Raw genomic sequence first — 72,089 nt, forward strand, 5'->3', positions numbered from 1 at the left:
AAACTTAAATAGTTCATGATCATAGGATTACTAACTGGTAATTAATAATCCGTAAAGATCGGTACATACTATGCTTGCTTCATTATGAAGGATGTCTGTTCTCATAGACATTTGTGTGGTGACACTATAGCTAGTATGTAGGTGCTTTTTATAGAATAAGTTCACTGAACATGACTCGCACAGCTGAACAACTGATGGAGTTCACTCACGTGTCAGCAGTTGTTCACATAGTGATAGTTGTACAAGTATCCTTAGACTTGAGGTCATCATAGTCATCTTGTGTACACTGAACTATGCTTTGGTTTAGTTCTTAGTCTCCAGGGACAATTATTAGGGCTCTACTGGGTATAGGAATTTGTACACGAAGATAGTGTATGATCAATAAAAGAATCTACCCCTTCCAGTGAAGGAAGCGAATGTTCAAGGCTGATCCACTTATGCTAGTTCAGGAATCTCTGGCCAGAGTGAATGAAATTAGAAAGGAGTTTCTAATTTGCATAGAACTACGCATAGTAAATGGTAAGCAAGTGATTGAATTAGATAGGCTTGACACGAGATCCATGCCTTGTATTTAATCGGGATATTGTAGGGTAAAAGGATTTATTGTACGGTAACTATTCACTGAATAGGTTCTTCGTATTCTAAGCAGTGAATTCGTATTATCCGGATAGTCGCGATATGCTGAGAAGTATCCCTCACGATGTAGAATAAATATGATTAATTAATTAATCATATTTAATAAATTAGAGAATTTATATAAATAATGATAAAATAGTTTTATTATTATTTATTTCTACTACCGGCTTAATATTGAACCTACAGGGTCACACCACAAAAAGAGAATGATTTAATGGTGGAGGAATTAATTAATAATGGCTAATAATTATTTATTTATGAAATAAATAATTAATTGGCAAATTTAATAATTGATTAAATGAGATTTAATTGATTATAAATTAATTAAGAAAAGTTCTTAATATTATTAATTAAGGATTTAATTTTTGGAAATTAAATCAAGAGAGAATTATTTCTAAAGTGTTTAGAAAAAGAATTAATAATTAAAAGGTATTTTAATTATTAATGAGAATAATAAATGGGATAATAATAATAATAATATTTATGGGAAAATTTCAGCTGAAAATTTTGCCTATAAATATACTATTATAAACCCTATTTTTATTCTAACCCCAATTTTTATAAAACCTAATTATCTCCACCTTCTCCTCCTCCTTAACGTCGTTTTCTTGGTGGATACCGGTGGAGTGCTTCACGTTTGAGGAACAGCTGCTAAGGATCTCCGATCGTTGCTCTTGGATCGCATATTAAAGGTTAGTAATCGATCCCTATGTTTTTACCACGATTTATATGCTTTTATTTGGATTTTGTATGTGTAAAAGTGTTTTACCATGCCTCCGCTGCGATTAAAATCCAACACGAGCTAGCAGGAGCTTACAACCCTGAGTTATTTGCTTAAGTGATTCTGAGGACAGAATCCTTTTAAGGGGAGAAGGATGTAATATTCGGGATATGACATGTATTATGTGATTATTATATGAATTTCGGTAATTATCTGTGAAGTGGTATTTGTGTTTGGATATGTAAATATGGTATAATTTGAGTATTTTAATTTTTATATGTCCAAAATAAAATATAGATAATTTTCTTATCTTCCTATTTATTTTTATGATGATTTATGATTTTATTGGACATTTATGGATTTTATAATTTCTTTTTTCGAGTAATTATGAATTTTTGTTCGAGAGCTTGTTTGTATGATTTGATGACTGCATGTTGTAGAGTTTTTCTTCCTAATGATTTTGATATATTATATGATTGATTTGGAGTTCAATAACATGTTCAAATAAGTGTTTGATTCTCGAATTAAAGAAACTGGGGTTTATATACTTTGAATGTTCTTAATTGGAAATTAGGGATTTTTGTTCTAAGGGTTATTGGTTTAATTAGATGTTACCAGCTTATAGATCGTAAGGAGAGGAATTGATTGATCCCGGTTTAATGTAAAAGGGTTCCCAGTTCGAGCTCGCCGGAGTTGGACGAACACGACGGCGACGGGAAGTTGCTTCGATTTTTCCGGACATACAACCCATTTTCAGTCCATTCCAGACCCATGGGGAAGATCTTTGCGAGCTGTAGAACGTTTCTCGAGTTGTTGGTTGATTTCTGGGAGGCTGAACGCCTCCGACGTCGTTCCCGACGCCGTTTTCCGACGACCTGGGGGTGGCGGCGGACAAATATCCGTTTAGCCCCAGGGTTATACAAACATTACAGTCAAGCCCCAAAGTTTGCAAATTGTACGGTTTTAACCCTGCGACTAAAAGTTTTGAAAACTTACACTTTACCCCCTTGGGAATTCTATTTTTCAAAATTGTTTTTATTTATTTATTTTAATTCCAAAAATACTTTTAAATTATTTAAGAATTCAGAAATAAATCTGAATTATTCGATTAATTAATCTTAATTAATAATTAATTAATTAATTAGTTAATTAATCTAAATATTAATTGATTAATTGATTTAATTAGTTATTAATTAATTTTAATTGATTATTTAATTTGGATTTAATTATTTATTTGATTTAAAAATTCCGAAAAATAGTTTTGAGCTTTAAAATATTATTTTAAATTGTTTTCAAGACTCGATAATTATCATAAAATTATTTTGAAGCCGGATTTGGCCAACCGAACCCTGTTTATTGCTTTAAAACTGATCCAACGGCCCGTTTTAACTCCGAAAAATGTTTTAAAAATCATATTAAATACCCGAAAGACTGTTTATGACCCGAGACTTCCTTATAAAAGAAATTTCATTGATTGTTTGACGTGTTATGTGTTATATGTGACTTATTTGTTTGATTGTCGGACTATGTGATCAGTGTTTACTTGTTTTTTTAGCATAACTTTTAATCCGTTAATCGGATTTGGGTGAAACGAAGGGTAGATGAAACATCATGACGTCCATGTGACGATTAGAATAATGTGAGATGAATATTGATAGATACTTATGATGCCTAGCAGAGTAGACAAGGCGTAGAAAAGGAAATCAGGTGATCAGAAAATGGAATCGATGCGTAGAAAATATAGCAGGTGATCACTAAATAGAAGCAAGGCATAGAAAAGTAGACGAGTGGTTGTTGAATAAAGTCATTAGACAAGTATAAGTGAAGTTGGAATCGATTGTGATAAGGCAAGTACTTCTAAACTTTTTTTTCGAGATATAATGCAAATAGTTCTAAATTCTCTCGTGACATATTGTTAAGTATTCAAAATAGCTCTGTTTTATATTATAAGTACTTTGAATCCTTCATCCTTGAACCTGAGCCACGTCATTTGAACTTTGATCCGTAAGCCTTATTCTTTGTGAACCATTTCTTGTTAATTTACCAAATACTAAACCACACAAATACGATACTACTCCACAGATATATACCCATCATATACCAAACACTGGAACATAATAGTTTAAACATATAGAAACTTTTATACTCCACCATACCTTATGACACCAAAGAACTAAACCTTGTAAGATCATTGTTCATCTAACACCTGATTCTCTTACAGGCTGAAGGCCATTTCTTATACATACTTTGATACACCCTTGTGATACTCATGAAGAGCATCATGCCTTTATACAAATATTTCATCACTGTTGATTATGATATTGTTTTATTAAGTTATATTGTTATTCATATTGAATTTAGAATTGGATCATTTTCTTTATATGGACCAGATTCGTGGTCAGACCAGATTCGTGGTCGAATTAGGCCAATGTGTGCCTTGGATCCAGTTTATAAAGCAGAGTCGTGTGCCTTGCTCGGGGTTAGTGCGTGACTGATCAGCATCCTAACCTTGGTTTTAAAATTTAAAATGAATATCCAATTCTAATGATTGTTTAACAAGAATCTTAATTCCTCTGAATCATCTCGTTTGACCATTGATTAACCTCAGTTATTGTTATTGTGACTTGCTGAGCTAGTTAGCTCACCCTTGCGAATCTTTTTATGTATTCTACAGTTAAGAAGGATACGGTGGATAGCGAGGTTTCCCAGTTCAATGTACGAGCTAGGATTTCAGAGTGAGTAGATCGAGCTAAAAGGAATATGTCCTAAGTCCAATCATGTATTAGGATTTAGGAATAACTTCCTGTGTAATCTGTTTTGATTTCATTGATATTAATAAAAGACCTGTTTTGTTTTTATTACGGGCTCTATCTATTTAAGTGTTTAAATAAGATATACCATAGTTTAGAGTAAAGCTTTTTATGGATTATGATGAGATCATAATAGTGAGACCTAAAAGATGATAACTCTAAACTTAAATAGTTCATGATCATAGGATTACTAACTGGTAATTAATAATCCGTAAAGATCGGTACATACTATGCTTGCTTCATTATGAAGGATGTCTGTTCTCATAGACATTTGTGTGGTGACACTATAGCTAGTATGTAGGTGCTTTTTATAGAATAAGTTCACTGAACATGACTCGCACAGCTGAACAACTGATGGAGTTCACTCACGTGTCAGCAGTTGTTCACATAGTGATAGTTGTACAAGTATCCTTAGACTTGAGGTCATCATAGTCATCTTGTGTACACTGAACTATGCTTTGGTTTAGTTCTTAGTCTCCAGGGACAATTATTAGGGCTCTACTGGGTATAGGAATTTGTACACGAAGATAGTGTATGATCAATAAAAGAATCTACCCCTTCCAGTGAAGGAAGCGAATGTTCAAGGCTGATCCACTTATGCTAGTTCAGGAATCTCTGGCCAGAGTGAATGAAATTAGAAAGGAGTTTCTAATTTGCATAGAACTACGCATAGTAAATGGTAAGCAAGTGATTGAATTAGATAGGCTTGACACGAGATCCATGCCTTGTATTTAATCGGGATATTGTAGGGTAAAAGGATTTATTGTACGGTAACTATTCACTGAATAGGTTCTTCGTATTCTAAGCAGTGAATTCGTATTATCCGGATAGTCGCGATATGCTGAGAAGTATCCCTCACGATGTAGAATAAATATGATTAATTAATTAATCATATTTAATAAATTAGAGAATTTATATAAATAATGATAAAATAGTTTTATTATTATTTATTTCTACTACCGGCTTAATATTGAACCTACAGGGTCACACCACAAAAAGAGAATGATTTAATGGTGGAGGAATTAATTAATAATGGCTAATAATTATTTATTTATGAAATAAATAATTAATTGGCAAATTTAATAATTGATTAAATGAGATTTAATTGATTATAAATTAATTAAGAAAAGTTCTTAATATTATTAATTAAGGATTTAATTTTTGGAAATTAAATCAAGAGAGAATTATTTCTAAAGTGTTTAGAAAAAGAATTAATAATTAAAAGGTATTTTAATTATTAATGAGAATAATAAATGGGATAATAATAATAATAATATTTATGGGAAAATTTCAGCTGAAAATTTTGCCTATAAATATACTATTATAAACCCTATTTTTATTCTAACCCCAATTTTTATAAAACCTAATTATCTCCACCTTCTCCTCCTCCTTAACGTCGTTTTCTTGGTGGATACCGGTGGAGTGCTTCACGTTTGAGGAACAGCTGCTAAGGATCTCCGATCGTTGCTCTTGGATCGCATATTAAAGGTTAGTAATCGATCCCTATGTTTTTACCACGATTTATATGCTTTTATTTGGATTTTGTATGTGTAAAAGTGTTTTACCATGCCTCCGCTGCGATTAAAATCCAACACGAGCTAGCAGGAGCTTACAACCCTGAGTTATTTGCTTAAGTGATTCTGAGGACAGAATCCTTTTAAGGGGAGAAGGATGTAATATTCGGGATATGACATGTATTATGTGATTATTATATGAATTTCGGTAATTATCTGTGAAGTGGTATTTGTGTTTGGATATGTAAATATGGTATAATTTGAGTATTTTAATTTTTATATGTCCAAAATAAAATATAGATAATTTTCTTATCTTCCTATTTATTTTTATGATGATTTATGATTTTATTGGACATTTATGGATTTTATAATTTCTTTTTTCGAGTAATTATGAATTTTTGTTCGAGAGCTTGTTTGTATGATTTGATGACTGCATGTTGTAGAGTTTTTCTTCCTAATGATTTTGATATATTATATGATTGATTTGGAGTTCAATAACATGTTCAAATAAGTGTTTGATTCTCGAATTAAAGAAACTGGGGTTTATATACTTTGAATGTTCTTAATTGGAAATTAGGGATTTTTGTTCTAAGGGTTATTGGTTTAATTAGATGTTACCAGCTTATAGATCGTAAGGAGAGGAATTGATTGATCCCGGTTTAATGTAAAAGGGTTCCCAGTTCGAGCTCGCCGGAGTTGGACGAACACGACGGCGACGGGAAGTTGCTTCGATTTTTCCGGACATACAACCCATTTTCAGTCCATTCCAGACCCATGGGGAAGATCTTTGCGAGCTGTAGAACGTTTCTCGAGTTGTTGGTTGATTTCTGGGAGGCTGAACGCCTCCGACGTCGTTCCCGACGCCGTTTTCCGACGACCTGGGGGTGGCGGCGGACAAATATCCGTTTAGCCCCAGGGTTATACAAACATTACAGTCAAGCCCCAAAGTTTGCAAATTGTACGGTTTTAACCCTGCGACTAAAAGTTTTGAAAACTTACACTTTACCCCCTTGGGAATTCTATTTTTCAAAATTGTTTTTATTTATTTATTTTAATTCCAAAAATACTTTTAAATTATTTAAGAATTCAGAAATAAATCTGAATTATTCGATTAATTAATCTTAATTAATAATTAATTAATTAATTAGTTAATTAATCTAAATATTAATTGATTAATTGATTTAATTAGTTATTAATTAATTTTAATTGATTATTTAATTTGGATTTAATTATTTATTTGATTTAAAAATTCCGAAAAATAGTTTTGAGCTTTAAAATATTATTTTAAATTGTTTTCAAGACTCGATAATTATCATAAAATTATTTTGAAGCCGGATTTGGCCAACCGAACCCTGTTTATTGCTTTAAAACTGATCCAACGGCCCGTTTTAACTCCGAAAAATGTTTTAAAAATCATATTAAATACCCGAAAGACTGTTTATGACCCGAGACTTCCTTATAAAAGAAATTTCATTGATTGTTTGACGTGTTATGTGTTATATGTGACTTATTTGTTTGATTGTCGGACTATGTGATCAGTGTTTACTTGTTTTTTTAGCATAACTTTTAATCCGTTAATCGGATTTGGGTGAAACGAAGGGTAGATGAAACATCATGACGTCCATGTGACGATTAGAATAATGTGAGATGAATATTGATAGATACTTATGATGCCTAGCAGAGTAGACAAGGCGTAGAAAAGGAAATCAGGTGATCAGAAAATGGAATCGATGCGTAGAAAATATAGCAGGTGATCACTAAATAGAAGCAAGGCATAGAAAAGTAGACGAGTGGTTGTTGAATAAAGTCATTAGACAAGTATAAGTGAAGTTGGAATCGATTGTGATAAGGCAAGTACTTCTAAACTTTTTTTTCGAGATATAATGCAAATAGTTCTAAATTCTCTCGTGACATATTGTTAAGTATTCAAAATAGCTCTGTTTTATATTATAAGTACTTTGAATCCTTCATCCTTGAACCTGAGCCACGTCATTTGAACTTTGATCCGTAAGCCTTATTCTTTGTGAACCATTTCTTGTTAATTTACCAAATACTAAACCACACAAATACGATACTACTCCACAGATATATACCCATCATATACCAAACACTGGAACATAATAGTTTAAACATATAGAAACTTTTATACTCCACCATACCTTATGACACCAAAGAACTAAACCTTGTAAGATCATTGTTCATCTAACACCTGATTCTCTTACAGGCTGAAGGCCATTTCTTATACATACTTTGATACACCCTTGTGATACTCATGAAGAGCATCATGCCTTTATACAAATATTTCATCACTGTTGATTATGATATTGTTTTATTAAGTTATATTGTTATTCATATTGAATTTAGAATTGGATCATTTTCTTTATATGGACCAGATTCGTGGTCAGACCAGATTCGTGGTCGAATTAGGCCAATGTGTGCCTTGGATCCAGTTTATAAAGCAGAGTCGTGTGCCTTGCTCGGGGTTAGTGCGTGACTGATCAGCATCCTAACCTTGGTTTTAAAATTTAAAATGAATATCCAATTCTAATGATTGTTTAACAAGAATCTTAATTCCTCTGAATCATCTCGTTTGACCATTGATTAACCTCAGTTATTGTTATTGTGACTTGCTGAGCTAGTTAGCTAACCCTTGCGAATCTTTTTATGTATTCTACAGTTAAGAAGGATACGGTGGATAGCGAGGTTTCCCAGTTCAATGTACGAGCTAGGATTTCAGAGTGAGTAGATCGAGCTAAAAGGAATATGTCCTAAGTCCAATCATGTATTAGGATTTAGGAATAACTTCCTGTGTAATCTGTTTTGATTTCATTGATATTAATAAAAGACCTGTTTTGTTTTTATTACGGGCTCTATCTATTTAAGTATTTAAATAAGATATACCATAGTTTAGAGTAAAGCTTTTTATGGATTATGATGAGATCATAATAGTGAGACCTAAAAGATGATAACTCTAAACTTAAATAGTTCATGATCATAGGATTACTAACTGGTAATTAATAATCCGTAAAGATCGGTACATTCTATGTTTGCTTCATTATGAAGGATGTCTGTTCTCATAGACATTTATGTGGTGACACTATAACTAGTATGTAGGTGCTTATTATAGAATAAGTTCACTGAACATGACTCGCACAGCTGAACAACTGATGGAGTTCACTCACGTGTCAGCAGTTGTTCATATAGTGATAGTTGTACAAGTATCCTTAGACTTGAGGTCATCATAGTCATCTTGTGTACACTGAACTATGCTTTGGTTTAGTTCTTAGTCTCCAGGGACAATTATTAGGGCTCTACTGGGTATAGGAATTTGTACACGAAGATAGTGTATGATCAATAAAAGAATCTACCCCTTCCAGTGAAGGAAGCGAATGTTCAAGGCTGATCCACTTATGCTAGTTCAGGAATCTCTGGCCAGAGTGAATGAAATTAGAAAGGAGTTTCTAATTTGCATAGAACTACGCATAGTAAATGGTAAGCAAGTGATTGAATTAGATAGGCTTGACACGAGATCCATGCCTTGTATTTAATCGGGATATTGTAGGGTAGAAGGATTTATTGTACGGTAACTATTCACTGAATAGGTTCTTGGTATTCTAAGCAGTGAATTCGTATTATCCGGATAGTCGCGATATGCTGAGAAGTATCCCTCACGATGTAGAATAAATATGATTAATTAATTAATCATATTTAATAAATTAGAGAATTTATATAAATAATGATAAAATAGTTTTATTATTATTTATTTCTACTACCGGCTTAATATTGAACCTACAGGGTCACACCACAAAAAGAGAATGATTTAATGGTGGAGGAATTAATTAATAATGGCTAATAATTATTTATTTATGAAATAAATAATTAATTGGCAAATTTAATAATTGATTAAATGAGATTTAATTGATTATAAATTAATTAAGAAAAGTTCTTAATATTATTAATTAAGGATTTAATTTTTGGAAATTAAATCAAGAGAGAATTATTTCTAAAGTGTTTAGAAAAAGAATTAATAATTAAAAGGTGTTTTAATTATTAATGAGAATAATAAATGGGATAATAATAATAATAATATTTATGGGAAAATTTCAGCTGAAAATTTTGCCTATAAATATACTATTATAAACCCTATTTTTATTCTAACCCCAATTTTTATAAAACCTAATTATCTCCACCTTCTCCTCCTCCTTAACGTCGTTTTCTTGGTGGATACCGGTGGAGTGCTTCACGTTTGAGGAACAGCTGCTAAGGATCTCCGATCGTTGCTCTTGGATCGCATATTAAAGGTTAGTAATCGATCCCTATGTTTTTACCACGATTTATATGCTTTTATTTGGATTTTGTATGTGTAAAAGTGTTTTACCATGCCTCCGCTGCGATTAAAATCCAACACGAGCTAGCAGGAGCTTACAACCCTGAGTTATTTGCTTAAGTGATTCTGAGGACAGAATCCTTTTAAGGGGAGAAGGATGTAATATTCGGGATATGACATGTATTATGTGATTATTATATGAATTTCGGTAATTATCTGTGAAGTGGTATTTGTGTTTGGATATGTAAATATGGTATAATTTGAGTATTTTAATTTTTATATGTCCAAAATAAAATATAGATAATTTTTATATCTTCCTATTTATTTTTATGATGATTTATGATTTTATTGGACATTTATGGATTTTATAATTTCTTTTTTCGAGTAATTACAAACTATTTTATATAATCGGGAACCAGCCGACCTCAACCGTTTTTACGTTTTTATAACCTGAAACTCTTCCGAAAACTCCTTCCTAACCCAATTGCAATATTCCGAGCATTTTCCATGTTTTGACTTTTTCGATCCGGCGTACGGTTGTTCCCGTGCGGGTCCTGGCGCAATATTTTCGATACAAAATTTGTTTCGGTAAATCGATAAAACCTGTATTTTTCGATAAACGGGATCTTTTTATTAAACTATTATAATTATCACTTCATAATACGTGTAACCAGGCGCTGAGACCAAGACCGTAGTACAAATTGTACAGATTTGGATAATTATCTCGAAAACCGATACCATTTGGATCTGTTTTTTATAAATAAACGTAATATTCTATATCCGGTATGATCCAACGGGGTACCAATATTCCGTAAATATAAATAGCACTTACCGTTTTTTATTTCGTATCGGAAATCATTTGCAAACAGTATTTACAGAATTTTTACAAAGAAAATACTATAATTATATTTTGTTCTTCGTAATCAAACTCAAATCCGGAGGCGTTATCGATATCGGATTTTGGCGTGCTTATACTCAAAACGAAGCTGTTGATTTGTACTTTCAGAATCTTTCATCAAAACCACTGCAGAATCAAGTGGTAATTCTCTATAAACTATTTTTAATTCGAATTATTTTGATGTAAATTATGAATTTTTGTTCGAGAGCTTGTTTGTATGATTTGATGACTGCATGTTGTAGAGTTTTTCTTCCTAATGATTTTGATATATTATATGATTGATTTGGAGTTCAATAACATGTTCAAATAAGTGTTTGATTCTCGAATTAAAGAAACTGGGGTTTATATACTTTGAATGTTCTTAATTGGAAATTAGGGATTTTTGTTCTAAAGGTTATTGGTTTAATTAGATGTTACCAGCTTATAGATCGTAAGGAGAGGAATTGATTGATCCCAGTTTAATGTAAAAGGGTTCCCAGTTCGAGCTCGCCGGAGTTGGACGAACACGACGGCGACGGGAAGTTGCTTCGATTTTTCCGGACATACAACCCATTTTCAGTCCATTCCAGACCCATGGGGAAGATCTTTGCGAGCTGTAGAACGTTTCTCGAGTTGTTGGTTGATTTCTGGGAGGCTGAACGCCTCCGACGTCGTTCCCGACGCCGTTTTCCGACGACCTGGGGGTGGCGGCGGACAAATATCCGTTTAGCCCCAGGGTTATACAAACATTACAGTCAAGCCCCAAAGTTTGCAAATTGTACGGTTTTAACCCTGCGACTAAAAGTTTTGAAAACTTACACTTTACCCCCTTGGGAATTCTATTTTTCAAAATTGTTTTTATTTATTTATTTTAATTCCAAAAATACTTTTAAATTATTTAAGAATTCAGAAATAAATCTGAATTATTCGATTAATTAATCTTAATTAATAATTAATTAATTAATTAGTTAATTAATCTAAATATTAATTGATTAATTGATTTAATTAGTTATTAATTAATTTTAATTGATTATTTAATTTGGATTTAATTATTTATTTGATTTAAAAATTCCGAAAAATAGTTTTGAGCTTTAAAATATTATTTTAAATTGTTTTCAAGACTCGATAATTATCATAAAATTATTTTGAAGCCGGATTTGGCCAACCGAACCCTGTTTATTGCTTTAAAATTGATCCAACGACCCGTTTTAACTCCGAAAAATGTTTTAAAAATCATATTAAATACCCGAAAGACTGTTTATGACCCGAGACTTCCTTATAAAAGAAATTTCATTGATTGTTTGATGTGTTATGTGTTATATGTGACTTATTTGTTTGATTGTCGGACTATGTGATCAGTGTTTACTTGTTTTTTTAGCATAACTTTTAATCCGTTAATCGGATTTGGGTGAAACGAAGGGTAGATGAAACATCATGACGTCCATGTGACGATTAGAATAATGTGAGATGAATATTGATAGATACTTATGATGCCTAGCAGAGTAGACAAGGCGTAGAAAAGGAAATCAGGTGATCAGAAAATGGAATCGATGCGTAGAAAATATAGCAGGTGATCACTAAATAGAAGCAGGGCATAGAAAAGTAGACGAGTGGTTGTTGAATAAAGTCATTAGACAAGTACAAGTGAAGTTGGAATCGATTGTGATAAGGCAAGTACTTCTAAACTTTTTTTTCGAGATATAATGCAAATAGTTCTAAATTCTCTCGTGACATATTGTTAAGTATTCAAAATAGCTCTGTTTTATATTATAAGTACTTTGAATCCTTCATCCTTGAACCTGAGCCACGTCATTTGAACTTTGATCCGTAAGCCTTATTCTTTGTGAACCATTTCTTGTTAATTTACCAAATACTAAACCACACAAATACGATACTACTCCACAAATATATACCCATCATATACCAAACACTGGAACATAATAGTTTAAATATATAGAAACTTTTATACTCCACCATACCTTGTGACACCAAAGAACTAAACCTTGTAAGATCATTGTTCATCTAACACTTGATTCTCTTACAGGCTGAAGGCCATTTCTTATACATACTTTGATACACCCTTGTGATACTCATGAAGAGCATCATGCCTTTATACAAATATTTCATCACTGTTGATTATGATATTGTTTTATTAAGTTATATTGTTATTCATATTGAATTTAGAATTGGATCATTTTCTTTATATGGACCAGATTCGTGGTCATACCAGATTCGTGGTCGAATTAGGCCAATGTGTGCCTTGGATCCAGTTTATAAAGCAGAGCCGTGTGCCTTGCTCGGGGTTAGTGCGTGACTGATCAGCATCCTAACCTTGGTTTTAAAATTTAAAATGAATATCCAATTATAATGATTGTTTAATAAGAATCTTAATTCCTCTGAATCATCTCGTTTGACCATTGATTAAACTCAGTTATTGTTATTGTGACTTGCTGAGCTAGTTAGCTCACCCTTGCGAATCTTTTTATGTATTCTACAGTTAAGAAGGATACGGTGGATAGCGAGGTTTCCCAGTTCAATGTACGAGCTAGGATTCCAGAGTGAGTAGATCGAGCTAAAAGGAATATGTCCTAAGTCCAATCATGTATTAGGATTTAGGAATAACTTTCTGTGTAATCTGTTTTGATTTCATTGATATTAATAAAAGGCTTGTTTTGTTTTTATTACGGGCTCTATCTATTTAAGTGTTTAAATAAGATATACCATAGTTTAGAGTAAAGCTTTTTATGGATTATGATGAGATCATAATAGTGAGACCTAAAAGATGATAACTCTAAACTTAAATAGTTCATGATCATAGGATTACTAACTGGTAATTAATAATCCGTAAAGATCGGTACATACTATGCTTGCTTCATTATGAAGGATGTCTGTTCTCATAGACATTTATGTGGTGACACTATAGCTAGTATGTAGGTGCTTATTATAGAATAAGTTCACTGAACATGACTCGCACAGCTGAACAACTGATGGAGTTCACTCACGTGTCAGCAGTTGTTCACATAGTGATAGTTGTACAAGTATCCTTAGACTTGAGGTCATCATAGTCATCTTGTGTACACTGAACTATGCTTTGGTTTAGTTCTTAGTCTCCAGGGATAATTATTAGGGCTCTACTGGGTATAGGAATTTGTACACGAAGATAGTGTATGATCAATAAAAGAATCTACCCCTTCCAGTGAAGGAAGCGAATGTTCAAGGCTGATCCACTTATGCTAGTTCAGGAATCTCTGGCCAGAGTGAATGAAATTAGAAAGGAGTTTCTAATTTGCATAGAACTACGCATAGTAAATGGTAAGCAAGTGATTGAATTAGATAGGCTTGACACGAGATCCATGCCTTGTATTTAATCGGGATATTGTAGGGTAGAAGGAGTTTATTGTACGGTAACTATTCACTGAATAGGTTCTTGGTATTCTAAGCAGTGAATTCGTATTATCCGGATAGTCGCGATATGCTGAGAAGTATCCCTCACGATGTAGAATAAATATGATTAATTAATTAATCATATTTAATAAATTAGAGAATTTATATAAATAATGATAAAATAGTTTTATTATTATTTATTTCTACTACCGGCTTAATATTGAACCTACAGGGTCACACCATAAAAGGAGAATGATTTAATGGTGGAGGAATTAATTAATAATGGCTAATAATTATTTATTTATGAAATAAATAATTAATTGGCAAATTTAATAATTGATTAAATGAGATTTAATTGATTATAAATTAATTAAGAAAAGTTCTTAATATTATTAATTAAGGATTTAATTTTTGGAAATTAAATCAAGAGAGAATTATTTCTAAAGTGTTTAGAAAAAGAATTAATAATTAAAAGGTGTTTTAATTATTAATGAGAATAATAAATGGGATAATAATAATAATATTTATGGGAAAATTTCAGCTGAAAATTTTGCCTATAAATATACTATTATAAACCCTATTTTTATTCTAACCCCAATTTTTATAAAACCTAATTCTCTCCACCTCCTCCTCCTCCTTAACGTCGTTTTCTTGGTGGATACCGGTGGAGTGCTTCACGTTTGAGGAGCAGCTGCTAAGGATCTCCGATCGTTGCTTTTGGATCGCATATTAAAGGTTAGTAATCGATCCCTATGTTTTTACCACGATTTATATGCTTTTATTTGGATTTTGTATATGTAAAAGTGTTTTACCATGCCTCCGCTGCGATTAAAATCCAACATTGGTATCAGAGCTCAGGTTGTATGCATATAGATATGTGGTAAAAATTTCAGAATTTTATGTGCTTGTATGAATTAATTATGATTTCTACAAGTTATATCATGGATTAATTTTGTCTGATGAGAAATCATTTCTCAGAATAATTTTGAATGTTGATCTGGGTTCTACAAGTGTTGTAGATCGTTTGGGTATTTTTCTTATAATTTTATGATGTATAGATTTTATATTATGAATTTTTGAAGATCTTGCAATTAAATTCGTAATTAAATAAATCATATATATATGAATTGTAAGTATGTTTATATATTTGTATATCTGCTGCTGTATATCTGTCTGTGTTGTTCTGCACATATTAAAGAAAAGAGGACTAGGCACATGTGATGTGCTGCGACACAGAAAGAGAGAACTGACAGCACGGCGATCGAGAGAATTGTCAGGCGGCACAGTCGACGCAGGAAGGAGGACCGCGCGTCTGCCGTGCGCGCGTGGGGTACACGCGCCCGTGTACCACGCGCGGCGCGTGGCAGACACGCGCTGGTCAACGGTCAAGCAGTGCTGACGTCATGCTGACATCATCAGATGACGTCATGCTGACGTCAGCATAGGGTTTTGGGCGCGTGTGGCGCGTGGGCGCGTGGGCGTCGGTGGTCACGCGTCTTTCAGCGCGTGTGCGCGTGGGCCGCGTATGGGAAACTTCTTTCGGCGCGTGAGGGCGCGTGCGAGCTCAGAATTGGGTGATTTTGGTGTCGTTGGTTTCGTCTTTTCGAGACGCTTCTAATGGTATATTATATGATATTTTATGAAATTATTTCAAACTGTTTAAAGCTGACAGAAGTGTTTTTAAGCTATTTTTGTCCGTTTGAATTGCTTTTAAGTCCTTCATGTGATACATAAAGATGTATATTGCTTAGACCTATATGCTAGATGATGTAACATGCCTACCTTGATGTTTATTCATGTTTATATATGTGATGTATGCTTAGTTTATCATGCGATGATAGATTTAGGTGAACTTAAATGAACATAAGGCGTTTGTTAGACAACCTAGTATAGTGAAATTGTTTCATAACCTTAATAACAATATTATGAGTACAATCATGAGATTCTTGTATTTATGAAACACGTAATTGAATATGAATTTTCGATATGAGAGAAAGGATGATTCTGTCAACAACAGATTTCTATCTGTAAGAAAGGGTTATTAAGTGACGCCTCTTGACAATGCTCCACCCGATCTGGGAATCATCTGATTATTGATTATTAATTTGAAATATTTAATTTAAAAGGAAAAATCTCTTTATAATATGATTATGATTGTAACGTAATATAATCCCTCTAAAATTAAATAATATCAAGTAGTAATTGGTCAATGACACAACGGGCTTGTGTCGGTCATAGCCTTCCAACATGATAGAAAGTAGTTCTTATTTTTAAATCATTGTCGTTTCGTGCCACAACCGAGGGCTTTGATTTCAAAATAAGAAATACTTGTCTATTACATAGAGATGTGTACATTGAATATGAATCTAAAGGTCGTTACGTGCCACAGCCGTGGGCCTTTGGGGACTGATTCAATTGTACGGAATGTTGGGTTAGACTTGACTTAGAATATTGAGTTTGTCATGCCACAGCCGTGACTCAATTATTCAAGAGGCTAAAGTTTGATTAGGGAATAACATCAGATGTAATTGACAAGAGTTGTCTGCCTATTGAACATTACATGGCATTTCGTGCCCCAGCCGGGGTTGTGTAATGGAATGTAGGATCCCTATTCCCACTAGCATTATGAATGCTTAATTTTTCACGTAGGGGGTCGAATAAATTAGGTAAACTAGTGGGAGCCACTTATGAATAAAGACCCGATTCATATAGTGTTTTAAAATGAAATCGACTATTTGCTAAGTGTTGTTATGTGTTTATCATTTACAGATTTACAATATACATTATGTCTTCTGCACTATCACTCAGGAGCATACTGGATGCTCACAAGTTGACTGGTCCTAATTATGCTGACTGGCTTCAAAACTTGAGAACTGTTCTCAGGATTGAGAAGCTGGAATACGTGATTGACTCACCTAAGCCTACTGAACCTGCTAGTGATGCACATAATGATGAACATGTTGTGTATCGTAGGTGGATAGATGATGCAAATGTTGCTCAATGCATCATGCTAGCTTCTATGAACATTGAGCTACAGAAGCAACATGAGCATATGGATGCTCACACTATCCCCATGCATCTACAAGAGTTGTATGATATGGCAGGGAGGACAGCTCGATATGAGATATCGAAGGAGTTGTTCGGTTGTAGGATGTCTGAGGGAACATCTGTGAATGACCATGTACTTAAGATGATCAATTTGATTGAACGTCTTGGACAACTTGGTTTTACCATGGATGGGGAGCTGAGCCAAGACTTGGTCTTGCAATCGCTTCCGAGTTCGTTCTCGCAGTTTGTTGTGAACTTTCACATGAATAAGTTGGATGTCAGCCTGCCTGAACTCCACAACATGTTGAAGACTGCGGAATCGAATTTTTCCCCTAAAAAGAGTTCTGTTCTTCTAATTGGTGATGGTTCCAATCCTAAGAAAAGGAAGAGGAACTCTTCCAAGAAGAAGAAAGTAGGTGAAGAAAAGCCGGTTCCACCAAAAGCTGAAGACCCCAAGAGCAAAGTTGTTTACTTTCACTGTAACAAGGTGGGGCACTGGAAGAGGAACTGCAAGGTTTACCTTGCAGAATTGAAGAAGAAGAAGGGTAGTGAGACTACCGCTTCTGATTCAGGTATGTTCATGATAGAAGTGAATATGTCATTAAATCAAATTTCTAATTGGGTATTAGATACCTCCTGTGGTTCTCAAATCTGCAATTTGTTGCAGGGACTAAGGAGAAGTAGGACTCTTGAAGAAGAGGAGGTGATTCTACTGATGGGAAATGGAGCAAGAGTTGATGATGTAGATGTAGAATCATTTCATTTACATATGCCTACGGGCAAGACTATTGTTTTAAATAATTATTATTTTGTTCCCTCGATTGTGAGGAATATTATTCCCATGTTAGACTTGGCTGGATTTTCATTTATTATTGAGAATAATGAATGTTCTATTCTTAGAGATAATATTCTTTATGGACGTGGTGCTTTAAATAATGGTCTGTATGTATATGACATTGTGCATGATTTACTTCAGATTGAACAAACTAATAAAAGAAAAGGGATGATGAAAATCTCACTTTATAGTGGCACTGCAGTCTCCATTTAGTGGACATGGAGAGAGGGCTGCATATTTGCTAGGATTGGTACACACAGATGTATGTGGACCAATGTCTGAGCAAGCCATGGGTGGATTTTCATACTTCATTACTTTCATGGATAATAGATCTAGATTCGGATATGTGTTTGATAAAACACAAGTCTGAAGCCTTTGAAAAGTTCAAAGAGTATAAGTATGAAGTGGAGAAATAACCAAACATAGTATTATAACTCTTCGATCAGATCGAGGTGGTGAATACTTTAAAGGAGTGTTTCTAGATTATCTCAAAGTAAATGGTATAGTCTCCCAGTGGACTCCTCCGGATTGGTATCTGAAAGGAGAAATCGAACTTTGTTAGACATAGTTCGGTCCATGATGAGCTATGCATATCTTCCAGTATTCCTATGGGGTTACGCATTGGAAACCTCAGCATATTTACTGAATAAGGTGCCTTCCAAATCTGTTCCTCAAAACTCCGTATGAGATATGGAAAGAAAGGAAACCGAGTCTTAAACACGTTAAGATTTGGGGATGTCCAGCTTATGTCAAGAAAGTTGACCCAGATAAGCTGGAATATCGATCCGTAAAATGTAGTTTTGTGGGATATCCTAAAGAGACTTTAGGGTATTACTTTTACACCGATCATCGGGTGTTTGTCCCCAGACATGCTACCTTCTTGGAAAAGGAGTTTATCCTTGAAGGAAACAGTGGGAGCAAAATTGAACTTGATGAAGTTCAAGAAGCACAAACTACTACGGATCAAGTGGAAACACCTGTTCAGACTGAACAACCTTCTGTGGAACAGCCCATTCGTAGGTCAGGGAGAGTGTCTCGCCAACCTGAGAGGTAATATGGCCTTGTCATTAAGAATGACAATGAGTTGTCGATCATTGATGATGACGACCCTATGACCTATAATGAGGCTATGAGTAGTGTTGACTCAGAGAAATGGCATAGTGCCATGAAATCCGAAAAGGAATCTATGTATACGGTATACAAAAGATAGATTATAGCAGATGGCCAGGTGGATACCTATAAGGCCAGGCTTGTGGCAAAAGAATTCAAACAAAGGCAATGGATTGACTTTGATGAAACCTTTTACCTGTAGCCCTGTTATAATCAGTTCGGATTTTGCTTGCGATTGCTGCTTACTACGACTATGAGATCTGGAAAATGGCCAGATGGTTTTCTTTCCAAGGGAAATGAAAACCTAGTGTGTAAGCTACTGCGAACCATATGTGGTTTAAAGCAAGCTTCTCGAAAGATGGAACATTCATTTTGATGAGACAATCAAAGAGTTTGATTTTATCAAAAACGTAGATGAACCATGCGTCTACAAAAGGGTCAGTGGGAGCGCGGTAACATTTCTTGTATTGTATTGAAATAGAGTTGACACACATAACAACATAGCAGACCCACTCACAAAGCTACTTTCTGAAAGTCACTTTGATCGTCATAAAGACTAGATGGGTATTAGATACCAGAGTGATTGGCTTTAGTACAAGTGGGAGATTGAAAGGAATATGTCCTAAGTCCAATCATGTATTAGGATTTAGGAATAACTTCCTGTGTAATATGTTTTGATTTCATTGATATTAATAAAAGACTTGTTTTGTTTTTATTACGGGCTCTATCTATTTAAGTGTTTAAATAAGATATACCATAGTTTAGAGTAAAGCTTGTTATGGATTATGATGAGATCATAATAGTGAGACCTAAAAGATGATAACTCTAAACTTAAATAGTTCCTGATCATAGGATTACTAATTGGTAATTAATAATCCGCAAAGATCGGTACATACTATGATTGCTTCATTATGAAGGATGTCTGTTCTCATAGACATTTATGTGGTGACACTATAGCTAGTATGTAGGTGTTTATTATAGAATAAGTTCACTGAACATGACTCGCACAGCTGAACAACTGATGGATTTCACTCACGTGTCAGCAGTTGTTCACATAGTGATAGTTGTACAAGTATCCTTAGACTTGAGGTCATCATAGTCATCTTGTGTACACTGAACTATGCTTTGGTTTAGTTCTTAGTCTCCAGGGACAATTATTAGGGCTCTACTGGGTATAGGAATTTGTACACGAAGATAGTGTAAGATCAATAAAGGATCTACCCCTTCCAGTGAAGGAAGCGAATGTTCAAGGCTGATCCACTTATGCTAGTTCAGGAATCTCTGGCCAGAGTGAATGAAATTAGAAAGGAGTTTCTAATTTGCATAGAACTACGCATAGTAAATGGTAAGCAAGTGATTGAATTAGATAGGCTTGACACGAGATCCATGCCTTGTATTTAATCGGGACATTGTAGGGTAGAAGGAGTTTATTGTACGGTAACTATTCACTGAATAGGTTCTTGGTATTCTAAGCAGTGAATTCGTATTATCCGGATAGTCGCGATATGCTGAGAAGTATCCCTCACGATGTAGAATAAATATGATTAATTAATTAATCATATTTAATAAATTAGAGAATTTATATAAATAATGATAAAATAGTTTTATTATTATTTATTTCTACTACCGGCTTAATATTGAACCTACAGGGTCATACCATAAAAGGAGAATGATTTAATGGTGGAGGAATTAATTAATAATGGCTAATAATTATTTATTTATGAAATAAATAATTAATTGGCAAATTTAATAATTGATTAAATGAGATTTAATTGATTATAAATTAATTAAGAAAAGTTCTTAATATTATTAATTAAGGAGTTAATTTTTGGAAATTAAATCAAGAGAGAATTATTTCTAAAGTGTTTAGAAAAAGAATTAATAATTAAAAGGTGTTTTAATTATTAATGAGAATAATAAATGAGATAATAATAATAATAATATTTATGGAAAAATTTCAGCTGAAAATTTTGCCTATAAATATACTATTATAAACCCTATTTTTATTCTAACCCCAATTTTTATAAAACCTAATTCTCTCCACCTCCTCCTCCTCCTTAACGTCGTTTTCTTGGTGGATACCGGTGGAGTGCTTCACGTTTGAGGAGCAGCTGCTAAGGATCTCCGATCGTTGCTTTTGGATCGCATATTAAAGGTTAGTAATCGATCCCTATGTTTTTACCACGATTTATATGCTTTTATTTGGATTTTGTATGTGTAAAAGTGTTTTACCATGCCTCCGATGCGATTAAAATCCAACACGAGCTAGCAGGAGCTTACTACGGTAGTGGGATAGTATGATTGTAAGAATAATTTCATTATCAGTTGTAAGTTAAATTAGTTGGGATTTGGTACGTTGTAATAAAAGTTAAGGTTGTTGCTTGTTTTCATAATTTAACCTGTTGTGATCCGCGGTTATGTAAAGCAGGGTCATTGCAAATAATATTTCATATACAGGTTTATATTTTGGGTATGTGTTGTGGACCCCAAACTTCTGACCCTGGTTTGGAGGGCGCCACAGTTCATATTGTAACAGATTTTATTAAATATACTTGATCTTTGTTACATACTTGTGTTGAAATCGATTTGATTTTATAAACACTGTATTCAACCCCCTTCTACAGTGTTGTGTGACCTAACACCTTATCTTTGATCTGTCAACATATCGAGTCTTGTAGCCACCTTTGCTAGTTGGGTTATATAGAGATTTTGGTTTTCAATTATTGTTGTTGGAAGACTGTCCCTTGTTCTTGAAAAATCTTGGCTTTTTGACCCTAATGTTATAAAAAAAATTTAGCTAGGTATGCCATAGATTGGTCCATCTCATCTAGCTCATCAAGGGTATAGTACTCATCTTCTTCTAGCTCCAAAATAACTTATTTTTAGGGTCCTTTGTTCTTTTGCTCCACATCTTGAATGACTGGAGTTTGTTCATCTTTACTTGCTTCATTGTCATTGACAACCAAGGCACTAGATCCATCAACTACATGTCCTTGGTTTGACCTTAATGACTTTCTTTATAACATTTCAAGTTCATATGTCTTCAAGATTCCATAAAGCACCTCTAATGTCATTCTGCTCAAGTCTCTTCCTTCTCTTATGGCTGATATTTTCTGTTCAAGGTGGTCAGGAAGAGATAGCAAGAACTTAAGGTTCACCTCCTCATCTCATAATACTTATCATGAAATTGCAAATCATTTATCAGTTTGTTAAACCTTTCAAAAACTTCAGTAATTCTTTATTTAGGCTTTGCCATAAAACCCTCATACTGAGACACTAGTATCCTCCTTTGATTTGAACTAACTTCTTCCGTTTCCTCACACAAAATCAATATTTTCTCCCAGATCTGTTTGGATGTGTCAGAGTTGACAATGTTGTTGTACATCACATTGTCAAGTGACTCTATCAGAATTAACTACAAGCCACTATCCAGAGAGACTTTCTCTTTTTCAGTTTCAGTGTATTTTGAGGGGTCTTTAGGAGCATAGTGAGCTAGAATGACCATGTTTTCATCTGTAGATTCCTCAACCCTTTCCATGGGAGTGAAAGGGCCATTCTTGAGAATCTGTATGTATAAGGGATTGACCATCCTTATAAACAACATCATCTTCTTTTTCCATTGAGTATAGTTGGCTCTGTCAAATGCTGGTATGTTAATACTACTTAACTTCCATGCACTCATACTTCCAAGATCTTTATCTATTTTCTTTCAGATTTTGCTTTGATACCACTTGTTAGATATTAAGTGCAACACAGAAGGGGGGGTGAATGTGTTTTCTTGATTTTTAGCCTTTTTAAAACTTGTTTGGATATGGTGAACAAAGCAGTTTACATTTGTAATGATATTATGTTAGCAAAATTAAAACAACAAGCACAACAAACACAATATTTCAAAACTCGCTTAATTTATATTAATTAAGTTTGTCTTGCTACAAATTCTGTGTACTTAAAAGTACAAGAACTCGGCTTCTTTTTTGAGAGAGTACAAGAAAATTTAGATCTGTTTGTTACTTTAAATAAAAGGGCCAATATTTACTTTATAGATTAGTAAAACACTGGTTTACACAGCATGCAATAAAATGTGCTAAACCCTTTTCTAAGCTATCGTTCTTTCTATTTTTGGCTCAGTAAATCTTTGCAAATCTTGTAAGTATGTAACCATCCTTTGTCAGTTAATCTTGGCACTTGATCTTTCACTCTTCAAGCTGCTTTTGTAGACTTTTTAATCTAAGTGAATAGATTGTTTGTTGATTGATAATCTTGAATCTTTAACTTGTCTGTATTACTGTATTTGAGCTTCATGTTGAGATCTCCAGTTTGTTCTATAGAAAACTGAAATCTTGATAAGTATAATGACTTATTGAGATCTCTGAGTTCTCTATAAGTGTAATTGACTTGCCGATGTCTCTGAGTTCTGCGTATTTGACATGTCGAGATCTAGAGATCTCGACATGTAGAAATGACTTGTCGATATCTTTGAGATCTCCATATGTATTTTGACTTGTCAATATCTCTGAGATCTCTAATGAAAAATTGACTTGTCGATATCTCCAATCTTCACATCTTCATTTGACTTGTCGATATCTCTGAGTTCTCTGTATGCCATTTTGGACTTCTCGATAAGCCATTCCAGAGTCTCGAATAACTTTTATATATAACTTGATCTGTGACTTGTCGATATCGTGACTTAGAATATTTTTCATAAAACAGATTTGTTCAACTCCAAACTTCCACATCTTTTCTCTGAGATATGATTTTTACTTGATCTTCTTCTAGAGTTTATTCTTAGACTTGAAACTGTTTACAGAATAATACACTAGTCTAATCTTCTATCATTTTTACAAACTCAAGAAATACAATATATAATACATATTTAAACTATCATACAACTAAATCTCAGGATTGTCAATTTGACTTAATATTGTTATTGTATAGGCATGTATTGCACAACAATACCTCAACCTCATACCAGCTTAACCCGGTTCCTGATTGGAACCCGATACCCAAATGTTTAATGTGTAATTTAATATTTAATGTATAAAGTGGGTATAGTGGGAGAAATTAGTAGACTTGCTTAATTTTTATATTATAAAACTTTATTATTTTTTATACTAAAAATGAAAAGAGACGTCGTAAACAATAAACTGTATAATAATGAATATGGGATTGAAGGAGCAGATAAGCATGTGAATGTTCCTTTTTACAAAATCATTTCATAATTTATTCAATGATAGTGCTAACTAACCCAAAAATTTTAGAGTATAAAAATAATTATAAAATGAGGTGGTACGGCAAATAACAAAATTTAATTCAATATGGACAGGGATTTTATTTCATTATCTAAAAAGTTACCCTTTATGACATAATTTCGGAAAAATTATAGTAACAATTTTTGGGTGTGGGGGCATTTCCTTGATTTATTTGTACAAAGGACATGTTATTAAAATATCCAAATATTAATGGGCTTGAATATGGGGGCCAAACATGTGTGGAGTGAGATAAAAATGGGATTTGCTAAAAACATTTGAAAATGAAATAAAAACTCCGAACCCTTGCTCACCGAACGCCTCTTTGCCTCCTTTCTGAGACTAACCCAAATCAAACCCTATCAGCGGCCGCGCAGCATTCCCTTGTGTATGTCCCCCTTAACTTCATATATAAAGTAATTTCTACGTTCTATAAATGTATGCAAATGTAAGTATATTTTCAAATTTAGTCACCTGTTTGGCTGCAGGAAATAACAAGATGGAGACGGGTACAACTGTGAAAGATGTATCGCTACATGAGTTCGTTAAAGCTTATGCTGCTCATCTCAAGCGTTCCAGAAAGTTTTTTTTTATTATTATTATTATATTCTATCTTGTATTTTAATTTTTGTTATAATGATTTCAGTTTAATATATTTTGTAGAATTTATTTAAATGCGAGTGTTTTGTATGATCACATTTACTTGTAGTTCATTGTAAGGCATTGCTAAGAATTTATTAGTGAATAGCGTTTAAATCTGTTTTATATATTTAATTATGGTGGTGTATTAGTTTTGACAAGCTAATACTTTAAATGAGAGCTTCACTTATTTTTAGGATTAGTTATTAAGAGTTCCGGTCATTTATAAATCTGAGACCATTTCTAAGTTCATTGCCCTTTTTCCGAAACTAGAACATTGGTTTAAATGATAAGGGGATGTAAACCCAAAGGCTACATCACATCTGAGCCAAAAGAAACTCGAGAAATGGCTAGAGCCCCCCACCCCTCCTTTTAATCCAAGTGACCTAAGATTTAAGTAATTGTAATATTTTATTCCCTCTATCCAATTTATTTAGTTCTACATGGACATAATTGAAATATAAAGGCACAATCTATATATTCGATAATCTAGCTGCTAAGACAAATGAGATAGTCTCTTTTGTAATTGGGACAGACCCTTTACAAATGAGACTAACAATGAGATAGTCAAGTTATGCAGAAAATAAATTACTGAATAAACAGAATTAAAAGTACTGCAGAACACCAAGAAGTTTTCACTTGGTTCGGCCCTTAATCCTAGTCTATGGCCTACATTCAAGTCCCCATGCCAACTAGGATATAGAATATATTATATCAACTTCAATAAAAGAGTTTGTTTGAGAACAAATAGGAAGAATATATCCAGTCAAACTAGAATACAACAAACCCTATCAAACCAAACAGTTATATAAATCTGGAATCTGCATTGTCTCGGATTAATTCTGCTTTGTTCTCGGATTAATTCTGCTTTGTTCTCGGTTGATTGTCTGAAAAGCATATCATCAGGCATTAACAATAATAACACAAACCCATGTTTCCTCCACTAGCTATAATGAGATTATCAAGTTCACCTGTAAGTAAAAGCAATTTATTTGCAGCAGTACAATTTAGTAGTCATATATATTGGATGTGGCCTCTATTAATATTATATTTCTTCTTCTTTTATCAGTTGCGATCGATATGTTATTAATTTTTTTCCCTTGTTGGCAATTCCTTGGTAGTGGATATAAGCTGTAAATTTCGTTAGTGTATATTTATATGTGTTGATTTCTTTGTTTAAGTTTTTTCTATCTATTAGAGTTTAAGGTGCAATATTACAATGTTTTGAATTTTCCTTCATGGTAAGTTCAATTATGGCGTGAGTGATAAGATCCACTGCAACCAGTATTAACACAAATACACAATAACAGCTAATGCACACATATGCATGTTTCTCTTGTTGGTATTCTAGGGATTACTGTATTAAAAGTAAATCAGGGTATTGTATTAATAGTAAATCAAACGTCCTAGTTATATATATTAATACATATATATATGATACAATGATACAAGGGCATCCAAGTTGGTTTTCATCTTTTTGTGAATCAGTTGTAATGTGACATATCGTTTAGCCTGCACAAAATTGATTGACATTACTTGTTTTTTGGGTTGTCTCTTCTGATTGTTGTATTATTTTTTCTAGCTTTAAGTATTGATCATGATGAGGATCAAGGAATGAATATGTTAATTTGGATTTGGTTATGCGTACTTGTGGTGATGTTCAATTGGAGAGGATGCAAACATGGGTTATGCAGCTTACTTGGACAACAAGGAATAAAGGAGTGATGCATGAAGTTGGACAAGTAGCTGATTAATTAATTCGAATTTTGCTTGCAAGTTTTTACCTTTCACTTGAAAGGGTTTTTCTTGTTTTAAGTACTTAGGATTTTATTTTCCTATTTGGATTTGGTTTTTGTCTTTTTTCTATTCGGATTTGGTTTTTAAATTTGTTTCCTAGAAGGATTCAGATATTGGCTAATTCAAGCTGATATTGAATTTCTCTCGGAATCCTATAGGGTTTGGGTTATTGTTTAAGCCTATAAATACCCTTCTAATGTAATCTTTTAAGGGGGACAATGGATGATATAAAACTTGTGTTTTGAGATAAACTATGAGTAGTTTTTCTTTTCTCTAAACTTCAATTACTGGATTGTTTTGAAGGTTAGATTCGAATTACTTAGTTTCTGGATTGATCTAAGCAATTTGAGATTCAAAGTTCACGTTTCTGGATTGATCGTGTTCTTTTGAAATATCCTCTTCTTCTCTTATCCCTTTTCTTCTTCTTCTTTCTTTATTTGTGGAGAGATCCACATCAATTTGGTATCAAGAGCCAAGGTTTTTTCTCCAATTTCTTAATTGTTGGGAGATCTAGGTTTCAAAAAAAAAAAATTACTATTCGCGAGTACTGTTCACGAGACTGTTCACGGGGTTACTGTTTACAAATTACTGTTCATAGGCACTGTTCACGGGCACTATTCATCGGCACTGTTCACGTGCACTGTTCACCAAATTTTTTTCCCGATTTTTCTTATGGCTACGGATGAATTGCTCAGAAACTTACTTGGAAAATTGGATGAGATTGATAAACGTACTCAAAAGCTTGTTAATTCAACGGAATCGAGGTTTGATGCATGGGATAAAATTTTAATTAAGGTGAAAGATAGTGGTGAAGTATATGATCCTGGTATAGAGCTTGCTTATTTTACAGGTTTGGGTAGCATTGATGATTTTGTTGAATGGGTTACACAAGTCGACAAGATTTCTGCTTATACAGGTTGGACTGAGATGAGAATATTCAAGATTGCAGCGCTTAAACTTACAAAGAAAGCAGGCTTGTGGTTTGATAATCTAAACACAAAAAGAGTTAGATCTGGAAAAGAAAAGATTATGACTTGGACATCTCTGAAGAAGAAACTTCGTGCAAAATATATTCTTTTGCATTATAAATTCGAATGTATAATGAAGATGACATCCCTCTCTCAAGGTATTATGAGTGTTTCCGAGTATACTTCTGAATTTTATAGATTGCGCCTTATTTGTGACTTGGAGGAGACGGAAACAATTAAAATTGGAAGATTTATTCGTGGATTAAATTTGCCTATTTATCGAAAGGTTAAATCAAGTCCATATATCTCGTTTAATGATGTATGCAATCTTGCTTTGGAATTTGAATATTTTCAACAAGACGAGAAATTGAAGTCTTCCCTTCATGAGTTTACTCTTTCAGAAGAAACTAAAGAAGAAGACTTTTTCAGTGTGGAGAATGTCGTGGATCTTGTTGCTGATTACCATGTGTTACATATGGCGACTACATCAAGTTTGGATGAAAAGGATGAACCAGTTACAAAAGAAGCTATAATAGAGAAGCATGAAGAAAGACAATCACTTGTTGAGAAAGTCTTGATTGTTGAAAAAGATCAGATAGATGCATCTCCTAAATTTGTGCATGACGAGATTGTTGAAGGACAAGAGATACTAAAGGAGACGTTCGAAACTAAAGAGGTTGTGTATAAGGGAAACAACATTATCCTAGTGGAACACAATGATTTTCTGGGGATAGAGAACTTGTTGAATTCACATATCTCATCAAACTATCTTATTCTTTCGAGTTTACTTCCAAAGATATTGCTGATGGAATTGAAATTTAAGGCTTTCAAGTTCTACGAGAAATCACCTCGTTATGTGCTTATTCTTAAATACTTTAGAACTCGAGGACGAGTTTTCTTCAAAGGAGAGGAGAATGATGAGGATCAAGGAATGAATATGTTAATTTGGATTTGGTTATGCGTACTTGTGGTGATGTTCAATTGGAGAGGATGCAAACATGGGTTATGCAGCTTACTTGGACAACAAGGAATAAAGGAGTGATGCATGAAGTTGGACAAGTAGCTGATTAATTAATTCGAATTTTGCTTGCAAGTTTTTACCTTTCACTTGAAAGGGTTTTTCTTGTTTTAAGTACTTAGGATTTTATTTTCCTATTTGGATTTGGTTTTTGTCTTTTTTCTATTCGGATTTGGTTTTTAAATTTGTTTCCTAGAATGATTCAGATATTGGCTAATTCAAGCTGATATTGAATTTCTCTCGGAATCCTATAGGGTTTGGGTTATTGTTTAAGCCTATAAATACCCTTCTAATGTAATCTTTTAAGGGGGACAATGGATGATATAAAACTTGTGTTTTGAGATAAACTATGAGTAGTTTTTCTTTTCTCTAAACTTCAATTACTGGATTATTTTGAAGGTTAGATTCGAATTACTTAGTTTCTGGATTGATCTAAGCAATTTGAGATTCAAAGTTCACGTTTCTGGATTGATCGTGTTCTTTTGAAATATCCTCTTCTTCTCTTATCCCTTTTCTTCTTCTTCTTTCTTTATTTGTGGAGAGATCCACATCAGATCATCAAATGATATTATATCATATCGGATCTGCAGCATAATTCATCATTTCAATACGAATAAGGTTATTTCTATTGTTATCTTACTGTTCTAAAAATATATAACAGATGGAGCTCCCACATTGGACTGATATTGTAAAGGCTGGCACTTTTAAGGAGCTTGCACCTTATGATAATGATTGGTACTATATTAGAGCTGGTATGCTGGTTCTTCATTTTTTTGTACTATGTGAAATATCCTGTATCGAATTTTTTATGGCTTTTGCTTATTTGTCTTTGTGTGATGTGACCTGCAGCATCAATGGCAAGCAAAATATATTTGCGGGGAGGTCTTGGCGTAGGCGCCTTCAGGAGGATCTATGGAGGGAGCAAGAGGAACGGTAGTGCTCCACCACACTTCTGCAAGAGCAGTGGGGGTATTGCCCGTCACATTCTTCAGCAATTGCAAACAATGAACATTGTTGATGTTGACAGTAAGGGGTAAGTGGTTTAGAATTTTAAGAAAATATTAGATGATGTGCATGTTACTGTAAACAGTTGAAGGTTTGAGGGTTTTGAGAATCTATTATGAGGTTTCTATGTTTTTTATTATGTAATAATGCTTGTGTAATAGAGGTTAAAAATCCGTCAATTTAGCTGAATAAGGCTCGTCATCCCTTGAATTAGTCATCTTCTAATGCTAGTAATCTGTTTCTGTGCACGAGTGGGAGAAAAATCACATCAAGTGGACAACGTGATCTTGATCAAGTTGCTGGAAGGATTGTTATTGTGGCTCCTTGAATATATTTAATTTGGCTCTTGGGATAAACGTTGAACACTCAGTTTTCATTCAAGTTTTGTATGTCTAGATTATGTAGCTTTTAGGACACATTTTCAGGACCTGGTGTACCGGATTTTGATGTTAATGGTCTTCCTTGAGTCGTAGTTATCTGTTAAATCTATAAAGGTTCTCAAAAAACTTTGATAAGTGAGACCAATTATGTTGCAAGTGTATCTCTTTAATGTCCCCTACGGATTGTTTTCGAGTTGTGAGAGAAAAAAGGATGCCCTAGATATATTTTTTTAAAGCATTTAAACTATTTGATCAAGGTTCCCCCAAGTTTAAACGCTTCAGGTAATAATTATAACTACTGGAAACTCTTAGTAATTTCTGAAGCCCATCGCATTCACGTGCGTACACAAGACATAATATGTTTTATTGATTGGGCCATATGTTTTAATTCGTCACGTGTATAAAGTGGTTGGAGACAATTGGAAAAAATATGTTTTATTAAAGGAACATTGGAATATATACAAAATTCTAATCCACATTAGCCTTTTCTGCCGTCATTTGTGAAAATCAGCATTGAAGTAGAGAAACCTTCTTTATCGGAAACTCATTTTGAATTCTCTACAAGAGTTCCTCAAATAATCTAAAGCACAACTTCCATTTTCCTACAACCTTCATAAACCTCTCTCACACACACACACTAATCTATCACACTTAACAAACTAATTCCGGAAAACCATAAATGATTACCTCATACCATTGTTCAAAGTACATTCAAAGTATTTTTGTCAAGCCTCAAACTACCATCTGTCTTTCGAAGAATCATATATATTATGAGTCTATATTGGAAGGAACTGATTACAAAAGTTTATTTGTAGAAGCCTGAGCACAAACAAAACAATTACATACCGCAGCAGATTATTCAAATACATAACATTCTTTAAATAATTATATGGTCTTGAACTTTAGAGGTATGTGAACAAGCACCACAGATTTTGCACATGGTAGTTGTACTCTTGCTTGTATACTCAACAAAGTGTCCACTTAATTCGATGAGTGTTATATGAACCAATAAAACCACTACCGTGGCAGCTAATAATATTCATAAAGCACATTAAGAACCATATACAGACGAATTTAAAATGAATACACATAAACACTTACTCGCGAGTGATACTTTCCCTTCCTTGACGTGTACATAAGGAGGGTATACAAAATCGCTACAAATCTTGCTTCAATTTTGCGTTGGAATTCATACCAGCATTTCCACACAATATTCTTAAAAACGTATGAACGTCTTCCATGGTGTAAAGATATGCGTATGAACTAGTATGAAAAGCCATGCTATTGTTTTATACATAAAAATCATGCCAATAAACAAAGGAAGAAAACACATATAACATGTAACTTAAGTCCTTTGGTTGAGTACTAACCAATTATCCAAGCATTCTGAAGTCTGAACTCAATCTTTGTTTAATAAGCCGGAATCGAGTTTCCTTTTACTCCCTCCAAAAAAGTACTCTTTACATGGGAATCTTATATTCGGAAAATTTGAGACAATCTCTTGATATAATTTCATAAAACTAATTATTGGAGGTTGTTCCTTATAATGAAGATTTAAATTTTTACACTTGGATCTAATTCATTTTTTTAATGTAATCCATAAACAAATTGAGGTGAAGTTAGTAGTTTGAAATGGGTTTGTGGGTTTTTGTCCCACATTGATTAGGAAATTGAGGGGTGTATGTGCAAGAGCAGTTTACCAACTACTAAGGCACGTGGGTATGCATGGTGTTATTGTGTGTCTCGCGCACACACGCACGCCGTCGCCCCGACTCGACTCGGGTAGAAGGGCGATTTGGGCGAATCTCTCAGCGTCTCGCGTACGCGAGGCGACGTGGGCGACGAATTTTATTGCTTGTTTAATTCAAATAATTACTGACTTGTTATATTGTTTTAATCTGAATATTGAATATGTGTAATAGTGAATATCAATATTTGCTGATCAGAAATTACTAACTCTGATTTGCTGGAATAAATACTGATCAGCGTTAGATCAGGATTTGTTGAGGATGTCAGATCCTAACGTGCCTGGATCAGGATTTGTTGAAGCATATAAATCCTCATGACTGGATCAGGATTTGCTGTGGTTAATCCTGATGTGTTGACTGTTACAGTTCTGATTCTGAGATATTTTATTAAATGCATATTAAGTCAGGATATTTATTATTATTAATGTAATATCTTCAGTTACGTTTCTATTTTATATTACATAAAGACTAAAATATTGGAAGGACATATAGGTCAATCACATAGCTGCTATCTCTCTCTCTTTTTCTCTCCTCCATAATATACAGATTATAGCATAGGTTTTCTGGGCGAACTGAAATACGGCTCGCTGTTGAGTGTTACGTATCTGTGGATGAAGTATTCTGTGATGTTTTATCCTGGAAGCGATATTGATGCAACCCAACACAGCGTAAGTGGGGAAATAATCTCTTCAAAAACAGTCTAGGCTTCCTGAATGCTAGGCGACTTAGCTGTTATTGGTTCTTTCAGATTTATTAGAGCGACTGTTAGAGCTAAGTGTTCTTTCCTATGTTTGTCAATTCAGTTAATGTGATATATCTTGCTATTTTCCTTCGTGTTTTGTTTCGTTATTTGGTTTAATTTGTCTGTACTTGTTAATTTGTGATATATATAATTGCCTCATTGTTGCGCATAATGTTAATTATACCCAACAATCTTGAAGACATTATTTGTTAAATTGTGTAATTAGCAAGATGGTTAACGAAACTGGTGATGTTCTTAAGACTGGTTCTGGTTCTGGTGTTACTGCATCCATTGATTGGATCACTTATCGTTTTCCCCAACCAATTGATTTATTAGGTATGCATGATAAATTCAGCGGTGGAGCTTCTTTCTCTCATTGATAGAAAAAGATGAAGCTCTGGTTAACGGTTAAGGGTCTATAGCCAGTGGTACAGTATGATCCACATGTGTTGGATCAAGAGAAAGCTGAATCTGTTAAGGCTTATGCTTTATGGGCTGAGAAGTATGGGGTGGCTAGGGCAGCCATTTTGGCAGCCTTGACGAACACCTTGTTTGATGTGTATTCATCTAATGTCTATACTGCTAAGGCCTTATGGGATAAGCTGGATCAAACCCATAATACAGATTCTCAAGGACTTGAGAAGTATTGCATGGATAGGTTTCTTGACTTCAAGCTGGTGGATGGAAAATCCATGACTTAACAGGTTTATGAGTTTGAGATGTTGGTTCATGCTTTGGGGGAGTCCAGTATGGTCTTGCCTGGGAAGTTTTGGGTTATGTTAATGATTGAAAAGCTCCCTAGGTCTTGGAAAGAGTTTGCCCTCTCCCTGAAAAGACAGAAAGGAGAGATCACTTGGACAACCTTGATGTTGGACATCTCTGTGCAGGAGCAGCACAAGTCCAAACAAGGACATGTGATGCCTGCGGAACATGGGAGCTCGAAGGTGAATGTAGTGACTGTAGGAAAGAAAAGAAAGGTAGTCACTAAGAAGACTAACACTAAACCTCACAAGAACAAGGTTAAGAAACCAAAGGCAAACAAATCATGTTGGTCTTGTGGACAGGTTGGTCATTGGAGTAAGGATTGTCCAAGTAAGAAAGCTAAGAAAGCTGGAGTGGTAGCTCAAGCAAATACTGTGCTTGGACTTGGAACCATGTGTGGGCCTATAGCTAACATGGTCATTGGTAAGGTTGTTGCCTCTGGAACCGATGAGGGTATGTTACTTACGACCCTGTACTACTTTCCACTTATCTGTCACATGAGTGGTTGATTGATATTGGAGCTAATGTATATATTTGTGATGATATTAGTTTGTTTGTATCTTATCAACAGAGTCATGGAGTGACAGTGACGATGGGGAATGCTAGTGCTACACAAGTACTTAGAATAGGAAACATGGACCTGCAGTTTATTTCTGGGCAGATTCTATCTCTCACTAGAGTGCATCATGTTCCCTCTATTCGTAGAAATATAATAAGTGGAAGTTCTTTAGTTAAGAACGGCTTTGAACTTTCTTTGAAATGTAATAAAGTAGTTATTACACATACTGGTACATTTTTTGGCAATGGTTATTTGTCTGATGGTTTGTTTTTAATAAATGTTGAACCCGTCTTGGGTGGTTTTATTAATGATAGTGTTGCACCTTCTGTTAATTGTGTAGAATAATCTGACTTGTGGCAGTTACGACGTGGTCATTTAAATTTCGGTGCTCTAAAGAATATGATGAATTTATAGTTGATTCCAAATGTTAGATATATTTTATAATGTCATGGCTAATATGTTTTATGTTTAGCTTTCAGATCTTACTGAACAGGATAAATCAGTACTTAACTGTTGATCAGTACTTATACTGGAAGTCAGGACTTAAGGATATCAGTACGTATGTTATCAGGAGATAATCATCAGAAGATAGATATCAGAACTTAAGTGCTGAAGGATAATCAGATAAGGACAGTAGCTGATTAAAGGAAAGAAGATCAAGATAAACATAAGAAGAGATATGCATGAAGAAGGAATTCCGTGAAGAATGGAATACTTGGAAGAAAAGATATCTGATTGATATATTTTAGGAAGCAGAATTATATTCCATATCAATTAGCGATTATCTTGTAACTGTGTAGTATATAAACACAGACATAGGGTTTACACTATAAGTGTTATCATTATTAGAAAAGATTATTCATTGTAACTCTAGCAGCTCTCGTGATATTTGTTCATCACTGAGAGGTAACAGTTCCATACTGTAACAGAGTTTATTGTTTCAATAAAGTTTGTTTTCTGTTACTTAAGTTCTTAAAGTTCGATTTGAGTGTACTATACACTGTATTCACCCCCTCTACAGTGTGTATGTGACCTAACAATTGATATCAGAGCCACTCTGTTAACATACATACAGTTAAAGATCCAAACACAATCATGTCGGACACAGAAACTCCAACTAAGCCTACCACAACTGAGGAACCACCAAAAACACAAATTCAGAGTCGGTATGAGACCATCAGAGTCCCCATACTGAGACCATCTGAATATCCCATATGGAAGGTAAGGATGACCATGTTCCTGGAAGCAACAGATCCAGAATACCTTGATAGAATCAAGGAAGGCCCTCACAAACCAACCAAGCTCGCTGTTGCAGTTGCAGGTGAAGCAGCAAAGACTGTACCAAAGGAAAAGAGTGATTATACTGCTGAAGACATAGCATCAATTGCTAAGGATGATAAGGTATGACACTTACTGCATAGTGCCATTGATAATGTAATGTCAAACAGGGTAATCAACTGCAAGACTGCTAAGGAGATATGGGATGCTCTGGAAATAAGGTGTCAGGGAACTGACACAATTAAGAAGAACAGGAAGACAATACTCACTCAAGAGTATGAACACTTTGACTCAAAGGCTAATGAGTCATTGAATGATTTATATGATAGATTTGTCAAACTTTTGAATGATTTGTCATTGGTTGATAAAGAGTATGATCTTGAAGATTCAAACCTTAAGTTCCTGTTAGCTCTTCCTGAATGCTGGGATTTGAAGGCAACGACAATAAGAGACAACTACAATCTTGATGAAATAACTCTTGACGAAATCTATGGAATGCTCAAGACTCATGAGCTGGAGATGGAACAAAGAAGCAAGAGGAAAGGAGGAAAGTCAAGGACAGTTGCTCTTAAGGCTGAAGAAGAATTCCCTAAAGCAGCTTCCTCAAAGAAAGACAAGGGTAAAGCTCTTTTCATAAAGTCTGATACTGAGTCATCAAGTTCTGAGAGTGATGATGACTCAGATTCTGAAAGCTTGCTTGAGACTGATGCTGATGAGGAGATGATGAAGCTGTGTGCTCTTATGGTGAAAGGAATCACAAAGATTGCATACAGGAATTCAGGATGGGAAAGAAGTTTTCCAGGAAAGGCATAAGTTCTGATAAGAAGAATTTCAGAAGATCTGGAGGCAGAGGAGGAAAGTCTGACAGAGGAGATTACACCAATGTTAAATGTTATAACTGTGGTGAGAAAGGCCACATATCTCCTGACTGCAAGAAGGTAAAGGGTGACAAAGGCAAGGCTCTTGTCACAAAGCAGAAAAGCTGGACAGACACCTCAGACTCTGAAAGTGAGGAGAACTATGCATTGATGGCAAATGCTGATAAAGAAAGTGCTGAGAGCAGTTCTGAAGCTGCTGAAACAAAGGTACCTCATACTACTTATGCTTTTCATACTGATGATATTAATGAGTTGAGAAGATATCTTAAAACCATGTTTGTTAGCTATAGAGATCAAACTTTAACATGTGAAAGATTAACTTCTGAAAATCTTGCATTTAAGAAAAGGAATGATTTCTTAGAAAAAGAGTTAGTCATGTTCCATCAAACTCAGAAGGATAGAGATGATGCTTTTTATGTTAGGAATGAAGTGCTAAAATTAAATGAATCTCTAAAAACTGAGTTAGAAAAGGAAAGAGAGATTATCAGGACTTGGACTAACTCTGGCAAAACAACTCAAAATTTGCTAAGTAGTGGAAACTGGAAAGAAGGTTTAGGTTATGGAGAAGATAAGAAAGATAAAGGAACTGAAGAAATTTAGTCTGTTGATAAGCAAAAGCCAAAGTTAAAACCTGTTAAGTTTGTAACTGTAAATTCTGAAAATAGAAAATCAGAAGTTACAAAGGAATCAACTTCTGACAAACTAAAACAGGAAAAGACAGCTAAAGTGAACATAGGCTTAATGACGAAGAAGCAGCTTAAGCATAAGCTGAAAGATGTCAAGAATGCAAACAAGGTAAAATCACCTAGGAAAAATAGGAATGGAAAGGAATGTGTGAATAAAAGCAATGATCATAAACCTGTTCCTGATGCTCCTAGGAAAACATGTCATAACTGTGGAAGTTCTAACCATCTGGCTTCTTTTTGCGGGAAGAATAAGAATATTAACTCCTTACCTTCAAAATCAGGAGTTAAGAGTCAGTCTGTTAGATACAAACCACAAAATCCTTGTTTTCATTGTGGCAGTTTATGGCATTCCATTTATACTTGTAAGGAATATCATAGTTTGTACTATGATTATTATCAAATAAAACCTTCTTTGAAGAAAGTTTCCATTGTTCCTTCTAGTGTAAATTCTGATTCAAAGTCTGATAGTGTAAGTTCTGATAAGAAAAATGTTAACATAAACTCTGATGCTAAATCCGCTGCAAATGTTAACAAACTTAATAAGGCCAAAGGATCCAAGCAAGTCTGGGTCCTTAAAACTAATAATTAGTGGTCTTAGTGATTGCAGGGCAACAGGAAAAATGTTCTAGTTCTGGACAGTGGATGTTCAGGACATATGACTGGAAATAAGGCCCTGCTATCAGACTTTGTGGAGAAAGCTGGCCCAAGTGTTTCTTATGGAGATGGCAACATTGGAAAAACATTGGGATATGGCAATATCAATCTTGGAAATGTCATAATTAAACAAGTAGCTCTTGTCTCAGGACTTAAACACAACCTACTGAGCATAAGTCAAATCTGTGACAGAGGTTATCATGTTGATTTCTTTGAAGAACATTGTAAAATTGTGAGTAAATCTAAAGGCAAAGTTGTTCTGAAAGGATACAGGCGTGGTAACATTTATGAAGCTAAGCTTTCAACAAGTACTGATGGTTCTGCAATCTGTCTGATGAGTAGAGCATCAATTGAAGAAAGCTGGAATTGGCATAAGAAACTCTCTCATTTAAATTTCAACAATATAAATGAACTGGTCAAGAAAGATCTTGTGAGAGGACTGCCAAACACAGTATTTGCTCCTGATGGTCTTTGTGATTCATGTCAGAAAGCCAAACAAAGAAAATCTTCATTCAAGAGCAAGACTAAATCATCAATTCTTGAGCCTTATCATCTAATACATGTTGATCTATTTGGTCCAGTAAATGTCATGTCTATTGCAAAGAAGAAGTATGCGTTGGTCATAGTGGATGAGTTCACCAGATACACATGGGTGTATTTCTTGCACACAAAAAGTGAAACTGCATCTATCTTGATTGATCATGTCAAACAGCTGGATAAAATGGTCAAAGATTCTGTGAAAATTTTAAGGAGTGATAATGGCACTGAGTTCAAGAATTTGATAATGGAAGAGTTCTGCAAAAGCCATGGAATAAAGCAGGAATTTTCTGCTCCTAGAACTCCACATAAAAATGGAGTTGTTGAAAGGAAGAATAGAACTCTCATTGAAGCTGCACGTACAATGCTTGAAGAAGCAAAGCTTCCAACCTATTTCTGGGCTGAAGCTGTACAGACTGCTTGTTTTACTCAAAATGCAACACTCATTAACAAGCATGGAAAAACACCATATGAGATGGTGAAGAAAAAGAAGCCAAATCTGAAATATTTTCATGTATTTGGATGCAAGTGTTTTGTTCTCAAGACTCATCCTGAACAGCTATCAAAGTTTGATCTAAAAGCTGATGAAGGAATCTTTGTTGGATATCCACTTTCCACAAAAGCCTTCAGAGTCTATAATTTGAGAATAAAATTGGTCATGGAATCTATCAATGTCTCTTTTGATGACAAGAAGATTACTGGTCTTGAAGATTTCATTGACCATGATCAGCTGAGATTTGAAAATGAAGACTCAAATTCTGATACTGAAAATCCTGACAGTCTAAGTCTTGATACTGTAAACTCTGATGGATTAAACTCTGATGTTATTGAAACTGTGGTGACTACGTCAAAGGAAGATGCACCTATGCAGGGGGAGCATACTCAAGATTCTACCACATCTCAAGAAACATCAGAACATGTATCTGGCTCTTCAAGTTCTGATTCGTCAAGTTCTGATAAGCCAAGTTCTGATAGTACTGAAAATCTAAATACGGAAGAATCCAACTCAGAGAGCATAGTTTCAGGGGGAGCATCAGAAAATGAAAATGAAGATAGCATGGATCATGGGGGAGCATCCAGTTCTAGAGAAAACCTTCCATCTGCAAGGAAGTGGACAAAATCACATACACCTGATTTGATAATTGGAAATCCTGATGCAGGTGTCAGAACTAGAACAGGCACTTCAAATGAATGTCTTTATAATTCTTTTCTTTCTCAGACTGAGCCAAAGAAAGTGGAAGAAGCTCTTCAAGATGCTGATTGGGTGCAAGCAATGCAGGAAGAGTTGAATGAATTTGAAAGAAACAAAGTCTGGACCCTAGTGCCAAGACCAAAGAATAGATCTGTTGTTGGTACAAAGTGGGTATTCAGAAATAAAACTGACAGTGATGGCATAATTACAAGGAATAAGGCAAGGTTGGTTGCAAAAGGATATTCTCAACAGGAGGGAATTGATTATGATGAAACATTTGCACCAGTTGCTAGGTTAGAAGCCATAAGGATATTTTTGGCTTATGCTGCTCACAAAAAGTTTACTGTCTTTCAAATGGATGTGAAAAGTGCTTTTCTCAATGGAGAATTGGAGGAAGAGGTATATGTTGAACAACCTCCAGGTTTTGTAGATACCAAATATCCAGATTATGTCTACAGGCTTGATAAAGCACTTTATGGACTTAAGCAAGCTCCTAGAGCATGGTATGAGACTTTAGCTCAGTTTCTTCTGGAAAGTGGATTCAACAGAGGGACAATAGACAAAACACTGTTCTACCTCAACCATGGAAAGGACTTACTTCTGGTCCAGATTTATGTTGATGATATCATTTTTGGATCTACAAATGACAAACTTTGCAAGAAGTTTGCCAAACTAATGCAGTCAAGATATCAGATGAGTATGATGGGGGACCTCAGCTATTTTTTGGGCCTTCAAGTCAAGCAGAGTGAGGAAGGCACTTTTATTTGTCAAACCAAGTACACCAGAAACTTGCTGAAGAAATTTGGAATGCAAGATTGTTCAAGTGCATCCACTCAAATGGCCACTGCTACAAAACTGGATAAGGATACCGGTAAATCAGTAGATATTACTGACTACAGAGGTATGATTGGCTCTCTACTCTATCTAACTGCTAGTAGACCTGATATCATGTATGCTACCTGTCTTTGTGCAAGATTTCAAGCAGATCCAAGAGAAACTCACTTAACAGCTGTAAAAAGAATCTTTAAGTATCTTAAAGGAACAGCTGCTATGGGATTATGGTATCCTAGAGAATCAGATTTTAAACTAATAGGTTACTCAGATGCAGATTTTGCAGGGTACAAAATTGACAGGAAAAGCACAAGTGGAAGCTGCCAATTTCTTGGAGGCAGATTGGTTTCTTGGTACAACAAGAAACAAAAGTCAATTTCCATATCAACTGCAGAAGCAGAGTATATTGCTGCAGGAAGCTGTTGTGCACAGATTCTTTGGATGAAGAATTAGTTACTGGATTATGGGTTAACATATTTCAAAATCCCTATTTACTGTGATAATCAAAGTGCTATTGCTATGACAGGTAATCCAGTTCAACACTCTATGACAAAGCACATCAGCATCAGGTACCACTTCATCAGGGAACATGTGGATGAAGGTACAGTGGAATTGCATTTTGTTCCCACAGATCAACAACTGGCAGATATCTTCACAAAACCACTGTGTGAAGCTACTTTTACAAGATTGGTAAATAAACTTGGAATGATTTCAGGTTCTTTCTCTAAATCTGCTTAGACTTGTTCTGTGTTATCAGACTTTATGCTCAGTATTTACAGATTTAATCTCATTGTATATTCTGTGCTTAATTGATAAATGTCTTTAAGTACTGACTGTTGTCTGATATATGTTTCTAAACTCTGATAAGTGATATGTTTGTTCTAGTACCTATTCAATCCTATGAGGATAACTGTGCTAGATACTGACCTAGTAGTCTTCAATAAACAAATGATTCCATGTAAGAAGTAATTATTTCAGTGAAAATCTTATGACACTAGCAAATTCTGATAATTGAGCTTAGTTAAGTTTACTTTGTATATCTTATTACTAAGTCACAAATTAAGAATAATGCTACTCATCTGTTAAGTTCTGATACTAGTAAAACTGCTGAATGTACTAAGTGCTGATAAACCTCACTTATCAAAAGAAAAAGCAAAAAGATCAAAGAATAAAATCAGGTACTCCTTTGAGATCTAGAGTAAAAATGTGGAAGGGACGACCCAAGTGCATTGCTGGTATTAAGTAAATATGCATTAGAAAAGCAAAATATTTTCTTGGTGACTTTTCACACTCTATGATTACTGGAGAAATACTCTGATAATAGCATAAATTCTGATAAACAGTCGTGACTCACTTACACTGAGAAGCCACTGTAAAAAAGAATTTCAAAAGATGCATAAAATTAGCACAAAACAGTTGAGGTGGACTCAAGCATGAACTCATTCATCAGTAGGTTTCAGGACAATGACAGCTTTTTAGCAAAATTTTAGTTATGCCTTATTTCTAAGATGTACTAAAGTGAATCAGACTTTACTCTTTGTCTGTTATTTAGCTTAATGCACACACTAATCACTCCATCTGAATGATGAAAATTTCTGTGGTGGTCTATGTTATTTTAGATAAACAGTCATTGTGTCACATTGCACTAATTCTGAGGACAAGTTCTAGTTACACGTTCTGATGATTAAGTTCTGACATCTATAACTCAGAACTTGTATGAGGATTTACTAAGATGGGCATTCTTTTTTCGAGTTAAGAAATTATGTTCTGATGACTGTTAAGTTCTGGTATAGGTCTAAGTTCTGATTTCTCAGTCTAATCCTTTACTTGGCTTATCTGTGAATAAAATTTGATAACAGTCTCAGTTCGAACTAGAATATGTTGAAGTGGAAGATTAATAGTCACTATGATTAGGAGTAATGGTATTCGTACTTGAACAGTCCACTGTTTCTTGTGTCTTGTGCGGTCTAAACCATGATTCCTCTTTCCAATGAATGTTACTCTTTTTCAAAGTCTAGGGAGACGAGGTAGAATTAATTCTACCTGTCAGCATTAAATATCTTTGCGTCTCCTGGCATTCTCTTGCCTATATAAATAGCCACTTCATATTAGTCTTCTCATCACACTTTTATCACAAATTCAGTCTTGTTTTTCATTTACTATCACAAATGGCTGAATTTGGCTGGTTCTACAATTACGGTGTTGAGACTGTGCATGTCTTTTTGAATGGAATTCCAACTCCCTACCCTATCACCAACATCCCTCACAATCTCTGGATTCAATTTCCAGAGGTTATCAAACGTGATCTGGTGGTCGTTCGAAGAGACCTTCACCTTCGTCGTATCCGTCAGCAAGAGCGAATCATACGACTCGCCATCCTGTTTGTTGAAGATAGGAAGAAGAAGATGACTTAATCTCGTCTTCTTCCTGTTTTTCTTCATCATCAGCTTTGTCAGGCTTCTTAGCTAGGACTAAGGCTGTTGATGTTAGGTTTAGAAGCTTAGGGAAAATCTTGTATAAGTACTGATGTAAATTTCCAATTCATGAATGTATTGTCTTGATATATTAATGAAAATTGTTTTTCCTGCAAGATTTGATCTCTGAGTTATTTGTCTTGTGCTGATAAATCCTGATTGATTTTCTGATGACCATTCACATTTTGTTTTTATTTAAGTTCTGATTATCTGTCAGCACTTATTTATCGAAATTATATCGGTCATTTTTAACATGATTTATTTTCAGAATATCAATGATGCAGTGAAAAATAATTCAATCAGTGCTAACGGTTTAAATTTTGATTTAAAACTGTTTCTCTTGATACATGGAACAGTTTTTCCTTGAAACTCGGCAAATGGACATTATCTCAAACACCTAACAGGCATACTTGAATCTCAATATTTTTTCACATGGAACCAAAGGATTTAATCATTGATGGAGCTAAGTTTGTTCCAAACAACTACACAGCAATTCTCGATCACGCTGAAGCTCCATCAGAATTGCACTTTGTGCAAGATCTTCTTGCACATAGTGAGGTTGGGTACGCCCTAACTCAGCCTGAATTATTTTCAAGTCAAAAAGTTCTACGGTTCTGGAGGACTGGAGTTTTTGATGATGGTGGTAAACGAGGAACTCCCAGTATTATCTTCCAAGTGGGTGATTCATCCTATGTAGTCACTCCTGGTACAGTACGAAGAGCATTACATCTTCCAGAAGATTGTACTTTCTCTATACCAGAGGAATCAGAACTTCGGGAGTTAATGACTGATTTGGGATATGAAAAGAGTCTGACGAAACTTGGACAGTTGAAACGGGCTAATATCAGAAGAGAATGGAGTTTCTTCTTTGATTGCATCACCAAGGCTTTTGGCAACAAGTGTTCAAACTTTGATGCTATCCCAATAATGAGTCAGCACATCGGGTATGCACTTATCAATCAAACTCACTTTGATTTTGCAACTGCTTTAATTGGTTTTATTGAGGATAGGATGACAGAGGATAGAACTGTTGTTTACTTTGCTCGATTCTGTCAACTTATTTATACGTATTGTACTGATGAACCCCAGTTAGTCAGCACTAAAACCCCACCTTTTAAGGTTGCAAAAAGATACTTTAACGACCTGATAAATGCTGACACAAAGAAATCAATGGTGAGACCATTACAGATTCCTCAGTCTGTGAAACAGATTCTGGTAAATGCTGATCCTGCTACTTACCAATCTGTTTACTCCAATGTTCAACCAACTCACCATAACCAAAAACCATCATCCTCAGCACCTACCACTCATTCTACTCAACCTACCCTCAGAACATATCTCAAATCTTATCTCTCCACTTCACAGACTGCTCAACCTTCATCTTCAGCACCTATTGTGAAGCCTTCATCTTCCAAGCCAAAGAGGACAAAGAATGTTCCTCAAACACCTCAAAAGAGAAGGAGGATTGTATTGAGAGATGACTCTGATTCTGAGGAAACGGTTCCTGCTAGAGAACATGTTATAACTGAAGCTGAGAAAGAGGTTTCTCAGAAGGATTCTGAAATTGGGGGTTCTAGGATTCTCAAGAGGCTTAGAAGAATGACAGTTCCTGAAACCCCCAAGGAATCCAAATCAACAAGGAAGTACAAGAAACAGAGGGCACAAAGGCCAGTTTCAGATGATGAAGAGGAAGCAGCTAAGGAAGGGGATCAGGAATCTCTGATCTCACAAGATAAGGAATTTGCTCCAGTCACTTCTTCTCCATTAACTCCATCTCAGGAAGCTGTATCTGACAAGGCTAACACACCATCTGTGTCTCTTGTTGATCCAGGCACAAGTGCTGAAATTGATATTCAGAACCTGGTTGTGCCTGAAATACTTTTCTTAGAAGCTCCAACAGCAAATAATCCTTTCACAACACCTGTTACTGATGCTGTTCAAACTCCAGAGTTATCAACAACACCTTCTCTGCATCTAGATGCTAATGATCAGACTTTAGGTGAGCATCAGGATATGGCTGTTGATCAGAACTTCATATCAGATCAGCAATTAGAGGATGCTGAAGCCTCCATTGCTACTCACACTGTTGTCTTATCAGAAGATACTGATTCTTTAAGTTCTGATGCTGTAAATGCTGGAGATACTGGTGAAGCTGCTCCAACTGTAGATGCTGATGAAGCAGGTCCTTCAGGACATACTCCTCAACTGACTCTTCCTAAGTCTGAACTGGTAAAGGAGTTTGTTATCAGGGATACACCAGTACCTTGGAATGAAACTCCTGCAGGTCAGGAGTGGACTAAGGAATGGAACTCAGTTTCATGTGTTCCAAATGCATTACATCTTGCTGAGCACTTGACTAAAGCTGATGAAATGTTAAATTCTGATGATTTTAAAACCCAGCTTAGAGTCACTGCATTGAGTACTAAACATCTATAAGGTCTTCATTCAACTACTCATGCAGAGCTACACAAGATTCAGGAGAACTTTATCAAACAAGAACAAGTTTGGAAAATTGATAAGAAAAAGTTCTTTCAACCTACCATTGACAGGATTGCTTATATTGAGAAAACTCAAGAGAAACAACAAGTTCAGATTGATGACATTCTGACTAATTAAGCTTCTCAGCAATCTCAACTTACTGAAATCCAATCCTCAGTGCAATTACTTATCTCTCTTTTACTACCTGCTGATGCCAAAAAAGGGGGAGAAGGTAATTAAGTCCAAATGCAAAACTAACAAGACACTGCAAGGAAAGGATGATGGAAATGATGATCAAGGATACTCTGGAATGGGTAGCGGTCATAGTCAAGGTAGAAGGTTTACATCAAGACAAGCTAGTCATAGAACAAGTTCTGATACTGGGAAAAGAATAAGTTCTGCTGCTAGTAAAAGGATAAGTTCTGATGAACTTCTAGATCTTGATGAAGAAATGTCAAGACAATTATTTCTTCAAGAAAATCCAGGAATGGACTTGGAAAGTTTAAAGGAAGAAGAAGCCAGACTTAAATCAGAGAAAGTCACATCTAAATCTGAAGCTTCTGGTAAAAAGTCACTTCCAAAAATTAAAGGCATTGTGATCAAAGAAAGGACACATACTGAAGCAACATTAGCTAGATCACAACCACAGATAGATCCAAGATCCAAGGGTAAAGAAAAGGTTGGTGAACCTATCAAGGCTTATGTACCTCCTGAGGAAGAAGAAATTGCTGATAAAAAAGATGATCTTGCTCTGACTTCAAGAAAAGTTCTTAAAACAACCTCTGACATGGCTCAAGTTGTTCAGAGTCAAGAAATTGTAAGTTCTGATATTCAAAAGAAGCAAGTAAACTCTGACAGAGCTCAAGTTAACTTGATATCAGAAAATAGATCAAAGACACTCCTACCAGGATTCACTAAAGCAAAACAGACTCAATCTTTGAAGAATACTGCAAGTGGTTTTGAAGCAAGAGTAGTTACTGGAAAGGAAGCTAGAGATAAAACTGGATTGGGAAGTGCTGATGAAAGAAGAGTACACAACACTACCAATGATCCAACTTCCTTGAGTGAACCAGGTATTGGAGCAACTCCTGAGAGATTGAATCAACTAGAATCTGTACAGATGGTTTACCATACCTACTTGAAAGAATACATCATGTTGTATTTCATGACAGATGGTAGGGTTTATCATATAAGACAAAATGCCATTCCATTGAAGTATTTTGAAGAATTAGAGCATGTACTTTTCTTAATTCAAGTGGATGACACAATAACAGGGACTGCTGCAAACTACTTAAAAGAACAAATTCAGAGACAGAAAAGGCTTTATTCTGTTAAGTCTGACAGCATATATGTTCCAAAGTACAGAGATCACAATGGTGATATTGTTGATATGAAACCTAATACTGCACAGATCAGAACGTATCTTGGTATTAAGGGACTTGAATTCAATCTAGAGTCTGACAAAGCTTATGTTATAAGACTAGATCAGGAGTTGAGAAAAGCAAAGATCAATGATCTCAGAGCTGCAATCTTTCAAACTGGTGATGATACTGCAGAGCTTAAAGATGTTAAAAGGAGAATGATTGATGAACTAAGATATGCTGAGAAATGTTTGTTGAAGAACTATCTCAGAACAACTCCTGACATCAGAGAGATCAGAAAATAAAGAAGCCAAGTCGAAGATCTACAACTGCTTAAATTCTGATATTTATACAGACTGAAGTTGTTATCAGAAGTTGAAATTGGTAAAAACTTTAAGGACTGTAAGTTGTAGTTATCTAGTCTAATTCTCATGCATTTGTACTTAATGTTTTTGACATTATCAAATATCTGTTAAACTTGTATATTATGTTAATTTACAAGTTGGGGGAGATTGTTAGATATATTTGATAATGTCATGGCTAATATGTTTTATGTTTAGCTTTCAGATCTTACTGAACAGGATAAATCAGTACTTAACTGTTGATCAGTACTTATACTGGAAGTCAGGACTTAAGGATATCAGTACGTATGTTATCAGGAGATAATCATCAGAAGATAGATATCAGAACTTAAGTGCTGAAGGACAATCAGATAAGGACAGTAGCTGATTAAAGGAAAGAAGATCAAGATAAACATAAGAAGAGATATGCATGAAGAAGGAATTCCGTGAAGAATGGAATACTTGGAAGAAAAGATATCTGATTGATATATTTTAGGAAGCAGAATTATATTCCATATCAATTAGCGATTATCTTGTAACTGTGTAGTATATAAACACAGACATAGGGTTTACACTATAAGTGTTATCATTATTAGAAAAGATTATTCATTGTAACTCTAGCAGCTCTCGTGATATTTGTTCGTCACTGAGAGGTAACAGTTCCATACTGTAACAGAGTTAATTGTTTCAATAAAGTTTGTTTTCTGTTACTTAAGTTCTTAAAGTTCGATTTGAGTGTACTATACACTGTATTCACCCCCTCTACAGTGTGTGTGTGACCTAACACCAAAGCATGCCATTGATAAGAAATCTAAGTGTCAATTATGTGTAACTGCTAAATAAACAAGGAAACCTTTTCATAATGTTGTTAGGGATTCAGACTTGTTAGATTTAGTTCACTCGGACATATGTAAATTCTGTGGTGTGTTGATTAAGGATCACTGTAGATATTTCATTACTTTTATAGATGATTGCAGTAGATACTATTATATTGTTTTGCTTAAACATAAGAATGAAGCACTAGATAAATTCATTATGTATAAAAATGAAGTTAAAACACAAATTGGCAAAGTACTTAAACGTTTGAGGTCTGATAGAGGTGGTGAGTATACGAGTACCTTATTTAATAAATTTTGCGCAAGCAGTGGTATAGTTCATGAGGTTACTCCACCATACACACTTGAGTCTAATGGGGTGGCAGAGCCAAAGAACAAAACTTTTAAAGACATGGTTAACAGTATGCTGATTAATTCTGGGTTGCCTACGTACATGTGGGGAGAGGCTCTAAATACGGCTTGCCATATTCTGAATAGAGTCCCTGTAAAACATATGGAAAAGACACCTTATGAATTATAGAGAAAGCGTAAGACAAGTTTGAGTTATCTTCGTGTGCGGGGGTGCCTTGCTAAGGTGTTTGTCCCTGAACACAAGAGAAAGAAACTAGGTCCGAAAACGTTTGATTGTATCTTTCTGGAATATCTTGAAATCACTATTGCTATGAGATTTTTAGTATTAAAATATGACATAGATGGCATTGTGGTGAATACGATAGTTGAGTTTCATGATGCAACTTTTTTTGAGGAAGTATTCCCTATGAAGACTGGTATACCTGTGGGTAATTCTGAGGATGATCCCACTCATACATCGAGTTCTATTCCTGATCACGTGGAAAATATGACAAATATGGGGGTGAATCTTGGTAGTAGCTCTACTCCTAATGAAGTAGAGTAACCTAGAAGGAGTAAGCGTGCAAAGGTAGTCAAGGACTTTGGAAGTGATTTCATCACTTACAATGTCGAGGATGAGCCTTTAAATTTCCGTCAAGCCATGGATTCTTCGGAGTCAAGGCATTGGAAAGGCGTTGTAAAGAGTGAAATTGACTCAATTGTTTCTAATGGAATATGGGAGTCAGTTGATCTCCCTCCTAGGTGTTCTACTATTGGATGTAAATGGATCTTCAAGAGGAAGTTAAACCATGATTGATCAATAGATAAGTATAAGGCTAGACTAGTTGCTAAGGGCTTTAGGAAAAGGGAAGGCATTGGTTATTTTGATACATACTCTCCTATTTCCCAAATGACAATAATCAGAATGCTTATTGCATTGGCTTCTGTACATGGTATTATCATCCATCAAATGGATGTAAAGACATCTTTTCTTCATGGTGACCTTGAAGAAGAGATTTATATGGATCAGCCTGTAGGATATGTTGCCTCTGGTAATGAGAGGAAAGTATGTAGACTAGTCAAGTCCATTTATGGCCTTAAACAAGCTCCTATAGACTGGTATAAAAAGTTTGATGAAACTATTTTAGACTTCGAGTTTTTAGTCAATGAAAGTGACAAGTGTGTCTACTATAAGGTTAGAGGTAATGATTGGGTGATTGTGTGCTTGTATGTAGATGATATTGTGTTGTTGGAACCAAGATTGAGATTATTAGTGAGACAAAAAGTTTCTTGAAGAGGCACTTTGAAATGAAGGATACGGGTGAGGCTAATGTGATTCTTGGGATCAATTTGTCTCAGTCAACTGATGGAATAACATTGTCACAGTCTCATTATATAGAGAAATCTTTACTTGAGAAGTACGGTTATTCAAATTGTATAATCGCTGCTACATCATATGATTCAAAAGTTGCCACAGTCAAGAATAGTTCAGGAGTTCCTATGTCTTAGTTAAGGTATTCTCAAATTATTGGGAGTTTGCAATATCTTGCTAATATGACTAGACCAGATATTTCTTATTCTATGTCTAAGTTAGCTAGATATACAAGCTGTCCAAATAAGACTAATTGAGAGGCACTGGGTAGAGTTCTTAGATATCTCAAGGGAACTATTTCCATTGGCTTGCATTACCGGAGATTTCCGGGGGTACTCGAAGGGTACAGTGATGCAAGTTGGATAGCTAAGAAATCTGGTTCCAATGGAGTGACTGGATATGTGTTTACCCTTGCGGGTGGAGCAGTGACCTCGAAGTCTTTTAGACAGACTTTGATTACTCGTTCTATTTTTGAGGCTGAGTGGTGTGCACTTGATGCCACGGGGACGGAGCCTGAATGGCTACACGGGCTTATGTCTATGTTACCTGTAGTAAGCAAGCCGCTTCCTGCCATTTCTGTTCATTGTGATAGTCGTACAACTATCGACAAGATCAGAAGTGTGAAGTATAATGGGCCCTATTGGGTGTTAAGAACCCCACAAAAATCACATTCTTATTTTTATAAAATTATAGGACTTTCATTTATACCATTTCTTTGTATTCTTGCATTACTTACAATTTTTGGGAAATTTTGGCATATATATTGTATATATAAAATATTTAAAAATTAAATTTTAATACTCAAAAATTATAAAATTATGGGCCAATTAATTTTAAAAGATGTAGAATTAGGGCCTTAATTTTAACTAGGAATATTAATTTTACTACTATAAATAGCCTAATTATTATTTAATTATCATTAATTAATTAAAAATCAGAAAAAATCAGAAAATTCTCAATTTTCCAGGTCGGATTTTTCAGAATTGGGTCGAAGATCAAACCGTGATTTCAAGCTGATTTCTGCATCAAATTGTGTGATTCAAGTACCTAAATCGAAGGTCTTGATCTGTTCTTTCTGTTTTTATCATCAATTTCATGTTTTAATTCATTATTTTTGATTTTGGAATTCTAGGGTTTAAGTTCGAATTAGGGCTTTTTGATTCTAGGGTTATTATGATGTTTTGATGATTGATATAGCTTCCTGATGTTATTTACAATCGATTCATGGTAGTTAATTGAACAAACGATTCATGTATGATCGAATTCGATTATTAGGGTTTATACCCAATTTTTGATTTATACGTTTTTGAGTTTGAATGATTTTTGGTTCCTGAAATGTTAGGGCTTAGATTATAGGAGTTTCAGGTTTTGATTTGAGCTATTAACCTCGAAGTTTAATGTACAAATAAAGAAAATCGATGCTTCGCCGGAGTTTGAGTCGGTTTGATCGGAAAAGATGACGTGAGGGTTATTCTGAGATGTTATGGCCGGGAACAGATTGCCTGAATGATTTGGAGTTGGTACTAGCTTAAAAACGAACCAAACGGTTCCGTTTTTGGCCTGAATTTGGCTCGCCGGTTTCTAGGCAAAATCCGGCGTGTTCTTCACGATCCAGATTTTGACCCGTTTGACCCGATAGGATTACCCGTTTTTGATCCAATATTGTCAGAGATTGGATTCTAACAAGTGTTTCTGAAAAAATAATTTTTATTTTTATTTTTTATTAATTATAAAAATCAGTTTTATTTATTTTATAAATTAATTAATTGATTTATATTATAAATAATTCTAAAATATTTTCTAAAAATTAGATTTAATTATTTTCTTAATTATTTATTATTTATTGTTTATTTATTAATTATTTAAAAATTATTAACTATTTTTATAATTAATCAAATAATTTTCAATAAATCATTAATAAATTCATTTTAATTCTAAAAATTATAAAAAAATCATTTTTAACTCTGATTTTCCCCAAATAATTATTTAAAAATATTTTTAGGGTTTAATAATTAGTAATAATTATTTATATTGAATAATAAATTAATTTATCTGTGTTTAATTGATATTAATTGAACCGTTTGTCTGATTAGAGCGAAACGAAAGCCCTTTAACTCAGAAAAATGATTTATTTTCATTAAAAATAATATTAAATCCTAATTTCTTTTAGAAATTAGTTGACTTTTGATATTTATTTGATTATGAGCCGAATCGCATGTAGAGACGAGTCTGATAAATCCTGAAAAATAGGAAACGAGCCTGATAATGATCAGTTAAGTGAACAGCGAGTCAATTTTGATTTTAAAAATTATTTTAAACCTAAAAATGATTATGTGGCTTATGTGCTTATGTGTATTATGTGGTTAATCGAGTCTTGCTTGTTAATAAATAATATACGAGTCGACAATACGCGTATGGGTAGACAATATGAGCTATGTGGAGTCGGTTTGAGACGTGATTGAGATACGAGATGACTAAATCAGTCTATTTCTTTGATAGAAGCAAAGCCAACAAGGCGGATTGAGTCGTTGATAGACAAAAGTGAAGTACTTGGAGTAAATCATGTGGAAGGAAAGTTTTTCCCTATTCTAATTTCAGAATAGTGACATTTCTTCGGATTCTTATCACACTTGCACTCTTTTGATTCTTGTTCATAAACAATATTACACAATTGCTATTTCTTGTTCATATTTCATTTCGATTCTTGATTTCTCCTTTTCCTTTGAATTTTCTATTCATATTTCAATAGTTACACATACACATTGGTATATTCTGGTGATTAGAATATATAAAGGCATACTGATTATTCCGGTTGCTCCTCCATGGACTGGATAGTGATGTTTGGGATGAAGTTTATACTTGATCCTAAGGACCGGGACATAACTGGCTCCTTGATATGGGCCGTAGAGCCTGGGTACCCGACTGGATCTATATTGAAATATAGATCTGCACTGTATCCTGGCTGATCATTAGGGTATAGGTCCTCATTCTTTTCTCACAGGGTTATATCTTTGCAGATGTAACCAGATTACTGATTTATTTAAATTACTTTAACATTGTTTATATATTGCGGACTTGTTGAGCAATTATTGGCTCACCCCTTTTTGTTGTTATTCGCCTTATTGTTTTCAGTTAAGAAGGGAAATGAAACCTATCAGGACTCGAGTAATAAAGAAGCGAGTCAAGCTGCGAGACCCTGTCATACCCAAGGTGTTGATTCCAATCCAGGAAGAAAGCTTTGAGTTGCCTGAACAGGTGGAGTATAGATAGTTAGTGTATGTGCTTGAATAAAGATGAACTTAGTTTAAAACTAGTTAGACAATGGTTTGTAATAAAGAGAGTTTGTAAGATTTTAAATTTGGTTTGTAATAAAGTAGTTAGTGGTTCTTGCTTTCATACTTCAATCTAAAAAGATCCTGGTTAGTGTTAAAGGGGTTTAGATATTTTCCATTATTATTATTACACACGTTGTGCTGGTTTGGTGATTAGCTAGTAACCCCCAGACTTATACCCCGGGTCTAGAGGGAGTTATACCACTCTTATACCAAATACTTCAAAATATTTACCAATATCACTTCAAATCCTAAAAAAATGTTACAAAATAGCCAGAGTTAGTTACAATCCAATAAAAATATAAAATGAATAATCTACAATGTCTTCAATCTAATAGTGATAGGCCATAATACAATTAGGCCCAAGAAATACTACAAAAACCCAATAGAAAAGGACCCCAAGCCCAACTGGGTGTGGGCCCCGGACACGTGGCACTCTCACAAGATAGCAGCTGTCCCATATTACCCAAAATAGCATGGCAGCATCCCAGTTATCCATGTGTCAAGACCTCAGGCTATCCCAACAACAAGGGAATAGTTGGGCACCGTTGCGTATCTGGACCATCCAATTATCCACCGACCAAGATTCACCAATGGCTAGGATGAAAAGGAACAAACCCCCAAAATCCTAAATTGGGAGCCTATAAAAAGCCTTTTGAATCTTTACACACATACACACACCACAAATGAATATTTGAATAACTCCTGTTTCATCATCCTTCTTCTTCTTCTTCAAGAAACCCTTTTTTATCCTCACACCGAAGTTATCGCGGGGACGCCACCTCCCTCTGGTTACAACCCAAACTTACACGCCTTTATCTCCATGCAAACAGAGATCGAGTCTGAATAGGGAAGGGAGAAGAGCTCGGGGAAGAAAGGAAGTTATCATTGGCGTAAAAGCAAAAATAAAAAGTTGCACGACAAATTATGAAGAAGAAAATGCATTGAAATCATACCTCCGGGGCAAACCAACCTCGGTGCAGGTACTGATCACAAGTACACAAATTAAATCCACAAATGAAGCCAAAAGGCTTAATTCTTAGAAAATAACTTAAAGAAAATTACAAGGCACGCATGCCGTTTACTGAGTAGTAGGATTTTTGGGAGGAGGAGGTAAAGTCTTTTCGCGCGCATCTTTAGGAGGAGGAGGCTGCTGGGTCTCGGAGGTGCCTTCTTCTGCTGCCTTAGCATTTTCAAGGCAAAGTTCCTCAGCCAGATAAAGTTCTATGAATCTGTCCATGTTCCCTCCCGGATTCTCAGCCAAACAAGCATATGCTATATCCCAGCATAGGTTCATCTTCTGAAAGATCTTATCATTGAGCTCTTCATAATAAGTTGGCTTACCACGGAAGGCGTTAAGCACATCCTCCTCCCGGGGCCTCGCAACAAGCTCCTCTTGAAGAGTACCAACCGCCCGGGTAGCTTCTTCACGGGGTTTAACCTCCTCAGCAAGAGCTCTCTTGTGCTCCTGGGACTCAATCTCCTTAGCCTCCCGGTAATTTGTACAATCCTTCCGGAGCTTCCGCAACTCCTTACCCGAAAAATGGACAAATTTCTTTTCTTAGGAACATATACAAGATTCGTCACAAAAAGGATACAGCAGCCTTGGCATCTGCCAACTTCCCCTTGTAGTTGGTGATGATGGTGGCACAGCTCGAAATCTGCGCGTTAGCCTGAAATAAGAAACGCAGAATAAACAAAAGTACAATATGATAAAGTGCATACAAAATCTAAATACAAACTTATGAACCTCTGTTACATCCTGAACCAGATGGTTAAGGAAAGTGTCAACATCCTCCCGAGAAAAGAGATCATAATCCGTCGGAGATGCGTAGTTATCAAACATCTCCGTACGGCGATCATCAAGCGTGAGCTTCGCCAACAATTCCTTCATGGCATCCTCCTTAACCAATCGCCTGCTCTCTTCCTCCACGGGGTTCGGGGCAGCCGTCCTCCTACGTTGCGGGCTCCCAGACCCCCTACATCTTCCTCACAGCTTTCCTCTTACAAGGATACAATTCTCCAACTTCTTCCTCCTCATCTCCAGCATCCACACTCCCAGTATCAACAATCACGGGGGCTCTTGCTCCGGAACAGCTTGACGCACAACGGTCCCGGAAGAACCCATATCCCGGAGGTTGGAACCACTGCCACCATCGGCCTTCTTCTGGCCCTTTCCCAAATTCTCTTGAATCTACCAGCCAAATCCTTGAATTGCTAAGACATTTCGTGATGAAACTAGTTCAAAACCGAGATACTTGCACAAAAGAAAAATAAAGTCAAAACTACGAAGATCCTGGAGCACGTAAAGAAAGACAAAAGGAAAATATGCAAATAGAAGAACTCCAAACAGCGAAAATACTTACATCCAGCATTATACAATGTTTGGTTACACAAAAAATTATCCCGGATCCACTGCGAACCGAGGGCCCCGCAGAAGTGGTACATCTTCGTAAGAGCGTCTCCCCCGAGCCACTGGGTAGGGAACTTGTCTGAGTTAATTACATTCTTATACAATAGCATAAACCCTAGGTCCCCATCCCGGACAACGATGAACTCCTGATACAAACCCCGAAGAGAAATTAGCATGAAGACCGGGGATTTTATGGCATCCGCGAGAAACCCACACTCATTCATATTGAAGGTAAACTCGTAAAAAAGGAAGTTTGTGGATTTCTTGATTTTGAAGAGGTTATGGAAAAACTTGAAGGTTGGCAGGTATTCCATCACATAACCAAGTGATCCACTTAACAAAGTTCGGGGCATACTGAGTGAATGGAATCCCGTACACATCCCGACACAATGATTTGGTAAACTGGTGAAGGTTATGTCTCATACTGCGGAGGTGTTCTAGAGGAATCCCAACACAACCACCTGCTGACATGTGATCAACTCTCTCATGAGGCTCGGGCCACCTCCACTCTAGACCATCCCCGAAGTGAAATATGGTCTTAAATACATCATCTATTTGGCTATCCGTATACTTCCTAACCTCGGGATGTACAGGGGCAGGAGCATAACCCGTCCCCGGGGCGTTAAAGAAAAGCCCATCCATACGGGTCTGGTTATACTACTCCCTATCCAAAAATCTATAAGCGTCAGACAGGTCGCGGAAATAAAAGTCAAGAGGAGGAATATTCTCTCGGGGCTGTACAAAATAATGATCTATGTCTACCTAGGACCCATCCCTACGGGCCCAGGTCTGCCCGTGGGAGCAAGCAAATAGGCGGGAAACTCGCTAACTACAGGTTTCGTGGAACAAGAGGCATATTAACATGCTCTGGAGAAGAATCACTAGAATAGGTTTCGGGAAAACCTATGTAATTAGGACGCTCGGATCGATGGTTAAGGTTAGTTAATTGCATAAATCTCCCACTAGTCATACAACTACCCGGAGTCTATGTCATTTCAGATACAAAAATGAAAAACAAAAAACAATACACTCGAAAATAGTAACTACAAAATCAAAACAACTAAAATATGCATTACAACCTATACATGCAAATATATTCACACAAAAGTGTGATTAACTACAAACACAAACCCAGATCTCCCAAAAGCAAAACACTAATTATTTATCAAAACCCGAACCCCAAAGATCCAAAACACAAACACAGAAACCACAAAATAAACCCAGTTTTATAAAACCAAATCGCAAACATGAACAACAGAACTAAATCAACAGTTCAATTAACAACAAAAGTGCATGCATAAGCAAAGAAGGGACAACCGAATTCACCAAATCAAGGACAACTACAATAAAATAACACAAGAGAAGAGTTTGAAAACTTACAAAAAAGCAGGAGAAAAGAAAAGCTTCACGGAAGAACACCGAAGAAAAAGCTTCAAAATGCCTTAAAGAAAACTCAGAGTATGTTTTTTGTATTTGTGTTTGCGTAAAGAATGAAAAGAAAGAAAAGTGCCGGTATTTATAGAAGAAAAAAGGGGCAAAAAAACCAACTCAATCGACGTGTAACCGCATCCACGATCATGGGACACATGGCACGATTCTAGCCTTCAAAAAAAATAAATCTGGCAGTTAATGTGCCGACTGTAAAACACTATAATTACACAGTTGTAATCATTTAATTGGCGCAATTTTTTAGGAGAAAATAGAGGAGTAAAAACTGCACATTTGCATATATATATATGTGCATATATACACACAAACGTACTATAAGGAAACCCAACCGCCACCTGACACCACAGAAAAATGACAAAGACTATACACTCCAGCCATATCTCAAGCTTATCCTATCATATCGAAGGGCCTACACATACATAACTCCGGGGCCCTGTAACCAACAACACCCTGGAGTTAGGGCCACAAATCAGAGAAAAATGCAGAATTTTTCCCAAGTTACAAAAATCAAAGAAATCAAGGGGCCTACCCAAACATAACTAAGGGGCCTTGTGACCAACAACGCCCCGGAATTAGGGGCCACAAATCAAAGAAATATGCATAATTTTTCCAAATAACAAAAATCAAGGGGCCTACCCAAACATAACTCTGGGGCCTTGTAACCAACAATACCCCGGAGTTAGGGGCCACAAATCAAAGAAAAATGCAGAATACTTCCCAAGTTACAAAAATCAAGGGGCCTACCCAAACATAACTCGGGGGCCTTGTAACCAACAACATCCCGAAGTCAGGGGCCACAAATCAAAGAAAAATACATAATTTTTCCCAAGTTACAAAAATAAAGAAGCCTACCCAAACATAACTCCGGGGCCTTGTAACCAACACCCCGGAGATAGGGGCCACAAATCAAAGAAAAATGCATAATTTTCCCAAGTTAGAAAAATCAAGGAGCACACCCAAACACAATACCAGAGCCATGTAACCAACAATATCCCGGGGTTAGGGGCCACAAATCAAAGAAAACTGCAGAATTTTTCCTAACATACATAATTCAAGGGCATACCAAAAGACAACTACGAACTACAAATATATTCCCCTATCCGGGAAACCCGCATAAGGGAGTGGGAGGCATATGATAGGCCATAATACAATTAGGCTTAAGAAATACTACAAAAACCCAATTAAAAAGGCCGACATGCCAACTGGGTGTGGTCCCCGGACACGTGGCACTCTCAAAGAATAGCAACGGTCCCATATTACCCAAAATAGCATGGCAGCATCCCATTCATCCATGTGTCAAGACCTCAGGCTATCCTAACAGCAAGGGGATAGTTGGGCCCCGTTGCCCATATGGCCCATCCGATTATCCATCAACCAAGATTCATCAATGGTTAGGATGAAAAGGTACAGACCCCCAAAATCCTAAATTGGAAGCCTATAAAAGGCCCCAAAAAAGGAGTTATAGGGGTTACTTCTTGAATCTCTATACACATACACACACCACAGATATATATATTTGAATAACACATGTTTCATCCTCCTTCTTCTTCTTCAAGAAACCATTTTCTTATCCTCACGCCGGAGTTATCGCGGGGACGCCACCCCCTCCGGTTCTATTTTACAGGAACCCACCTTACAACCCTACCTCACACGCCTTCATCTACATGCAAACAGAGATGGAGTCTGAACAGGAAAGGGAGAAGAGCTCGGGAAAGAAAGGGAGTTATCAAATAGCATTTGCAAATTTGCTTCTCTCTTTCCCAAGCACTTCAAGACAACTTTTTGGAAGTGCATGCCAAAATAAAATCAATCTCATTTAAAACTAATATAATATTAAAATATAAATATAATCAAAATGATTTCAAAATGTTTGACTAACCTTAACCTCTTCCATCCTAACAGAGCATGACTTCACGTTATAATCACCAAGAACACTATGAAGGATCCCTTGTATGATGTGTTCATAATCTAGCCATATTCTATAATGTATATTGAGGTTTACAATCGTGTGGAATAATATACAATTTAATAATACCTAATATAATATCGCTACATATTTGAACTAGTAAACACGTAATAAAATAAACACAATCTACTGTGGATGTATAGTATATTAAATAATACTTTATATGGATACTTATAAAACATATGATCAAATAAAATCCCTAGTTCGGGCAAAAATTAGGAATTTAGTAGTTATTCATAATTTTATAAAAGGTTTATTATATTTGAGATTGAGATCGAGCTAGAATCCACTAACTAGTATTAGAAACTCTCTCAAGGTGCCTACGTACCCTCTCTAGCTAATAGGGATCAAATCTACGTAATTCGCTACTTTTAGCTAGTGTATTGTTTCGTAAATCCAATTGCTATCATTCAATGATATATACAAATTTACTTGGAAGATAACATAATTATTTGAGTTACAAGATTAATAATTTTGAGAAATTAATAGATATTGTTTCAAAATATACAAGATTAAAATATACCTATGGAGGTAGACTTAGGTATTCATTTATTATTGTAAATTTATCTTATCATGCTACATTATCAATATATTTAACTTACTTTATAATATTTTAGTGCATATAACTACCTAATAAGTTTAACATTAACTTATCTCTGTATCATGAGCTATTCTACAACAACTTATAGCTACACTAATAGGCTTAGGTCCTTTTAAAACTACCAATATCTCCCTAACAGAGTTGCACTATGTACTCTGCATTATTTTATGCCCTTGCCTGCATGATATATCAAAATAAAATATAGTATTAAACTTTTATTATATACATAAAAAGATGCATAAAATATACCTTATAATTTACCAAAAACTAGAACTCCTCTCGTGCACCAAACACGTCAAAATCTTTATCATCATCATTTCAAATCCTGCAAAATATTACTAAATAGCCAAAGTTAGTTATAATTCAATAAAAATATAAAATGAACAATCTACAATGTCTTAGATCAAATAGCATCTATAAATTTGATTCTCTCTCTTTTCCAAGAACTTTAAGACAACTTCGTAGAATATACTAGAGCAGAAGCCTGCTAAAATAAAATCAATTTCATTCAAAAATAATTTATAATCAAAATTACATTCAATCAAAATTATTTAAAAATATAGAAGACTAACCTTGACCTCTGGCAACCCAACAGACCATGACTTCACTTTTATAATCACCAAGAACCCTATGCACGATCCTTTTAGGATGTGTTTATAATCTAGCCCTATTCTATAGAGATATCACAATCATATTGAATAATATACAATTTACTAATACATAATATAATATCTAAATTTATTTCAACTAGTAAACATGTAATAAAATGAACACATGGAGTGTATGATATATTAATCAATACTGTATATGGATCTTAATGAAACAGATGATCAAGTAAAAACCCCGATTCGGTCCAAAATTAGGAATTTCGTGATTATTCTTGAATTTATAAAAAAATTATTATATTTTGGATTGAGATTGGGCTAGTTTCCGTTAACTAGTATCGAAAACTCTCTCAAGGTGCCTACGTACGCTCTCTAGTTAATAGGGATCAAGTTCTCTAGTTAATAGGGATCAAGTGCATGTAGTTCTCTACTTTGAGCTAGTATATTGTTTCATTCCCCCAATTGTTATCATCCAATAATATATACGAATTTATTTGGAAGATAGCATAATTTTTGAGTTACACGATTAATAAATTTGATAAATTATTAGATTTTGTTCCAAAATACACATGGTTAAAATATACCATTGAAGGTAGATTTAGGTATACATTTATTATTTTAGATTTATTTTATCATGGTACATTATCTATATATTTAACTTACTTTATGATAATTTAGTGCATATCACCACCTAATAAGTTTAACACTAACTTACCTCCCTATCATGAGCTATTCTACAAAAGCTACGAACTATACGCCTAGATCCTTTTGAAACTACCAATACCTCCCTAACATAGTTGCAGTACGTACACTCCATTGTCGCATGCCCTCGCCTAAATGATATATCAAAACAAAATGAAGTATTAAACTTTTACTATATACATAAAAAGATACATAAAATATACCTTATAATTTATTGAAAACAAGAACTCCCCTCTTGCACCAAACACATTAAAGTGTTTATCAATATCGCTTTAAATTCTGCAAAATGTTACTAAATAGCCAAAGTTAATTATAATTTAATAATAATATAAAATGAATAATCTACAATGTCTTCAATCAAATAGCATCTGTAAATTTGTTCTCTCTTTCCAAAGCACTTCAAGAAAACTTTGTAGAATAAACTAGAGAAGAATCATGCATTAACAAAATCAATCTCATTTAAAACTAATTTCAAATCAAAGTGTATATTCAATCAAAATGATTTCAAAATGTAGAAGACTAACCTTGACTTCTTCCATCCTAACAGACCATGATATCACGTTAATCACCAAGAACTACGTAGGATCCCTTGTAGGATGTGTTCTTAATCTAGCCCTATTCTGTGTTCTTAATCTAGCCCTATTCTGTGGTGTATGTGAGGTTTACAATCGGGTGGAATAATATACAATCTACTAATACCTAATATAATAACTATACATATTTGAACTAGTAAACACGTAATAAAATAAACACAATCTACTGTATGAGGTGTATAGTATATCAATTAATACTTTATATGGATACTAATAAAACATATGATCAAATAAAATCCCCAGTTCGGGCTAAAATTAGGAATTAAGTGGTTATTCATGAATTTAATAAAAGGTTTATTATATTTTTGATTGAGCTTGAGCTAGTTTCCATGAACTAGTATCAGAAACTCTCTCAAGGTGCATACGTACCCTCCCTACTTAATAGGGATCAAATCCACGTAGTTCTCTATTTTGAGCTAATATATTATTTCGTAAACCCAATTGCTATCAATCAAAGATACATACAAATTTGTTCGGAAGATAGCATAATTATTTGAGTTACACGGTAAATTTGAGAAATTATTAGATTTTGTCTCAAAATATAAAGGATTAAAATATACCATTGGAGGTAGATTTAGGTATTCATTTATTATTATAGATTTATTTTAACATGCTACATTATCTATATATATTTAACTTTATTTATAATAATCTAGCACATATAACTACCTAATAAGTTTAACATTAACTTACTTCTGTATCATTAGCTATTTACAACAACTTCTAGCTACACGCTTAGGTCCTTTTAAAACTACCAATACCTCCCTAACATAAATGCACTATGTTTTCTACATTATTGTATACCCTCGCCTACATGATATATCAAAATAAAATGTTATATTAAACTTTTATTATATACATAATAAGATTCATAATACATACCTTATAGTTTATTAAAACTAAAACTCCTCTTGTGCACCAAACACGTCAAAGTCTTTATCATCATCACTTCAAATCCTATAAAATGTTACTAAATAGCCAAAGTTAATTATAATTCAATTAAAATATAAAATGAGTTTGCTTCTCTCTCTCTTTCCCAAGAACTTCAAGACAACTTTGTAAAATAAGATAGAGTAGAAGCCTGCCAAAATAAAATTAATTTTATTTAAAAATAATTTATAATCAAATTATTAATTCAATAAAAAGTATTTAAAAATATATAAGACTAACATTGACCTATGCAACCCAACAGACCATGACTTCACTTTTATAATTACCAAGAACCCTATGCAAGATCCTTTTAGGATGAGTTTATAATCTAGCCCTATTCTATAAAGATATTATAATCGTATTGAATAATATACAAGTTTCTAATATGTAATGTAATATCTAAAAATATTTGAACTAGTAAACACATAGTAAAATGAACACAATCTATTGTATAAAGTTTATAGTATATTAATCAATACTGTATATCGTATAAAGTTCATGTAGTTCTCTCTCTAACTCTCCTTATCTTCTCTTCTTTCTCTCTCTGTATCTCTTTCTCTCTCTATCTATGAACTCGAGTTAACTCAGAGTTCTGTTTGTGTTTTCGAACGTTTGGTTTTCAATTTAATAGGAAACCAAGTTTAAAGCCCGACCGTTTGATCAATTTCAGTTTGTTATCTGACAGCTTCTATTTTAAATTAATATAAATTTTATCTGATAAATGTATATAAGAAGAAGATCCTACTTATATATCTATACTATGCAATATAACCGAAATGTGGTACAATTTGGTTCAACGGTTATCCCCTAATTTTAGTTATTAAGAAAATATAAAAATAGTGTTATACATCCGCTAAAGTACTAAATTATTAAAATACTACGCACATAGTCTACTTATGCTAATAAACTACAATCACACTTTATCCTATTATATAATATACTATAATAACCAAAATGAGATATAATTTGGTTCAACGGTTATCCTTTAATTTTATTTATTAAGAAAATAAATAAATAGTGTTATATATACGCTAAAGTACTAAATTATTAAAATACTACGCACATAGTCTACTTATCATACTAAACTACAACCACACTTTATCCTATTATTAAAAAAAATAGTGTTATATATCCACTAAATTTCTAAATCGTTAAACTAATAGATATAGTATACTTATCCTACTAAACTACGATCACACGTTACCCTATTATTTTTTTATAAATTTATTATTATTATATATTTATATAAATATTTTAAAATTATAATATGACGGAATAAATAAATTTTTTAAATATTAACAGGAACCCGTGCATCACACGGGATTTAAGCTAGTATACTATAATAACCGTAATGAGGTATAATTTGATATACTTTTTTTTGGTTGGTTTGTTTATCCTCATTCATGATCGTCATGTCACGCCCCAACAAAATTCAATCTCTTTCAGTGCGGAAGATTTTAGAGAAGACCGGAATGGTCCGGATGACTCTAGAATATAGAGGAATATTGTCGAAGTCTTTAGAAAGGGCTTGGAGATTCAAGAAGGATCTAGAAGATGGCGGACCTTGGGGGAGCTTGGTGGAACCTTCCAGAACCTTCAAGGCTTGGGAGCTTTCTAGAGATTTCCTATATATAAATATGTATATTCTAGATAAGGATATTCTAGAATAATCATGTGTAATTAGATAGTGGAATAATCTAGAAGCATGTGGTATGTACATGTTCTATAATTCTCTCCAAGTGGTGAAGGAGCCTATAAATAGGTGAGACCCTTCATTTGGAGAGGCATAGAGGAAGATAAAGTGGAATAGTGGGATTGTGAGAATTGAGAGCAAAGTGAGAGCATTCAAGTAGGAAGGTAAGAGGGTTTCCTAGTGAGGGTGAGTGCTAAACTTTGTAATACTAGCAAGGGGCTAGTGTGTGGATCAAAGGTATCCAACTTTGTAATATTGGGGTTACTAATAAAGAAAGGGTCTTTGTTAGTAAAGTTGTGTGTGTCTACTATTACATTTCTCTTATATATGCTGCATAAGTATTAGGGCGACACTTGGGGAAGGTTGGTTTAGTAGTTCATTTGGATGGCGACAAGCGCTAGACGCCGGCACGGTTGAACTTAGAAGGGGTCGAACTCTACGGACGTGACAACTTGATATCAGAGCCAAAGGTTACGGAGGGTGTATCTTTACACGAAGCATGGTGAAAAAGGTTGACGAAGTTCTCGTGGCGTTCAACATGAGCTTGGAGAAGCTGGAAGCGTGCATGGAGAAAATCGAGAGCCATTTCAAAATCTTGAAGGACCATGTATTTGAGGATCTTGGACGTGTGAAAGAGGAGGTCCCATACTTGCAAATGAAGGAGGTGGCACGAGAGGATCGAGTCACTAATTTGGAGAAGATAGTCGCTAAGGCATGCAATATCTTCATGGCACAATTGGCTAGGATTAAGGCTGGCATGTAAGGAGGCGGCTTCATGGCGATGGAGGCACAAAGGTTGGAGGCACTTAAACCCAAGGAGTTCAATCGCGTAATGGACACCAAGGTTATGGAGAACTTCCTTTTGGATGTGGAGAATTATTTCGAGGCGGTCGGCATTGTTGACGAGGCGACAAAGGTATGTACGGCTGCCCGATACCTTTGTGATAATGCTACTTTATGGTGGCTTCGGAAGCACGCCGATATGGAAAAGGTCCTTTTCCACATAGACACGTGGGGAGACTTTAAAAGGGAGATTAAGAGGATATTCTACCCGGGAACGTGATCTATATGGCGAGGAAGAAGCTAAGGGAGCTCAAACATCGGGGCAACATAAGGGATAATGTGAATGAGTTCACTAACTTGATGTTGCAAATTCCAAGCATGACCGGTGAGGATTTCTTGTTTTACTTTGTGGATGGACTGCAACATTGGGATAAACAATAGCTTCAATGAAAGAACGTCAAGGATGTAGATGAGGCTATAACCGTGGCAGAGTCCTTGGTGGAGTTTTAAAGGGAGTCTTCTAAATCGAATACGCTTCATGAGGAGAGCGATGAAGGTAATGATGAATAAGATGTTGACTCGAGAAGTGGAAGTCCACGAAGGCGGCACGATGCGGGGGCAACATCAAGCCATGGCCCAAGCAAAGAAAAGCCTAAGGGCTATGTGCCGAAGAAGGGATGCTACGTGTGCAAGGGGCCACATGTGATGGAGAAGTGTCCAAAGTTGGGGTCATTGAGCGCAATTATCCAACGTGAGGAAGAGGTGTCGGGGAGGTTGTCGACCTGAGAAAGGGTTGAGGCGCCACCGTTGGAACCAAGGGTGACCTACCTTGGAAGTTTGAGGCTAGTTGAGGATGATCAACCCTCAACAAAGGAGGAGAAGGGACGGCAAGCCAAGAAGCACTACGCCATAGATGGACTATAGCAACAATAAAAAAATGTTACAATAGGCCCAGAAAAATGTTACTACAACCAGAAAAAAGCCCTAAGGTAACATAAAAATTAAGTTGCTTTTTTTTGAGTTACCTTAGGCCCCTAAGGTAACATTACTTTTGCCCTGGTGTAACATTCACATTTGTGTTACAATAGCAGTCAAAAGTAACATCAATCTATGTCTATAGTATCACATTATGCATGTTACCTTTGCACTTAGAATTTCTAAAAAATGGGGCCCACCAGTGGGGCGTGGGCCCCACTGGTGGACTCCATTTCTGGGCCCCTGGTGGGGCCCACTTGTGGGCCCCATTTTTTTGCAAATTATAAGTGCAAAGGTAACATACATAATGTGATACTATAAATATACTTTGATGTTCCCTTTGATGCATATTGTTACAATAATGGTTCGTATTATACCAATTTGTTTGTAACATTTAAGTACCTAATTTAGGGGTGTAAACGAGCTAAACTGTTCGTAAGCTACTCGAACTCGGCTCGTAAAAAATTTAAATTCGACTCGAAGATAATCGAGCTGAGCTCGAGCTTTTGTAATTTTTAACCGAGCCGAACTCGAGCTTCGAATTATTCGGCTCGTAAGGTTCGCGAGCCTTATCGAGCATCTATTATTTTAAATTTTTTTATTATAAATATATTTTTATGTAAATTTTTAATATTTTTTATATATTTTTTATTTATCATCGAGTCAAACTCGAGCCGAACTCAAGTCGAACCGATCATATTTTGAATTTTTGTTAATATTTAGTGAATTAATTCGAGCTTTCGAGCCGAACTCGAGCCTACCGAACCTTTTACGAGCCGAGATTCGAACTTGAAATAAAGGCTCGGTCGAGCTCGAGCCCGAACTATTTTAATCGAGCTCGAGCCGAGCGTGGTAGTATTCGACTCGGCTTGGCTCGAATACACCCCTAACCTAATGTAACATATTTTTCAAAAGAAAATTGACAGGAATGGTTTGTAAATTCAACATGCCATAAAACTTATTTTTCATCCAAGTCAACAAAATAAATAATTCAAACCAAACTCCAAATCAGTTTTTTCAGAAACCCCCACCAAATACTACATTTTTCACACAATTCACCAACTCCACATACTCCAAAGAACAGGTACTTAGTCTAGGATGATTAATAAACATCTGAAGCTAGTACGATAATACTTGGTACTAGTATGCAACATAAGATATGTAAAAAGATACACATCTGAAATCTAAAAGTCAGAGTCTCCAGTAACTGGTGTGAGGTAATTGTCATCATCGCTGGTTGTACAAAAATCTTGATGATTGATTGTGATGCCTAGATTTGTGTCGGCTATTTTTTTAAGTAACCAGGCCATATTCTCCTGCACCTTCTTGTTGACTTGCATATCCACTTCTTCTTGTACCTTCTTGGTCGTCGATGCCTCGACTTCACTCACCAGAGTCTGCTTTATCTTTCCTGCCAACTCTTGTACATAAGTGTTTGCCGAACTAGCAGTACTGGAGTAACCTTTTGCAACATCAGGACATCTTCCATGGAGCCAAGATGGCCCATATTTTTTTCCATTAGAAAGTAGTTCCTCGTTGGGATCTTCGCTCGTACTGATTTTTTTTTAATCTTTTTCTACATACCAGAAAAACAAACAAACACTCGGTCACACAATAATTTAAATGTTTCACTAACTAATTTCAAAATAACCGAATAATTTAAACCAATTCAATTCACAATTAGTAATCATTAAATCAACAATACATGCAGGTACATAAATAAATCTATTAAACACCAAACAAATCACAAAACACAACTAACTATCTTTCGATATTAATGGATATTCCGAAGCACTAAAAAAGACATACAATCTTGTTTTTTATTTCTTCAATGTTGGTCTTATACTCACCACCATCAGTACGCTCACGAGTCTCAACAAATACCCCTGCTTCTGGTGGTGGACACTGATTCTTTGTCTTTTTTTCTGACAAAAATGAACAAGTTAGCCAAAAGAAATTTAGAAAATTAATTTCGAGATTCAAAGAAATATATGTAACCAAAAGCCTGCCCATATTCATATATATGCGTAACAACTAGCTTATTGAGGGTAATTTGTATAATTGAGATTCTGGTCTATACAAATTTTATGTTTTTCATTCATGATAAGTACTAACATACCATATTGTTTCGAATTTGTGCGAAAGTCTTTGGACTTGTAGTGTGTGTGTCTTTATACTGACATCAACTTCTTGCATTTGTCGCTGCTCTTTTTTAAAAAAATATGAAGTTCCTTTATGTCACTTAGATTAAATATAAATATAGAATTAAATATGAAAGTGAAAGGGGAAATAGAAAATCTTAATGCTTTCATCATTCCAGTACTCCAGCAACATCTTGAAACTCTCAAGGGGAATATCATTTGGCCTATTTTCTATATGTTCTTTATCAGTTTCAAATGCTTTATAATGCGCCTTCTTAATTAGGCTCTTACGTGTCTTCCAAGATGACTGAATGGTTTTCAACAACCATGTTTCACATTCATCAGGTATAATGTATCTTTGCTGGAAAAAGTCAAAAAAGGGAAAACACACAAGTACAGTTAATCAAAGATAATGTTGCACAAAAATAAATCACGATAATTGAAAAGTGTATATGATATCTTGACATAATTCCACAGTGTATTTTTTAAAGTTTTCGGAACATCACGCCAAGAAACATAGGTAAATGATACGCATCTCTTCGCGAGTGTCCCCAAGAAGTTACTAAGTTCATAAATTACTTTTTCCTCATCTGAAATGGGCTGGAACCTTTCATTCATCTGAAGGACAACTTGGTGGTCCATTTTTCTAGTATGAACCCTATCCATCCTCGTCGGTCCTCTCAACCTTTTAGGAACTTCAACTATATGTATTTATGAGTAAAAATTACTTGCAGGAAAATCAAACAAAGTAGGAATATTATAATAAATTTGATTATATTTATGGGTGTTTTTCTAATATGTCCTATTTCAAAGATTGATCTATAAAGATGTCTTATTTTTAGTTTTTAGTTTTTTAATGGGTGTCCTTATAATAAGCAGCCCTTATATTATAGCTTATTTTTTAAGTCAGAATAAGTTGTTTGATAGTGTTTAATTTCTTCTTATTTAAATATGTCTGATTAACTGGCTATAGTTAAGGATCGTAGCTGATAAATTAAATATAGGGATTTTTTACTCATATGTCCCATTTTAAAAATTTATTTATAAATATATCCTATTTATAATTATATTTATAAATATTTCCCATATTCAAAATTTCTTGTATTTTTAAATTAACCATGGTTAAATTCACAATTTCAGGTATTTAAATGACATATATAACCTTTATTACCAATAAATGGATGAATATTTATGTTACTGTTAATTACTAATAGATGGAAGGAATAATCAATATAAAGAATACACTAAACTGATGCACAAAGTGATACGTACATGAATGCACAGTTTATCTAATCATAAATAAAGGAGAGAAGATATCTGCTTCCTCCTCTTCTTCCATGTCCGGAAAAATATTTTCTTCAACAGCATTTTCTATAGCAATCTTTGTAGTTGCAGTTGTACTTGGAGAAATTTTCGTTGTTGCTGCTTCCTTTTGGCGCTTTCGCATAGCCCAAAAAGCCTCCATTGAACCATTTGCTTCAATAGATGTCGATTGCTGAATGAAAGGTTCTGCAAGTTCCACATGCGATAATGACTGATTTTCCTTCTCAGTAGCATCCTCAGTTCCTTGCTTCTGTGATGTAACAGTATTGGCTCATGAGCGTGTTGTCGGTCCACGTCCAATAAGCACCTTGGTTTTCTCAGTTTTCCCTCTCTGAAATATAAATTATTTTAGACACAACATTTATATATATATGAATGACTCAATTTAATGCCATGTCATTTATGACGTACCTTTTTAGTTCTTGATCCATCATCCTTACTAGAAACCTTCCTTTAAGTTCCCGATCCACCATCCTTACTAACAACCTCAATATCCATAGCTAGATCATATTCCTCATCGCTCCCCTCTTGTACATGCTTCTTTTTTTTGAATTTATCTTTCAAGATTGAGTTTCTCACTTCAGAAGAGAGTGTAGGAAGATTGAGGGCAAAAAAGACTTCATTGTTCCTTTTTACTGTAGCCGCTCTCTATTTTTCATACTCCGTTAGAGGAGGTGGAGGGGGTAGATTCTGCAATTTCACATAAAGTCATTAATCTGGGACATATTATACATATCCCCTTATATATTTTAAAACTAAACATGGGAACCTACATGTACTTAAACAACAATAATCTAACAAGAAAAATATAGGTATTACTGAATTATTGCAATTTTAGATTAGCTAATTACTGGATTAATTATATGCTGACCTCCAGTTCATTTTCTCCCATACGCTCATCTTCATGAGTATCCTGTAAACTCAACTTACTCCTAACACTTGGAGGAGTTTCACAAACACCACCATCAGTGATTTCCCGCACTCTAGAAAGCCGGGGTGACTTCCGAGTACCCTCCAGGGGGAAGTTCTTTGAGTTCTTCTTCCCAGCCTTATCAACTTGGTTTGCCTTCTTGTTCATCTTCTGTTGTTGTAGTTGATGAGTGGTTATAAACTGCCGCTTAACTTGCTTTTTAGCTATAAAGACATAAAAATAATAATTATGAGTTTAAATAAAATCTAAATATAGTAACACCTATATATTCTGATGCCCCGGTTTATGTACAGTTAAGGTATATTTCTGAAATGAAATTACTATTACCTGCTAAGATATCCTTTCTTGGTCGTATTATTACAAAGGGTTGCATTTGCTCCATTGGTTTGATACTGCTATCAATGACATTGTCAAGATAAAAATCAACATTTTCACCGTCTGTAGCTCCTGCAGTTAATGAACACAAGTCCACATCATTGGCCACCAACTTCCACCCCCTACTTATCACCTTTTCTCACATAAATCCCTCCAATTTCTGAATATTAATGTGGCGCCCTCCAAACCCGGGTCAGAAGTTTGGGGTCCACACACACACCTTAATTATAACCTGCTTATAACAATAATAAAGATAATAATAATATATACAGTGACCCTAATTACCAACCACCACGGATCGCAACAGGTTAAAGTATGCACACAAGCCAAACACACTAATATATTACAAACCGTTCAAATCCCAACTATTTCAAACTCAAACTGAGTATTAAACATTATTACAAACTTTTACAAACTTAAATTATCCCAAAAGAAGCCTACTAGCTCAGCTTTCTCAACCTGAACCCCTAGCTCTCGCTCTGGACTGGGGATCCTCGCTACCAACTGGTTCCTTTTTAACTGGAAAGAATATAAACAACATCGCACAAATGAGCTAACTAGCTCAGCAAGTCATAATGACAAAACTGAGAATAATGATCATCAGGTGAATATGATTATGATATCAAGTAAACATTGGATTATAATTTAGAATTAGATATTATACTTTTAATTTAAAAACCAAGGTTAGGCTGCTGATCAGTCACGCACTAACCCCGAGTAAGGCACACAGCATTGCTCTAACTACTGGATCCAAGGCACACATTGGCCTAACTTGACCATTATATGGTCTGACCATGAATCTGGTCCACAATTTTATAAAAACAATCCAATTCTAACATAATAACAGAATATGCAATAATAAACAATAACTGAAATCATTAACAACAATAAATGTTTAACAATGAAAGAGTTTCAATCCTTGTAAGGATCAATAAGGCAATTTAAAAGCTTGGATGCTGGGTAATGAAAGAATTGGATAACAAAGGAATCAACATTTCAGGGTTTCAAAGATTTGGGCTTTCAAAGCATAGGATACAATGATTGAATGTACAAGTAATTCAGTTCAGTGTTTGGAATTTTGTTTACATGTATTTGTGAAGTAATATCGTATACTTGAGATTTGTGTTTAGGTATACAACAATCAATGGTCTAGAAAGAATAAGGTTTATGGCTCAAGAACAATAACTGGAATCAGGGTTTAGGTTTCAGTGCTTCAAAGCACTTGCAATATCAACAAGACTATCACGTATTACAATATTTCGAGAAAGTTCGGAATACTTGCCTGATATTAGCTTACTACACTGCACTCGCTTCCAATCACAACCGTCTTACTCCTTAACTCTCTGTTTCCCTTTCCTACATCTTGCCTCTTCTGCTCACATATCATAAGCATCTATCAATAATTTACTCATGGAATTTTATTCAACACATACTTCTATCTACCCGTCGTTTACCCAAATCCGATTAACGGATTGAAAGTTATGCAATAATCAAGTAAACACCGAATATATAGACCGATAGTCAATTAACAAGTCACATATAGCATATAATACATCACGTAATCAATGATATATTATTTATAAAGAAGTCTCGGGTCATAAATAGGCTTTCTGGTATTTAAAATGATTTTTAAAACATTTTTCGGAATTAAAACGGGTCGTTGGATCAATTTCGGGTTAATAAACAGGGTTCGGTTGGCCAATTCTGGCTCCGAAATAATTTTAGAATAATTATCGAGCCTTGGAAATAATTTAGAAAAATATTTTAAGGCTCGAAACTATTTTTCAGAATTTTTAAATCATTTTTAAATAATTAAATCTAATTAAATAATTAATTAAAATCAATTAATAATTAATTAAATTAATTAATCAAATAATTTTCGAATTAATTGACCAATTAATCA

At 34.9% G+C, this 72,089-nt stretch overlaps 1 protein-coding gene across 3 annotated transcripts; it reads left to right on the top strand.

Moving 5' to 3' along the window:
- The first annotated feature begins 24,759 nt into the window (after positions 1 to 24,759).
- On the top strand, positions 24,760 to 30,489 carry LOC141686587 (small ribosomal subunit protein eS19x-like). 3 transcript variants are annotated; one of them, XM_074491610.1, is made up of 4 exons: positions 24,760 to 24,896; positions 24,979 to 25,085; positions 29,591 to 29,682; positions 29,780 to 30,489. In XM_074491610.1, exons 2-4 carry the CDS (start codon positions 25,033 to 25,035, stop codon positions 29,965 to 29,967), a joined length of 333 nt encoding a protein of 110 aa, XP_074347711.1. In that variant the 5' UTR covers positions 24,760 to 24,896; positions 24,979 to 25,032; the 3' UTR covers positions 29,968 to 30,489. The 3 variants fall into 3 exon arrangements, with proteins under 3 accessions (XP_074347711.1, XP_074347710.1, XP_074347712.1); XM_074491609.1 differs by having other exon boundaries at positions 24,997 to 25,085; XM_074491611.1 differs by lacking the exons at positions 24,760 to 24,896; positions 24,979 to 25,085 and adding an exon at positions 25,776 to 26,120 and having other exon boundaries at positions 29,592 to 29,682.
- Positions 30,490 to 72,089: the final 41,600 nt, after the last annotated feature.

This window comes from Apium graveolens, chromosome 9 (genome assembly GCF_009905375.1).
Source record: "Apium graveolens cultivar Ventura chromosome 9, ASM990537v1, whole genome shotgun sequence".
NCBI lineage: Eukaryota > Viridiplantae > Streptophyta > Magnoliopsida > Apiales > Apiaceae > Apium > Apium graveolens.

Excerpts from the sequence above, each read along its gene's own strand:
- LOC141686587 (XM_074491610.1), top strand. The coding sequence starts at position 25,033 with ATGTATCGCTACATGAGTTCGTTAAAGCTTATGCTGCTCATCTCAAGC. Across the intron at positions 25,086-29,590 it reads CTGCTCATCTCAAGCGTTCC|GATGGAGCTCCCACATTGGA; the intron begins AGAAAGTTTTTT and ends AAATATATAACA. Across the intron at positions 29,683-29,779 it reads TTGGTACTATATTAGAGCTG|CATCAATGGCAAGCAAAATA; the intron begins GTATGCTGGTTC and ends TGTGACCTGCAG.